General features: G+C 43.7%; 2 protein-coding genes across 21 annotated transcripts; both read right to left on the bottom strand.

The window, feature by feature from the left end:
* Positions 1-237: 237 nt before the first annotated feature.
* Positions 238-6,619, bottom strand: LOC109870784 (uncharacterized). Of its 7 annotated transcripts, none has more exons than XM_020461393.2 (9): positions 5,977-6,619; positions 5,705-5,760; positions 3,598-3,716; positions 2,299-2,336; positions 2,101-2,171; positions 1,907-1,973; positions 1,581-1,769; positions 1,237-1,308; positions 238-910 (listed from the first exon to the last, which is right to left on the bottom strand). In XM_020461393.2, the coding sequence occupies exons 1-9, from the start codon at positions 6,185-6,187 to the stop codon at positions 807-809; spliced, it is 927 nt and encodes a 308-aa protein (XP_020316982.1). In that variant the 5' UTR covers positions 6,188-6,619; the 3' UTR covers positions 238-806. The 7 variants fall into 7 exon arrangements, 6 of the variants coding, with proteins under 6 accessions (XP_020316982.1, XP_020316987.1, XP_020316984.1 ...); XM_020461398.2 differs by having other exon boundaries at positions 5,705-5,755; positions 5,977-6,617; XR_004205692.1 differs by lacking the exon at positions 5,705-5,760 and having other exon boundaries at positions 2,315-2,336; positions 5,977-6,618.
* Positions 6,620-7,611: 992 nt separating this feature from the next.
* Positions 7,612-58,275, bottom strand: LOC109871048 (guanine nucleotide exchange factor DBS). Of its 14 annotated transcripts, none has more exons than XM_031805518.1 (34): positions 57,531-58,275; positions 44,764-44,847; positions 43,615-43,729; positions 33,982-34,072; positions 27,537-27,656; positions 27,310-27,426; positions 20,092-20,241; positions 19,583-19,707; positions 18,320-18,434; positions 17,827-17,946; positions 17,485-17,676; positions 16,129-16,320; positions 15,760-15,916; positions 15,482-15,546; positions 15,284-15,357; positions 15,034-15,100; positions 14,814-14,929; positions 14,622-14,691; positions 14,408-14,500; positions 14,178-14,270; positions 13,934-14,059; positions 13,533-13,754; positions 13,298-13,390; positions 13,092-13,170; positions 12,869-12,941; positions 12,173-12,264; positions 11,626-11,709; positions 11,446-11,505; positions 10,788-10,862; positions 10,440-10,520; positions 9,876-9,985; positions 9,638-9,750; positions 9,087-9,190; positions 7,612-8,986 (listed from the first exon to the last, which is right to left on the bottom strand). In XM_031805518.1, the coding sequence occupies exons 1-34, from the start codon at positions 57,943-57,945 to the stop codon at positions 8,907-8,909; spliced, it is 3,963 nt and encodes a 1,320-aa protein (XP_031661378.1). In that variant the 5' UTR covers positions 57,946-58,275; the 3' UTR covers positions 7,612-8,906. The 14 variants fall into 14 exon arrangements, with proteins under 14 accessions (XP_031661378.1, XP_031661376.1, XP_031661377.1 ...); XM_031805516.1 differs by having other exon boundaries at positions 11,626-11,712; positions 57,531-58,274; XM_031805517.1 differs by having other exon boundaries at positions 11,626-11,712; positions 12,869-12,938; positions 57,531-58,274.
* Between the last annotated feature and the right edge of the window lie 830 nt (positions 58,276-59,105).

The following is a 59,105-nucleotide window of genomic DNA, read 5'->3' as shown; positions in this document are numbered from 1 at the left end:
ATGTACCATTTCAATTCTGGATGTGAACTGATATTCCCATTTAAAAATCCATAAACAAAGAATTATGGCATTTAGGATTTGTTTAAATGTCCCCATCTCATACCTTCCCTTGTTTACTGCCTACATACACCTCCCATTCCACTGTCATCCATAAGCAGAGCAGTTACTTTAGAAATTACTGTAATAGAAAGTTTGTTTACAGGACATTTCAGATCTGAAATAATGTCATCACATGACTCATTTACATAAGAAGTTTAATGCGTTCAACTTTCCTCAAGTATGCTATATTACAGTGTATTCCAAATGAATTGGTCTTACAGTAAATGTAGTACCCATCCATCGATAAATGTAGATACTGGTTCACACATACTGTATAAGGACATATTTAACCTGTGAAGGGTTAGTAAGCACAAAGTACATAGCACAGATGGACACAAAAGATCACCTACTAATATCAATACAACGCCAATAACCTTGGAACCCAGAACCAATGTATGTCACAAGATTATATCGCCTATTGCTCACTTCAAGTATAATATATCACCCATCTCAGTAGCCAGGGTACAACAAACTGTTTTCAAATATCAGAGTTAAAATGTTTGAACACAAAGATAGAAAAATATGGCAAATATAAAAAGGTTTCAAATATTTACATTCTACTAAAACTGGGGTGTGAGGTTTTTCCTGTCCACATGATCGGACCAGGAAAACTTCAGGTCCTATACATTCCTAGTCCGGTCAGGGAAAACTCCAGGCCCTAGTTATAACGTCTTATAAAACCGCTTTTTATCTTCAGCAGTGATCCGTCATGATGGGGTGAAGCTCATGACACAGGCATCTCTCATGGCAGACCTGGCAGTCCTCACCGCTTCAGTCTCTCTCTGCAGATCCTTCAGTCTCTTCTCCATTTCTGAACAAAGGAAAAGAAACAGGGCATTAGGGTGAAATGAATTCTCTGGGCACTGACTGTGTCTAGTCAGTGCTGAGGTCATAATGCATGCGGGTGTTACCGATCAGAGCACGACGGGTCTCCTGCATTCCACATAACTGTGTTAGCCCACTGAGCTTAAGCCTAAGCATTAGCTCGGGGAGCTAACGTAGGTCTTCTGGTGTCAGGCAAGGTTACTCATGCTTCCGAACCAGAATTCCTATACGAGGAACTAACTTATGGGGACTTTATTCCACGCACCACAAAGAGTGTATTCTGTTCTTTATGTGGATGTTTAAATACTTTACCTTGGTCTCTCTTTGCAAAGATCTCTGGCAGCATCCCAGAGGCCTCCAGCACTTTCAGGGTGAGGTTGAAATCTGTGGACACAGGATATTTTGTTAATATCTATACTGGCAAAAATGTTTAAAAAATATATATATATATATATTATATTACAAGCTCAGTTTCACAATGGACAACGGTACAGTTGACAAGTGCACTTTGAAAAAGTGCAAACAGTTTTCCAGTCCCAATTCAATAACATTGTTTGCAAATGCTCTTCATAATTGCATGCACCGGTTTAGTTAGCCAACACTACAGTCCCCATCCAATGTATTTAATAGTAGTCTATTGTATTATTCTGTCTCACCTTCTTCGCTGGCCTGCTGGGATGAAATCCTCTCAGTGATAGTGTTGAGGCGGGAGGCAAACTCAGAGAAGATGAACTGTGTGCAGCCTGCCTGGTGGCACTTCCTGAAGAACTGTGCAGCTGGACTCATACTGGACCCAAACCCAGACGAGCCAGGAGGCCCAGGTGACCCAGAACCACAGCTGGAGTCTGGGGAAAGAATTGAGTTGACTTTTGATAAGTGCACATTGGATATGTAGACAGGTTGACCTATCCCAGTCCAAACACACCTCCTAATATGACGGTCCTTTATTCTTCTGTTATAATAGACATGCACAAAAACGTACTGTTTTGTTCAGGGAGAAGGGGGTCCAGTTGTTCCACTTTGATGATGGACAGATGGCTCTTGGAACACTGCACAGAGAAAAGGGGTTTTGAGTAGAAGAAAAGAGCAAAGGTACTGTCGCTAACTACAAGAGTGAAAGAGGTAGGAGACAGCAAAAAACAACCTGCTCATTCGATCACTAAAGTGCCAACTCACCTCCCCATTCTCATTCTTAAATGTTGGTCCCTCCAGTCCATACTGAAACTCAAACTGCTCTGCAGTCCCATCTACAGCATAAACACAGGAATATTGTGAGTGTCATAACCACAGGGTTCGTCCTATGAGACCATCTGAAAGTTGACACAAGTGACGATACAGGACATCTTGGATTGAAACTGATACAACAAAAACAACCTTCTGTCATGGCTACCTCTGAAGTATTGGGATCTTGCCTGGGGGAAGTTAGAAACACAGAAATACAATGTTAACAAACCATTAGAACAGTCTTGCAAAGGCTTGGACATATTTTCTGGAAAAAAGTTAACTTTTATATGACATATGACCTATAGTCTCATAAGACACAATTTGGTTCTGGGCTCTAAGGTTATCTAATACAGTGGGCTAGGGCTGAGCGATATGGCTAAAATCTCATATCCCGATAACAATACACATCACGATATAGCACATTCTGTAAATTCAATTAATAGTTTATATAAAATGACCACATGTAAAGGCCTATTTCTTATTTCATTTTGAATTATACTCAACAAATAAAAGGTACTTACTCATATTTATTATTTCTCCGTTTATTTAGAACCTTTGTGCAAATTTTCAATTTAAGTTTGCAATAAAATATTAATAAAATCTAAAAAAGGTTCAACTATAGTTGCAAACAAAATAATAGACCTAAAATGTGCAGTTATAGGCCTAATGTACAGTTGAAGAAACTCAGAGATTCAAATGTATACAATTAAACCTACAGTTGAAGTCAGAAGTTTTTACATACACCTTAGCCAAATTCATTTAAAACTCAGTTTTTCACAATTCCTGACATTTAATCCTAGTAAAACTTCCCTGTCTTAGGTCAGTTTCGATCACCACTTTATTTTAAGAATGTGAAATGTCAGAATAATAGTAGAGCGAATGATTTCAGCTTTTATTTCTTTCATCACCTTCCCAGTGGGTCAGAAGTTTACATACACTCAATTAGTATTTGGTAGCATTGCCTTAAAATGGTTTAACTTTGGTCAATTGTGCATCGCCCCACGGACCTCCAGGTCGCGGCCGGTTGCGATAGAGCCTGTGCGCGAACCCAGTCTCTGGTGGCACAGCTGGCGCTGCAGTACATCGCCCTTAACCACTGCGCCACCCAGGAGGCCTTATGATGCCATTTATTTTGTAAAATGCACCAGTCCCTCCTGCAGCAAAGCACCCCCACACATGATGCTGCCACCCCCGTGCTTCACGGTTGGGATAGTGTTCTTCGGCTTGCAAGCATCCCCCTTGTTGCAAATTTCCTTCCACACAGCGTCACCCAATTGACAAAAAATATTGCAGTGTGATTTGCGACAACGAAATCAACGATAGAAAAAAGTATATCGCTTCATATTATGCTCTATCGTCACACAATATATATCTTCAAATTGCCCAGCCCTACAGTGGGCCTATATAAAAGTGTTACCAATGTTATCTTCCAATATACATGATACCCACTTTGACATCCCAGTCTTGGGGAGATGCTCATCCTCCTCCTCATCTTCCTCTTCTTCGTATGTGCTCTTAGACATGATCTTCTCTGCCTTTATTGCAGCTTCTCTTTTTAACTTTAATGTCTGAAGAAAAACAATTCATACCACAAAACCATTCAAAAAAACATGATATGTCACATTTCAATAAGATGTGCAATTTCCATTAACCTTGTGAATTTATGCAGGACATAATATTTCCTCCACCAGATGTATACCAAAACAAGTGGTGGAGCTGCTATTTTTTTTATTGAATCTTTGTTGTCCCTGTAGTAGTCCATTTGTTTGGTAGTTTTATAGACTGTCATTAACAGTATTAATATTCGATGGACAAAATAACATGTAGTGGATAATAATAACAGCCCTCTACTTTACCCTGGTTGTCGTTTCTGATTTACCATCTAGAGCTGGCACTGTGATGGCTGGGTGCTTGTATTTGATGTGGTTTAACATGCTGTCAGTTCTGCCGTTGTTGTATTTGAGTACTGCTTTGCATAGCCGACATGTACCATGTATCAACACCCTTTCTGGTGAAATATTTCAAACCGTGCTACTTTTAGCGCATCTCTTCCTATTTATGCTCTATGCTCTCTACAGTCAAAGCCTTTTCCTTCAGATCTATGCTGGACTAGCCAAATTAGCAAACTACAAGTTTGATAATACTGCTAATAAAAACGTTTTATTTCATCGCATCGCATCAAAGGCGTGTTGGCCTGTTACGTTACGCAACGAAAACCATTTACTTCAAAAGGAAAACACGTTACAAGGAAAAACTATTTAAGGTAGATCACTTCACGTTTCCTTACGTTTGCTTCCTAGAGTTAACGCAGAACGGGTTTCGTTGCGAAACGTTTTGCAATGGTCTGCGACTAATGAATGCACCCCATAACATCAAACGATAAAGCAACACAACCGGCGCTTATTAGAGACTGGCCTCTATTGGAGCCAAGTGTCTATTTCCTTAATGTACACATATTTTGATCAATACATTTTTTAACGACTATCACACCAGTATAAACATGAATCCGTATCAGATCAGGGGTGTAATCATTAGTCCAGCAGTTGCTAAACGGAACCTTTGTTGGAACTAAAACGAGTTTCTATTGGACAAAATCCAGCAGGTCCCGCCCAGTTTCGTTCCGTTTTGCAACAGAATTGGCATAATGAATACGCCTCAGACGTGCAAAGACTGGCCTCCATCCAGCTACTCGCTAACCTTTTTCCTCCCCCTCTTCTGATCCACCTCAGACAAACGTTGAAGTTGGACTTTTTGACTTCGCCATTCTCTCACTCGTTTTGGATAAATTCCAAAATGCCTGGCTGTTGCCTCGCCCGAATTTTGCTCTGTGAATTTAATAACTGCTAGCTTGAATTTGATGTATTTTCTTCTTGGTAGGGCCATGGCAAGCAACATGACAGATTTTTTTTTTTTTAAGTATATCACATCACATGGTAACCTCGTAAATTAATTTAGATGGAGAGTTTATTTGAAACAGGCGTTTATTTGCTGAAATGTGTGCCGATGCCTGGCTATCAAAATGGGACAGGCGGCTATTTGAAACAAGACATTTAATTCAAAATGTACATAACTGCTAACCAAAACAGCATTTTCCAGTTAGCATAATAAACGTAAATCCACGAATCGGTTTAGCTAAATGTGCGCATTCAATCGTAAATACATGTAGCCTAACTCGGTTCTTTATTGATTGTCACTCAAATGTAGCAACGCCATGAAGTTTGTATTTTGTTCTCACTCGTTTTAATACCCGTCTCTGACGCTTCAACATCTATAGCCCCATTGCTTTTGTCTGTGGAGGTCTCGAATTATTTGTTTAACTAGAGCCGTTTCGGAGGTCAAGTTTACCTGATGCCGAGACTAAATGCCTTTTCATACCACTGGTGCAACGTCCTTTACATCTGATATTCCGGTCGCAGTGTTTACATTTAGCCTGAGAAGCTTCTATTCTGTCGAAGCTGCGCTACATAGCTGAACCAACGCTGCGTGAAATTGGTGTTGACATTTTGTGAATGAATGGAACCAATGGACAACCACACCAGAGAATCTTACAACTGACCAGACCAGCAGAGTAGCCTGGTTCCTCGCCAAAAGAGTTGTCAGCGATCCTCTGCTCTGACAAAATATAGGAAATTTACTGTATTAACTGCATTTGGGGTTAAAACAAATGAGGCACGCGTTGAAATAGCAACCTTGTGAAGAATACATAGGGTACAAGCTGAGCTACCCGAGAAACTTGCAGAGGGGGGACCAGTCCAGATATCACACTTTTACACGAATTTGCTTTGGTAGTCGGCTAAGAGTTAAATAAAACACTTACAGGAGTCTTACCTCTAACGGCAGCCATCAACTCTCGCTGAGTTTTGATATGTCTTAACGACAGATGATGGATCCTTTCTAAATGGTTTAACATGGATGTTGTGCTCCCACTCGTCCGCTTCAGAACAGCCGCACACAGCTTACATGTCACACTTTCGGACGAAATTTCATTGAAATATTTCCAGGTGTGACTTTTTTTACGGTCTCTGCTTCTACTTTCCATATCTCGCAACTACAGCCTCACTATGTAATTAGCTAATGGAATGATATTTTGCGCTACTTTTGCGCTACTGTACCTAGCTAGCAGTCTGGGATCTAGACTATTTATTTGCGCATGCGCGACGATTAAAGACGAACGTCTTCACCACTCCACATAGCAGACAGTTTAGAAATGCACAATGTGACTATAAAATAAACTATTTCACTTCACAATAGCCCACATATCTTAATTCTCACATGTACATAAACACTATGTCTGCCACACGCCAGAGTCCATTTTTGCATAATTCTCCACAAACGGATCTATCGGGACCCGACTGCAAACCGCCATTAGGAAAGAGTGCTACCCCAACCCGAATCGCATCCTGACCCGAGTGAACTATCCTTGTCTTTCATAGGGTACTGGGCTCCTTGTTCTGCACTACAGTCGGCAACTGGGCAGTCAATCAATATCCGTCTTACCGTGCATCTCCCAATGTGTTTTTTCAAGCTGGAAGTGCCCGTTCTTTGACTGTCATAGGCTAACACCCGCTTGCACTTTTTGCATGCTGCGAATCCATCCACAAGTTGTTTGTCAGCGTTAACGATTACTCCAAAATGATTCCATACATTTGATTTGACATTTGCCCGGTTTTTCACGATTCTGAGCTCCCTACTTTGAATTTTTTGGGTCAAATTTTGATTTTCCGTGGTATGCTTTTTGCTATCCATTTTTTTTCTCTATCTTATATCTGGTTGTGCGGGTATAGAGGTTGTTGCTTTGGGTAGGCCTAGTCGATGTCACTGTCTGCACAACCTGTGATAGCTAGTTGGGTATAGGCAGACAGAAATTTAGCCAGCAAATCCACCCGCTTGCTTAGGCTACAGCTGCGGATCTATGACTAGGGTCAGACAGACTTTGTGTAGGTTAAGACAGGGTTACCCAAACTAGTCCAGGGATGAGAAATGCCTCAATAAATTGACTGTTACACAGAGATCTTCTTGGTGTAACAGTTGGGATAATGGGACAATTTGGAGTACAACGCATTTCTTCTTATGTTTTCAGAGATTGCTCTGCATGTCTTACAGGAAGCCTGTCTGACCCTAGTGCAATTGTGTTGGATCTGCTGGCTAGCTGCACTATAGCAAAGAACTGAGAGTTTTTAATTTTTAATTAAGAACAAATTCTTATTTACAATGACGGAAGCGTTTTAGAAACACTGGGTTAACTGCCTTGTTCAGGGGCAGAACGACAGATGTTTACCTTGTCAGCTCTGGGATTTGATCTAGCAACCTTTCGGTTACTGGCCCTCTAACCACTAGGCTACCTGCCACCCCACTGTAGGCAGGCTTCTCCCATAGGCAAGTCTGAAATGACATTTACAAACAATACAATATATTTTATTAGGCTACCCAACCCGATACAGGAAATTCACACACACACACAGAGAGAGAGAATTACCTGTACCACAAGTCCTTTAATATAAAAAAACAGATTCACAACTGCTGACTGAGAGAATTTCTGATTTCATAAAGAAAAGTGAGTTAATAAACAATATCTACATAAAAAAATATGTTTGCTTTACAATAAATAAGTTATGACTATACACTGAGTTATTCACAAAACTAGGAAAGTTCACAGTACACATGGAGAAGACACCTGCAATGACTAAAGTCATGTGAAATGGATGGAAAGGGGATCTCATAATAAAGTCATTTGACGAGGACAGAGGAAACAGTGATACTGTGACTGCTCTGTCTGAACCATATACAAAACTAATGCTGCAGGACAGGGTAGGCTATGAGAACAAGAAGGAGGGAGAGAGAGAGAGATTACATTATAGAGATAGACAGACATAGAATAACATCTTTATCAAAGTACATAACAAGAGTCATTCCCTTCCCTCTGTTTTCAAATAAACAGTAACTCCTCACTCTCCAAGAGGCAATAAGATAGTCACAGGCCTACAAAAGGTCATATTGGTTACTTATATGGCCACCAGTTGAGGTGTCTGGTAGAACTTAGAGCAACAATCTGAAAAGCTACACATGGTATACTTTTCAATCATAATCTTTCTTATTTACAATCATTTTATATAAAAAAAATACAGTCTTGTCTATTTGTAGACAATCAAGGGGACCATGATGCAGACCAACAGCATTGTAACTTACAGTAACTTACTTATAGGCTTACAGTACAACAAAAAGGGCTCAACCCGATCCATATCCACCACTCTATGCCAGATGGGGTCGCTATATCAGTGACACCTGATTAGGTTAACCTTGAATTAGAATTCATAACAAAATGGTATTATATTTCTATGGGTTATGTCAGGTTCCATCTTGTCCATAGCATTTTGTCTGTTAGTGCTACTAACAGTGCTACTAATACTGTAGTAATCTCCAATCCTAACCTTGACAATTTTATGAAGGATACATGCAAAAGTGCCAAACTGGGTAGCTGTTGCCCACCTACACTACATCTCTTCAACTACACAAGGGCGCTGGAGCCCATTCTCTAGTCAATGATATCTGATGAAGTCTATTGTTGGCATCTTCTTGAAGTTTCTGACCAGTATCCTAATAGAAGGGCTTGCCTCTGGGTAAGGTGGGTGAAGTTGTGTTTAGGGTGGGGGGGAGAAAGTGCTGTCTTGCTGGGGGAGCCACCAGCGGGTGCTGTTGGGTTGGGATCTGGAGAGAAAGGGTCTGGGGTGACCTGATGGGGCCAGGGAAGGGTGGAGGGTTCAGGGCTTGATGTCAGAGAAGCTGGTGTAAGTCTCACAGCAGCTGGATGAAGTGCTGAGGTTCCCTGAGCCACTGCCCTCTGGAATACACACAGACATACACAGGGAGACCAGAGGTTAGAGGAGATGGTTAAGAAGAGACACACACACACACACATCTACATGGAGAGGGGTTTTTACCTGAGCTGGTGAGAGACTGGCAGGACTTGGACTCTCCAATCAGAGTGAGAATGTTGGCTGCAGCCACCCAGCCCTCCTGCTTGGTCTTCAAGTTCTTCACAAACCTGCACCAACACAGAATCACACACAACCCCTTGACCACCACCTCACCCCAACTCAACACTCAGATTTGAATAGTGGGTCATATTCATAAGGCACAGAAAAAAGGGACTGCAACAGGGACGGGCTACCCAAATTGTCTGTTAAGAATAGCTTATTTTTGTTTCCTGTTTCAAAATGTTGTGTTACGTTTTACTATGGCAGGTCTCTCCAACCTTGTTCCTGGTGAGCTATAATCTTGTAGGTTTTCACTCTGACTAACTTAGCACACCTGATTCTAATAATTAGCTGGCGTTGGGAGCAAAAACCTAGGGGAGGGTAGATCTCCAAGAACAGGGTTGGAGAGACCTGGACTATTTTTTTCCCTATAGAATATGACTGTGTTGGAATAGGTTCTGACTGTTAAAGTGTGAAACCAATCAAGTGTAAGGGTGTCAAGGTAATATTCTCACCACTGTCCATCATCTCCCTCCTTGATCAGCTGCACCGTTTCACCACTCTTGACTGACAGGTCCTGGCCTTCTCCCTTCTCATAGTCAGACACCACTGTGTACTTCCCTGCACACTGTGCACAGTCAAGATATGGTGTTAGATTGTATGTATGATTGTAAACCATTTTTAAAAACTGTTTCTACATGGAGCCACATCCCAGCTTGGAGTGGATAAGTATCCTCACACCCGCAGACTCACTAGTTTCTTTCCCTCCTCGTCCTCGGGGTCTGAGTTCAGGGGCTCTTCAGGGCTAGAGTAGCCATCATTCTCCTCATTGGCGTCCAATGAGAGAGAGCCCTTGGTCCATCCTAGAGGAGGGAGAAAGGGTACATAAGAATTTGGTGTCTTGTGTAGCCTGAAACACACACTCGCTCAGTCGCGCACACACACACGGAGGGGGACCGGGAGACATTGAGAGTAGGCATTTCAGCAACCGCTGTTAGACCAAGACACGGTCAGTGACAGGGTGGACCGCAATCAGAAGGAACAGGACCAAGTCGAATGGAGTGAAACTACAGTAATCGTGTGGACCATTCAGAACCACAACACTACTCAGCAATAAGGAGCGTGACGTTTTTTTGATAAATATATCAACATAAGCATTTAGGTGGTCATGTGTATCCACACACTCAGGCAAGGGAACACAGTGTGCAGGGAGTGAGAGGGGGAAATCTCTCAGTGAAATTCGGCAGCCATTTTGTGATCACCACACATCTTAATCCAGTCTAAACCAGTCCAGTCCAGTTGAGTGCTGTACGGTACCTCTACTCTTGGCCTGTAAGAGACTCGAGGTGCTGAACCACCTGACTCTGCCCAGGTGGAGGTGAGCGTGAGGGCCTGGGTCTGAGAGAAAGATACATTACGACCCTATTGAAACATGGTCAAAGAGATTGACCGCAGGCAAACGTGCTCAACCACAATGAATGACCGACCATGGTAACTGTGACTCCGGTTGCCTGTCAGTCAACACAGCGTATTATACATTCCGTGATGAACCACATTTCTCCGCTGTCTGGTTTACACCCTGACCAACCACGGATGAAATGATCGCATGCAACGACCGTGGTCGACCACAGATACAGTGACTAGGGTCATTATGGGAAGACGTACCTTTAAAGCCGAACGGAGTAGGATCACTCTTTATCTCATGACGTTTGGTTTTATGGTCAGGGCTTGTGGGAGATCCTAGCCATCACAGGAAGACAGGAATAAAAGAGAAGAAGAGGAAGAGAGTGAAGAGGAGCAGCAAAACCCTCAAATAAGACAAATATTAGTAGTAACATATCTTGGAAGTGGAAGTTAAAGTAAGCGCAGACAAAGAATGAAGAGAGCAGAGGACATTGAAAGGAGCACCACAAACTGTATGTTCTAACTGTATGTCGCTCTCTGTACGAACATTGTCATCCTACAGCTACTCAGACAGACTGCAGGGGTGAAAAACACATACAGGGTCCCTGAAGTGGTCTATTCACTATCAGCTACAGTACAACTCTAATTGGTCGTCACTTTAGCAAGCGTTTCCCAACTCCGGTCCTCAAGTACCCCCAATGGTACTCGTTGTAGCACCGGACAAACACATCTCATTCAACTCATCAAGGGCTTGATGATTAGTTGACAAGTTGAATCAGCTGTGCTCTGGGTCTACGATAAAAATCCGTACTGTAGGGGTACCCGAGGACTGGAGTTGGGAAACACTGACTTAAGCTATGGGACTAAATTACCTCTCTAGATTCTAATCTATGGTCACTTTAGCTACATTTTCAGGTACCTGATGGAGAGAAGGGAATCCTGGGTAAAGTTAAGCTTTTATTGTCAGGAGGCGAGAGGTCTGTGGAAGGAAGCATGCCATGTTTTATACTGTAGTAGTAGTAGTAGGCTACAGTGCTGCATATAGTAACAATGCATATGATTACTATGGCAACCCCTGGTGACCAGCTAGGGCTGTTACCTTTGTTGAAGTTGCTGAAGCCCTGCAAGGTAAAACGCTTTTTAGCCACAGCTGCTCTGTCTGAGGTAGGACTAGTCGCTGCTTCTTCTGGGCCAGGAGAAGGAGCGGAGCAGGGGAGAGAAGGAAGGAGGGAGAGGCGAGTGGGATGAGAGAGAGGAGAGCGACAGGGAGAGGTGTGGGAGGCATAAAAGAAGGAAGGGATGGAGAGAAGGAAAGTGCAGTGATGAGAGAAAGACATGAGAAATAGAAAGAGACAGAAAGAGAAGTGACGACATCGGCAAACGGAGGGAAGAGAGGAGAAAGATTAGTCATCTCATCACAGAGAGAGAAGCAACATTTAGTTAAGAGTAAAAGTCAGAACATAGTATAGTTCAGTGTTGTTTAGGTGAAACAAGAAACGCTTTAGGAAAGTGATAACTATTAAATACTGTTGAGAGTAAAAAATAGCTTTGAATTTAGCATTGGACCCAGTTGAAAGGTGGTGGTGTCTGAGCGTTCTTTATGTTATAAGGCAGTATTCTCCTCCCCTCTCTCACTCTCTGCTCACCTTTGGTCTTTGGGAAGGAGCAGGAGTTAGCGTCAGGGCTGCTGGGTTCTCCCTTCTTCTCCTTCATGCTCCTCTCTCCTCTTCTAAATGGACTGAGGAGACAGGAGGATGAAACGGGTCTGTCAGAAACTCACACCGCAACACATGTTTACACTGCTGCTACTTTCTGTTTATTATCTATGCATAATCACAAGGTGTATGTAAACTTCCAACTTCAACTGTATATATACATATATATATTATTTTTTTATTTTTTATGTATGTATGTATAATTTTTTACATTTGACTTTATTCACAATATTTTCTTAAGTCTATTTCTTGAACTGCATTGTTGGTTAAGGGATTGTTAGTAAGCATTTCACGGTAAGGTCTACACTCGTTTTATTTGGCGCATGTGACAAATACAAATTAGATTTGACTTTGGTAAGACAACATGTTGTATTCAGGTTTCTGAACATTGCCGATAGAAACAGAATGAATTGAGCGGACACGATTATATATTCTATCAGACAGACAATCATATCTGTTCTACATGATACATTTCTGCCTGAACCTTCTCTTACATCCCCTTAAACAGACCCCATTATTCCATGTAATATACCGTGCATAACATTCAAGGGGGGTCTTTGATTACTTCTCATTTGTGAATGAGAGGCTCTGACTCTCTAATAGGTCAGTATGGGTCAGATGACTGACCTGAGGCTGACAGGTGCTCCAGCACCAGAGGGGAACTGGAACAGTCCGTCTGACGGCCTCTGTTGACTGGCTTCTGGAAGACACGCAGGGAGATCAACTACAGTCCCACTACATCATGATCAGTGAATGTAATACTCAATGTAATTACAATACACTCAAAGTATTAGAAATACAACTAATGCTATTTGACATCAGGTCTGCCACAGACAGATACCCTGCCTACCTCTGTAGGCTTCCAGCTGCGTTGTCAGAACCTTCCGGATCTCCTTCACCCACGTTGTTTTTACCTCAGACGTTGGGGCCTGAAATACAATGGTGAAACCTCTCAGTTTTGTTTTATCTAAATGGAGTCTGATATGATTTCTGTATCATTGTAAAATAAACTTTAGACATGTAGTCTGTAGCTGTTGTTTGGGCAAAACCACTCACCTGAACGATGTACACCTCCTCCCGTGAGTTGCACCAGACCTCAAACTTCTTGTTGTCACCTTTGGCGTTCTCAGTGATGCCCACAGCACTCATCTGATAGAGGGCATACATTTTGGAAGCTGTTACCTTCTAAAAGCTCAATTTGAACTCACTTGTAATATCAAACACTGTTAGACCTACTACAGACAGACACACGGGCAGGCAGGCAGACATACGGACAGACAGACAGACTCACGTTGAGGGACTGTTTGAAGCTGTAGGAGGGGGCTTTCTCATAGCCCTCCCCGTTCTCCTCCCGTCTCTTACAGAAGAGCAGGGCCTTCTCATGCAGGAACAGGTGTCTCTGCATGGGCTTAAAGCGGGCCAGGTCCTTGACCTTGGCATGACCTTTCTTGTGTTCTGTCCACACACTGAATGACCCCTGCATCAGCAGCCGTCCCAGGTCGCCCATGTTACCCTATCAGAAGAAGGGTCACAGGTCAGGAGAAAGTTCATGACTCATCAGAAGCTATGGTGCTGCAGCCTTATGTAATTTTGACACGTTGACACAATCTCTAAAATAATGTGATGTTGATGCCATTAAAGGAATATGCAATATATTTCAGAGAATGTGAAGTTGATCGATGATGAACTCACATCGTATCCAGTGATAGCGATGAGGTGCATGGAGTCGTTGACAGCCTTCAGGATGCCCAGGATGGAGGTGAGCGCCTCCTGCAGGTCTTCTGACCCCTCACAGCCCTTACTGTACTTCAGCAGCTCCTACAACACACACATGCACATATTGAGTTATGTTGATCAGCAATGAGACATTATGAAAATAAAGGAGTGGACCAGAATGCTCTTGTGAATCATGAGACCACGTATATACTGGTCCTACCTTCAACAGGAGCTGGTATTTGGTGATCCTCTGGACCGGTTTCAGGAGATAGGAGTCCAAGCCCAGTTTATGTTCCAGCTTCTTCTGACACTCCTGTTCCAGACCAGAACAGGGAGAATACATTAGTAGGGGATAACAACCACTTAAGCCTGAAGCTGTTGGGTGTGTGTACCTTAGGGGAGGTGTGTATATGGTGTGTACCTTAGGGGAGGTGTGTATATGGTGTGTACCTGGAAGAAGGAGCAGTCGGAGCACTGTCTCCACAAGCTCTCAGAGCGAGGTTTATTCTGACAATACTTCTCATAGATCTGCAGGTCTGTCATCTATGAGATAGAGAGAGAGAATAAAGAAAAGAGAGAAATACCCCTGCATCACAAACACTTCACTACAATCAGAGTAGTGATTTAGACACAACATATTCCAGTTCAATCTCCAAACACTCACCCTCTCCAGAAAACACCGACCCACAAGTTCCGGGCAGTCTTCGTACTCTTCCAACTCCCTCAGAAAGGTCCTGGAAGATCATTAAGAAGAGTGATGCAGAGAGAAAGAGATGATCAATTAGTCAGTACAATGCCTGGGTAGTCCTATCACTGTATAAGCACCATTAATAACCACTAGGGGGTGCTCATTTACCGCTTGTGGAAGTGGTAGATCTCTGGCATGTTGCCAAACAGCACATCTTTCTTGTTTTGCAGAGGAATGGGCATGAGACTGGCCATGGCTGGGTTGTCCATCTCTGAGGCATAGCCCTGAAACACCCAATAGGACGAACACAGTTAAGACCGACACGCATGTGTGAGAGGAGGACGAAGAGGTTTCAGATGGTCCAGGGGAGAGGGATAGAGATACACACCTGTAGAACACAGAGCAGTTCCTCCACGTATGCCCTCTCTGTCTCCAGCAGCTCATTCATTACATGTCTCCATAGAGAGAGCACAGTCAGACATAATGTAGACAGTTCAGGCTTACATGATACAGACACCAGAGGATAATCGTTATTAATCTCTATGGGTGAAACGCTACACACAGAAGTCAGAGAAACACAACAGACTCACAGATATGCAGTCGGATATAACAACGGACAAAACACGGACCAAACTTACTTTCTGAGGATGGCCAGGTTCTCATCCTCCTCTGACATAGAGGCACTTCTGTTGCTCTGTAGCTGGCCCTCCACCTGAGAACACACCACAGGATGAGTGTCTACTGAAACTACTGGAGTTAATGTCTTATTTGACATGCATACTGCAGGTATGATCATTTCTACCCCACAGTAAAACACAAGAGGGACTTCCGCTTACTTTTCTACAGCTGAGCCTGTTCACAGAGTCTCCCTCTGAGCAGCTCTTCTCCAGCACTCTCTTTGCTATGGGGGAGAGAATGAGAGAGTGGAGGGGTGAGGTGGAATATTAACGATACACATATCTAAATATACATTGACCGATCTAGTTAAAAGAACATTAACCCTATGACAGGACTGTATGTGTGATGACAGGGTGCTGATGATATGTATACAAGGACATAATGGTACATAATGACTGGTAGAGTACTTCAGGACAGGTGGTTTATAAGGACTCACCTGGTGAGGACAGTGGGGACTTGATGGCTTCAGGCCTTGGGGCCACAGGCTGGACTGGCCTGGTGTGTTTGGCTGCCAGCTTCTTCAGACTGACCCTCCTCTTCTCAAACATCTCCTGCATGGAGACCTGCTTCTGGAACACCTTCTCCACTTGGTCCTGAGGGAGGAGAGGAGAGAAGGATGAGAGAGGAGGAGAAGAGGAAGAGGAGCAGGGAGCAGAATTACACCCTGGAACCCTAAGTTTTTGATAGCTGTTTGTTTGCTGTGTCATATTTTCTTTACATTTAATTGATCACATTATGATGACATTTTAATGACATGAATCCAGGTCTGAGTGCATGTCCGAGTCATAAAATTGGATCCCCTTACTCTGAACTCCAGGTTGAGCACTGTTTCGTAGTCCCTGCAGATGGCACTAGGATCAGTCAGTTTGTTCTGTCCTGCTGTATCCAGGTAACGCTCAATCTCCTGCAGCGCTGACTCCGCCCCGTCATGTGACTGACACTTGTCCACGGGCTGAGAGGCCAGCAGGTAGATGCCATCATCACACCACTTAGCAGCCTGGGAGAGAGGGGGTTGAGTGTGTGTTTTTAGGGGTTTATGGGGTGGTGTGTGTGTGTGTGTGTTTCTACATGCATTTGATTTACTTTTTTTGACTTTGTGTGTATGTGTGTATATATCTACACTACCGTTCAAAAGTTCGGGGTCACTTAGACATTTCCTTGTTTTTGAAAGAATAGCAAATTTTCTGTCCATTAAAATAACATCAAATTGATCAGAAACACAGTGTAGACATCGTTAATGTGAGTCGCAGCTGGAAACGGCTGATTTTTAATGGAATATCTACATAGGCGTACAGAGGCCCATTATCAGCAACCATGTGTTCCAATGGCACGTTGTGTTAGCTAATCCAAGTTTATCATTTTAGAAGGCTAATTGATCATTAGAAAACCCTTTTTGCGATCATGTTAGCACAGCTGAAAACTGTTCTGATTAAAGACGCAAAGACTTGTGTTTTGCGGGTACTATTTAATGAAGCTGCTAGTTGAGGACTTGTGAGGAGTCTGTTTCTCAAACTAGACACTCTAATGTACTTGTCCTTTTGCTCAGTTGTGCACCGGGGCCTCCCACTCCTCTTTCTATTCTGGATAGAGCCAGTTTGTGCTGTTCTGTGAAGGGAGTAGTACACAGTGTTGTACGAGATCTTCAGTTTCCTAGCAATTTCTCGCATGGAATAGCCTTCATTTCTCAGAACAAGAATAGACTGACTAGTTTCGGAAGAAAGTTCTTTGTTTATGGCCAATTTGAGCCTGCAATCAAACCCATAAATGCTGATGCTCCAGATGCTCAACTAGTCTAAAGAAGGCCAGTTTTATTGCTTCTTTAATCAGGACAACAGTTTTCAGCTGTGCTAACATAATTGCAAAAGGGTTTTCTAATGATCAATTTGCATTTTAAAATGATAAACTTGGATTAGCTAACACAACGTGCCATTGGAACACAGGAGTGATGGTTGCTGATAATGGGCCTCTGTACACCTATGTAGATATTACACAAAAAAATCTGCCGTTTCCAGCTACAATAGTAATTTACAACATTAACAATGTCTACCCTGTATTTCTGATCAATTTGATGTTATTTTAATGTTTAAAAAAATAAAACATCTTTCAAAAACAAGGAAATTTGAACGGTAGTTGTATGTGTGTGTGTTTATGTCCCTCTCACCCTCTCCAGGCTGTGGTGCAGCTCTATAGCTCTGAGTAAGTGGTCTTTCTTTGCTCTCAGGTAAGTGCTCAGTTCCTCGTTCACGGCTCGGAGCTCAATGCATTTGGGCTGGATGGAGTCCTCAGCATAGTGGGTGTTCTGAATCAACTCGTCACCCTCACGGGCCAGAGCCTGGGCTCGGTCCAGTACCTCCTACAGAGGGAAAGGGGGAGAGAGAGAGAAAGGAAGAGAATGGGGAACGAGGAAGAGAGAGAGATGGAAAGATAAAAGAGAGATGCAACATTATTGATTTCTATAAGTACTCTGGATAATACATGTCTATCAGTGTGTTTGTTTACTTACACAGACTCTCTCCTCGTGGCTGCTCAGCTCGCGGAAGATGTGATCAGCGTGGGCGGGGCTTATCCCCACCTCCGAGAAAGCTGTCAATCTCTGTGCCACCTGGTCCAGCAGACACCTCACCTGGAACAGTAGGACAGCAGTTAGAACACACACAGACCAATGTAATGACATTTGGTATGACATACACACAACATATACTCAGATCTGGTTGTACATGCACACACAGACATGGTGTACAAAGATCAGGTGTGACATGCGCACACACACACACACACACACACACACACACACACACACACACACACACACACAGGTGGCCGTGTCAATGCCCCATAGGTGTACCAGGATCAGGGGTGTAATTGCTTCAGAGATCTACTTAGTTTGTAAGGTGTATGTTGCTCTCTGGCGTATTGCTCTCAGGTACTGTAACTAGTGTATGTTACCCATGGTGTACAGAAGTCAGGTGTGTGTAGTCATGTGATGTCCCACTCACCTCTCTGTAGTTGTGTTCAAAGTGACGGAGTAGCAGACATTGCTCCAGCTTGGTCTTATGTCTCTCCCAGAACTCATCAAAAGCCCGTTCTGTCTCATTCAACTGGGAAAGCAGTCTGATTGAGGAGAGGGGGAGATGGATAGAGGAAGAGGAGAGGGGGTGGAGGGAGAGGAGAGAAGATGGATAGAGGAGAGGGGAGGAGAGAGATGGGAGGGAAAGATGGTGAAAGGGTAAGAGAGAGAGAGAGAGAGGGAGAGATGGAGCAGAGGGGGTGAAAGAGAGAGATGGGTTGAATGGAAAGGGAAAGATTGAGATAAAGAGGGAGAGAAGATTAGAAAAGAGGAGACATGAGACATTTTCTGCTATTCCTCTGTGTGTTTTGCTCACTCTACTGAGTTGAATGTGAAAGATGCCAGCCTGTTTTGTCTTCTCTGTCACCAGTGTTCTCCAAAATATTCCTTCTGACCTCAGAGGACCGAGCACTGCCAGTCCTTATCATGGTGAGGAGCAAAAGCTGTTATGTGTTCTCACCTCTTGCATTCATCAAGTCCTCCAGTGTTCTATATTTCCTGTGCATCTATGAACCAAGTGTTCTAGGTGCCCTGAGTGTGTTCTAAACCCAATGTTCTAGGTTCCCAGTGGGTGTTCTACCTCAGTGTTCTAGGTTCTCAGTGTGTGGTCTAACCCCAGTGTTCTAGGTTCCCAGTGTGTATTCTAACCCCAGTGTTCTAGGTTCCCAGTGTGTATTCTAACCCCAGTGTTCTAGGTTCCCAGTGTGTATTCTAACCCCAGTGTTCTAGGTTCCCAGTGTGTATTCTAACCCCAGTGTTCTAGGTTCCCAGTGTGTATTCTAACCCCAGTGTTCTAGGTTCCCAGTGTGTATTCTAACCCCAGTGTTCTAGGTTCCCAGTGTGTATTCTAACCCCAGTGTTCTAGGTTCCCAGTGTGTATTCTAACCCCAGTGTTCTAGGTTCCCAGTGTGTATTCTAACCCCAGTGTTCTAGGTTCCCAGTGTGTATTCTAACCCCAGTGTTCTAGGTTCCCAGTGTGTATTCTAACCCCAGTGTTCTAGGTTCCCAGTGTGTATTCTAACCCCAGTGTTCTAGGTTCCCAGTGTGTGTTCTAACCCTTATGTTCAAGGTTCCCAGTGTGTCTTCTAACCCTTATGTTCAAGGTTCCCAGTGTGTCTTCTAACCCTTATGTTCAAGTTTCCCAGTGTGTCTTCTAACCCTTATGTTCAAGGTTCCCAGTGTGTGTTCTAACCTCTGTACGGTGGCCAGGTTCTCCAGTTCGTCCTGGTTCATGTTGTGGTCTGGGTCTCTGACCACTGGCTCATTAATACTCTCCAACAGTCTGCTGCCCTGTCCTAAAGCCACCAGCAGATCCTCCTGGACACACAAACACATCAGGGGAATCAAATACACACGCCAACACCAACACTCTGATATCAGTGGTGTGGGACAAGACAATGATTTACTTAGATTTAACCCATCATGTTATTTTGTGTATTCATCTTTCTGGAGGTGTGTGTGCGTGTGTGTATGCGTGCATGTGCATGTGTGTGTGTGTGTGTGTGTGCGTGTGCGTGTACGTGCGTGTGTGTGCATGTACGTGCGTGTGTGTGTGTGTGTGCGTGCGCATGTGCGTGTGTGCGTGCGCATGCGCGTGCGTGTGTGCGCGTGTGTGTGTGCATGCGTGCGCGTGTGTGTACGTGCGTGCATGCGCGTGTGCGTGTGTGCGTGTGTGTGCGTGCGTGTGTGCCTGCTCTGTACCTTCATCTTGCTCTTCTTGTTGATGTGTGTCCCCAGTAGGTTGCTGGTAGCCTGGATGTCATTGGGTAGTTCGGTCTCTGCTAGCTCTGTCCCAAACGACTGCAGGATCTGAGCTGTTCTCTTTACCATCAGAGCAAAGCCCTCAATGGCCTTCACACAGATGAATATAGTACATTGTTAGAAAATAACATGCATAGCTTGACTGAGAAAAAGGATATTAGTCCAACACTAGGAAACTGGGCCACAGTTCTGGTGTTCATGCTGTGTATTCACTGTGTCTTTGCTGGATGGTTACCTCTGTGTGTTTAATTTATTAGGATCCCCATTAGTCGACGCCAGAGTATGTGAGCGGAGCTGGAACGGAGCGGGGAGCTTTGGCCTTCTCGTTGAGCTCCAATTTCACTTGAGTAGCGCTCACACTTCATGAGCTCAGGGCTGCCCGCCCCAACATGCATTTGTAGTCTATTTGTGTGCTGCTACAGCTCCTTGTTTTAGCTCCTGTCATGGAGTTCACTAAATATTACCATAAAGAAACTGATTAAACACCCAGTTGCTAAATCAAGGTGACTTACAAAGATGAGGACCAAGAGCAAGAGAGGGAGTATGGTGATTTAGTGTCCACAACTAAAGAAGAGAGGGAGTATGGTGATTTAGTGTCCACAACTAAAGAAGAGAGGGAGTATGGTGATTTAGTGTCCACAACTAAAGAATCATTGTGGAATCTGAAAAGACACTTATCCCAAAAAACCATGACTGTTTTTTGATGTCATTCGAAAACATAATGTTAACTTTCACTGCTATGCGGACGACACACAGCTATACATTTCAATGAAACATGGTGAAGCCCCAAAATTGCACTCGCTAGAAGCCTGTGTTTCAGACGTAAGGAAGTGGATGGCTGCAAACTTTCTACTTTTAAACGGACAAAACAGAGATGCTTGTTTTAGGTCCCAAGAAACAAAGAGATCTTCTGTTGAATCTGACAATTAATCTTGATGGTTGTACAGTCGTCTCAAATAAAACTGTGAAGGACCTCAGCGTTACTCTGGACCCTGATCTCTCTTTTGACGAACATATCAAGACTGTTTCAAAGACAGCTTTTTTCCATCTACGTAACATTGCAAAAATCAGAAACTTTCTGTCCGAAAATGATGCAGAAAAAATGTATCCACGGTTTTGTTACTTCTAGGTTAGACTACTGCAATGCTCTACTTTCCGGCTACCCGGATAAAGCACTAAATAAACTTCAGTTAGTGCTAAATACGGCTGCTAGAATCCTGACTAGAACCCCAAAATTTGATCATATTACTCCAGTGCTAGCCTCCCTACACTGGCTTCCTGTTAAGGCAAGGGCTGATTTCAAGGTTTTACTGCTAACCTACTTAGCATTACATGGGCTTGCTCCTACCTATCTCTCTGATTTGGTCCTGCCGTACATACCTACACGTACACTACGGACACAAGATGCAGGCCTCCTAATTGTCCCTAGAATTTCTAAGCAAACAGCGGGAGGCAGGGTTTTCTCCTATAGAGCTCCATTTTTATGGAATGGTCTGCCAACCAATGTGAGAGATGCAGACTCGGTCTAAACCTTTAAGTCTTTAGTGAAGACTCATCTCTTCAGTGGGTCATACGATTGAGTGTAGTCTGGCCCAGGAGTGTGAAGGTGAACGGAAAGGCTCTGGAGCAACGAACCGCCCTTGCTGTCTCTGCCTGGCCGGTTCCCATCTCTCCACTGGGATTCACTGCCTCTAACCCTATTACAGGGGCTGAGTCACTGACTTACTGGTGCTCTTCCATGCCATCCCTAGGAGGGGTGCGTCACTTGAGTGGGTTGAGTCACTGACGTGATCTTCTTTTCTGGGTTGGCAACCCCCCTTGGGTTGTGCTGTGGCGGAGATCTTTGAGGGCTATACTCAGCCTTGTCTCAGGATGGTAAGTTGGTGGTTGAAGATATCCCTCTAGTGGTGTGGGGGCTGTGCTTTGGCAAACTTTGGGTGGAGTTATATCCTTACTGGGGGTATCATCGGATGGGGCCACAATGTCTCCTGACCCCTCCTGTCTCAGCCTCCAGTATTTATGTTGCAGTAGTTTATGTGTCGGGGGGCTAGGGTCAGTTTGTTATATCTGGAGTACTTCTCCTGTCTTATCCGGTGTCCTGTGTGAATTTAAGTATGCTCTCTCTAATTCTCTCTTTCTCTCTTTCTTTCTCTCTCTCGGAGGACCTGAGCCCTAGGACCATGCCTCAGGACTACCTGGCATGATGACTGGCCGTGCTGCTGCTCCAGTTTCAACTGTTCTGCCTGCGGCTATGGAACCCTGACCTGTTCACCGGATGTGCTACCTGTCCCAGACCTGCTGTTTTCAACTCTCTAGAGACAGCAGGAGCGGTAGAGATACTCTTAATGATCGGCTATGAAAATCCAACTGACATTTACTCCTGAGGTGCTGACTTGCTGCACCCTCGACAACTACTGTGATTATTATTATTTGACCATGCTGGTCATTTATGAACATTTTAACATCTTGGCCATGTTCTGTGATAATCTCTCCCCGGCACAGCCAGAAAAGGACTGGCCACCCCTCATGGCCTGGTTCCTCTCTAGGTTTATTCCTAGGTTTTGGCCTTTCTAGGGAGTTAGTTCGTTTTTCCTAGCCACCGTGCTTCTACACCTGCATTGCTTGCTGTTTGCAGTTTTAGGCTGGGTTTCTGTACAGCACTTTGAGATATCAACGGATGTAAGAAGGTCTATATAAACAAATGTGATTTGATTTGATGACGGTCTACATACTATGTGCACATGCTAAAAGAAAGGAACGAGGTGGGTAGATAACTGTGTCATAGTAGCAAAGTAGCAAAGTATTTATAAACAAAAAATCTGATCTCTTAAACGTTTTGCTCATTTTTGTTATATTATCCATACAATAAGCCATAATTGATTTTGGCCCAATAGGCCTGGCATTTTCCCACGTTCAAGGAGCTTTCCGTTTTGATTAGGTTATTTTGCCTAAAAACCTTTAGAAAAAAAACCTTTAGAAAAATACCTAAAGAATACCTAAGAAAAATAAAACGACTCTGCATCTCTGCCCAGCCTGGCAAGAGTGGCCAAAAGGGTGTTTATCATCCCCAGTGGCTCTGCAAGTGTGAAGAGGATACTCTCCTCTGCTGGCCGACTCTCCAGGCACCATCGCATGAGCCTGACGCCACAGACTGGCCAAACTTGTTTCAAAAAATTCATTCAAAGGCATATAATAATAATAAGTCATTCTTTGTTTTAACTTGTATTTAATTCTAAGTAGGTCACCGCATATATGCGCATTTAGAGAATTGTTTAATACAACTAAATGTTTAAATGCTGAGCGCTTTATGTCCCTACCAGCTTATTGTGTCGCACTTGCAAATGCACAATTAATTTATTTGTAGGCTATAGCCTTGAAATAATTGAAACAATTTACCCTAAAGAATTATTTTAGGCTCCCTGTCTGGTTCCTGACCTATTTAGTGTGTTTATATGCTGTTTAATATGACATGTCGCCTATTTGAAATGATGCTCACTTCTTACATTCACCTTTTCATGTTTATTCAAATAAAACTTCTAATCCATATGGTTTGGTTTCAATACTTAAACACAAAATGGTAGATCCATGTAGTCACAAAAATAGATGGTTGTTGGTTCAATTGTGATTTTAATGAATGGAGCGAATTTGGAGAGGGAATTCTTTCTTCGTGTGAGCACGGAGCGTTTTTTAGCGGAGTGGTAGGAAAGGACATGGAGGGTCAGAGCGGTGTGCTGCACCTCTCCATGAACGATGAGCGGGATTTACAACCACTCATCTCCGCTCACATGCGCTGGCCGACGTCAATGGCAACAGCTAGTCTTACTGGGGTCCGACACATAACGAAACATACATTACAGACAAAATACTTTACAATTTACATACATTTAAAAACATTAACATGTAGTGTGTGTGTATGTGTGTATGTGTGTGTGTGTGTAGTCAGTCTTCCTCAACTGACTGACCCAGTCAGTCTTCCTCAACTCTTAGCCAAGAGAAACTGGCGTGCATATAATTAATACTAGCCCTCTGATTACAATGAAAAGCAAGACGTGCGACTCTGTTCTGGGCCAGCTGCAGCTTAACTAGGTCTTCTTTGCAAGTCAAATCACATTTTATTGGTCACATACACATAGTTAGCAGTTGTTAATGCCAGTGTAGTGAAATGCTTGTGCTTCTAGTTCCCGACAGTGCTGTAATATCTAACAAGTTCACAATAACCACCTTAAATCACACAAATGTAGGGATGAATAAGAATATGTATATATAAATATATAGATGAGAGATGGCCGTGCGGCATAGGCAAGATGTAGTAGATGGTATAGAATACAGTATATACATATGAGATGAGTAATGTTGTTGTATGTGTTGAACTGCTGTGCTTTATCTTGGCCAGGTTGCAGTTGTAAATGAGAACTTGTTCTCAATTAGCCTACCTGGTTAAATAAAGGTGAAATAAAATTACTAGTGATACCTTTATTAAATCCATTTATTAAAGTGGCCAGAGATTTGAGTCTGTATGTTGGCAGCAGCCACTATCTTAGTGATGGCTGTTTAACAGTCTGATGGCCTTGAGATATCTGTTTTTCAGTCTCTCGGTCCCCGCTTTGATGCACCTGTACTGACCTCGCCTTCTGGATGGTAGCGGGGTGAACAGGCAGTGGCTCAGGTGGTTGTTGTCCTTGATTATCTTTTTGGCCTTCCTGTGACATCAGGTGCTGTAACTGTCCTGGAGGCCAGGTAGTTGGCCTCTGGTGATACGTTGTGCAGACCTCACTACCCTCTGGAGAGCCTTGCAGTGATGGGAAGAGCAGTTGTCGTTCCAGGCGGTGATACAGCCCGACAGGATGCTCTCGATTGTGCATCTGTAAAAGTTTGTGAGTGTTTTAGGTGACAAGCCAAATTTCTTCAGCCTCCTGAGGTTGAAGAGGCGCTGTTGTACCTTCGTCACCACACTGTCTGTGTGGGTGGACCATTTCAGTTTGTCCGTGATGTGTATGCCGATGAACTTAAAACTTTCCAGCTCAGCTGTAGTCAATGAACAGCATTCTTACATAGGTATTCCTCTTGTCGAGATAGGATAGGGCAGTGTGCAGTGTGATGGCGTCGTCTGTGGACCTATTGGGGTGGTAAGCAAATTGGAGTGGGTCTAGGGTATCAGGTAGGGTGGAGGTGATATGATCCTTGACTATTCTCTCAAAGCACATCATGATGACAGAATTGATTGCTATGGGGCGATAGTCATTTAGCTCAGTTACCTTAGCTTTCTTGGTAACAGGAACAATGGTGGCCATCTTCAAGCATGTGGGCAGAGTAGACGGGGATAGGAATTGATTGAATATGTCCGTAAACACACCAGCCAGCTGGGCCGGCAGCCTTGCGAGGGTTAACACGTTTAAATGTTTTACTCATGTTAGCCACGTTGATGGAGAGCCCACAGGCTTTGGTAGTGGGCCGTATCAGTGGCACTGTATTGTCCTCAAAGCGAGCAAAGAAGTTGTTTAATTTGTCTGTGAGTAAGACATTGATGTCCGTGACGGGGCTGGTTTTCATTTTGTAATCCGTGATTGACCCTAGACCCTGCCACATACGTCTTGCGTTTGAGCCGTTGAATTGCGTCTCTTACTTTGCTTGCTTGATTGCCTTGCAGAGGGAATAGCTACACTGTTTGTATTCATTCATGTTTCCAGTCACCTCGCCATGATTAAAAGCGGTGGTTCGCACTTTCAGTTTTGCGCGAATGCTGCCATCAATCCATGGTTTCTGGTTAGGGAAGGTTTTAATAGTCACAGTGGGTACAACATCACTGATGCACTTGCTAATAAACTCGCTCACTGAGTCAGCGTAGACGTCAATGTTGTTGTCTGAGGCTACCCGGAACATATCCCAGTCCACGTGATCGAAGCAATCTAGAAGCGTGGAATCCGATTCGTCAGACCAGCGTTGGATAGACCTGAACACGGCCATTTCCTGTTTTAGTTTCTGTCTATAGGCTGGGAGCAACAAAATTGAGTCATGGTCAGATTTGCCGAAGGGAGGACAGGGGAGTGCTGTGTATGCATCGGGGAAGTTAGAGTAGCAATGATCCAGAATGCTACCAGCTCGTGTCGCGCATTTGATATGCTGATAGAATTTAGGAAGCCTTGTTCTCAGATTAGCTTTTTTTTTTTTATCTCCAGCTACAATAAATGCTGCCTCAGGATATATGGTTCAGTCTACATAGAGTCCAGTGAAGTTCTTTCAGGGCCGTCAAGGTATCCGCTTGGGGGGGGGATATACACATCTGTGACTATAATCAAAGAGAATTCTCTTGGTAGATAATGCGGTCAGCATTTGATTGTAAGGAATTCTAGGTCAGGTGAACAAAAGTTTGTTTGTACATGTGTAACTCTGTGTTGTTGTTTTTGTCGCACTGCTTTGCTTTATCTTGGCCAGGTTGCAGTTGTAAATGAGAATTTGTTCTCAACTGGCTTACCTGGTTAAATAAAGTTGAAAAAATACAAAATAAATAAAAATAAAAGGACTTGAGTTCCTGTATGTTGTTATGATTACACTATGAGTCGTTAATCATAAGGCATACACCCCCACCCTTCTTACCAGAGAGATGCTTTTAGGTGTCGGTGCGATGCGTGAAGAAACTGGGTGGCTGTACCGACTGACAACATATCCCGAGTGAGCCATGTTTCCGTGAAACAGAGAATGTTACAATCTCTGATGTCTCTCTGGAAGGCAATTCCAGCCCTAATCTCATCCTGCTTGTTGTCTAGAGATTGGACATTGGCGAGTAATATGCTTGGAAGCTGTGGATGTCGCCTTCTAAGTCTGACCAGTAGGACGCTCCGTCGGCCTCTGGGATAAGATCCCATGTCCAGGGTGGAGGTCCGAACACAGGATCCGTTTCGGGAAAATTGTATTCCTGGTCGTAATGTTGGTAAGTTGAAGTCGCTTTTATATCCAGTAGTTCTTCCTGGCTGTATGTAATAACACTTGAGATTTTCTGGGCAAACAATATAAGAAATAATGCATTAAAAAAAACGAATTACTGCACAGGTTCCTAAGAACCTGAAGCGAGGCGACCATCTCTTTCAGCGCCATTGTTGCAGCATTTGTTGCAGTGTGCACTGTGTGTGTGTGTGTGTGTGTGTGTTTGTGTATACTCACGGTGCGGTGTGAGATCCACTTCTCGTGGCAGTACTCCTGGGTTCCTCCCAGCTCAGTAGTCAGTTGTGTCCGGTCTATGTAGGAGTGGAGCTCAGTCACAGAACTCAGCATAATCATCTACACAAGCAACAATTTAGGATAGAAAAACGTAACGGTGAAGTAATGACAATAATACAAAAGTCAGTCTATGAATGTGTGCGTGTCTGTAGACTGCTGTCTGTACCTACCGGCACCTTCATCTTGAACTCATCCTTGTTGAACTTGAACAAGATGTCTGAGAGTGTCCTCTGGAATAAGGTGGTGGGCCTCAATACCAGAACTAACTGCAGGTTCCCTGGGAACGAACCCTACACACAGTGAGAGGGGAGGAAAGGTAGGGGAGAGGGGAGAAGAGAAGGATGGATGAACAGAGAACTGGGACGACTTCAAAAATACAGGAGCAGACAGCAACCACCATAGCTCTCATTCTAGACAACCCACTAGCAAGAGACATCCTGTACACACACACACACACACACACACATACTTTAAGGGTAGAATAAAGCTGACAGACATGGACTATTAAAAAGCAGACCCCCAGACATTATAATCAGGAGCTAAATTAGCATACAGTGTACATCCCTGAAGCTAGTTCTGGTGAGGTAAGACTCAAACTGTACACATAAAGACACAGCAAGATCAATATTATGGCTTTAGCCGGCGGTGGAGACAAACTCCCATTACTGAATTAATGCGTAAGCTAATGTAGTGCACACACACGCACACACAGGTTTGATTGATTGGAGAGAGACAGAACGCTGGCCTAAGCAGAAATGACAGATCTAAGAATCTGCCTCATTAACAAACAACCAGTAGGGAATACACAAAATGAATCAATAAACTGTTCCTCTCTGCAGCCCAACTAGAGAGAGCTCTTAATGACCTCTGACATTGCAGGACAGTCACTATGAAAGGGACTGGCCAATCACTAGCAACATACCCTTCAAAACCCAAACATCCAATGGAGACAAGCAAGGAAGAGGAAGAAATGAATGTAATGGAAATCAGTAGAAGTTGGTTCGAAAAAGGTGGTTGGGTGGATTTTGGAGACAGTATATATAAGGAACAAGTCTGACTCCCAGATGAGAGTTGTAACCGTTCGACCGTAACCTTCTGACTGGACTTGTGGTCATAGCCCACTGGTTCTGGTCGAAAACAGCAGACACAGACAGGCGCATGCACACACGCGCGCACGCACACACACACACACACACACACACACACACACACACACACACACACACACACACACACACACACACACACACACACACACACACACACACAGTATGTCTCTTGGGAGTGAGTGAAACCACAGTAACCCTATAGGTTTTTAATTAGGGACCACACCATAAACAACTGCTGCTTTCTCCCCCAGTCTGAAAACCACCCATGCATGGCAATGCACTACACTCATTAAAACACAGACACACACAGACAGACAAAGAATCACAGTATACACAAAGATGTACACACCCACACACACGCAAACAAAAACATTGGATACAGTGAGGAAAAAAAGTATTTGATCCTCTGCTGATTTTGTATGTTTGCCCACTGACAAAGAAATGATCAGTCTATACTTTTAATGGTAGGTTTATTTGAACAGTGAGAGACAGAATAACAACAAAAAAATCCACTCTGTGGCAAAACCCTTGTTGGCAATCACAGTCAGACGTTTCTTGTAGTTGGCTACCAAGGTTTGCACACATCTCAGGAGGGAGTTTGTCCCACTCCTCTTTGCAGATCATTAAGGTTTTGAGGCTGACGTTTGGCAACTCGAACCTTCAGCTCCCTCCACAGATTTTCTATGGGATTAAGGTCTGGAGACTGGCTAGGCCACTCCAGGACTTTAATGTCCTTCTTCCTGAGCCACTCCTTTGTTGCCTTGGCCGTGTGTTTTGGGTCATTGTCATGCTGGAATACCCATCCATGACCCATTTTCAATGCCCTGGCTGAGGGAAGGAGGTTCTCACCCAAGATTTGACGGTACATGGCCCCGTCCATCGTCCCTTTGATGCGGTGAAGTTGTCCTGTCCCTTTAGCAGAAAAACACCCCCAAAGCATAATGTTTCCACCTCCATGTTTGAAGGTGGGGATGGTGTTCTTGGGGTCATAGGCAGCACTCCTCCTCCTCCAAACACGGCGAGTTGACTTGATGCCAAAGAGCTCCATTTTGATCTCTTCTGACCACAACACTTTCACCCAGTTGTCCTCTGAATCATTCAGATGTTCATTGGCAAACTTCAGACGGGCATGTATATGTGCTTTCTTGAGCAGGGGGACCTTGCGGGCACTGCAGGATTTCAGTCTGTCACGGCGTAGTGTGTTACCAATCGTTTTCTTGGTGACTATGGTCCCAGCTGCCTTGAGATCATTGCCAAGATTCTCACATGTATTTCTGGGCTGATTCCTCACCGTTCTCATGATCATTCCAACTCCACGAGGTGAGATCTTGCATGGAGCCCCAGGCCGAGGGTAGATTGACAGTTCTTTTGTGTTTCTTCCATTTGCGAATAATCGCATCAACTGTTGTCACCTTCTCACCAAGCTGCTTGGCGATGGTCTTGTAGCCCATTCCAGCCTTGTGTAGGTCTACAATCTTGTCCCGGACATCCTTGGAGAGCTCTTTGGTCTTGGCCATGGTGGAGAGTTTGGAATCTGATTGATTGATTGCTTCTGTGGACAGGTGTCTTTTATTCAGGTAACAAACTGAGATTAGGAGCACTCCCTTTAAGCGTGTGCTCCTAATCTCGGCTCATTACCTGTATAAAAGACACCTGGGAGCCAGAAATCTTTATGATTGGGAGGGGGTCAAATACTTATTTGCCTCATTAAAATGCAAATAAATTTATGTGTTTTTCTGAATTTTGTTGTTGTTATTCTGTCTCTCACTGTTCAAATAAACCTACCATTAAAATTATAGACTGATCATTTCTTTGTCAATGGGCAAACGTACAAAATCAGCAGGGGATCAAATACTTTTCCCCCTCACTGTACATATACCCACAAAGCCACCACAAAAGAGGTGAATGATAGTTGAGGCTATACAATGACTAATGTGAGACAACACCACCCCCCCCCCCCCTTCACAGTCCAGGCTCCAACTCAGTACCTGTTAACACGCATTTGTGTTGTTTATCTTCATATGATTTATCATTAGGTCTTCAATAGTTGTGATAGTACCGGCTCAACTCATGCCAGCATTCACTACTGTTCATTAGCTGGCCTGTGTGTGTGTGCGGCATTTAGCAGCGCGGTGAAACTATCCCGAACACGCGACTGTTCTGGCGGTGACTGAGTGCCTCCCATTACCAGCCTGTCAGGCTGTAATGTCCCCCCCCTTGTGGGATTAATAAAGCTTGATTCAATTTGAAATGAGGGAGGGAGCATTCCAGGTCCCAGTGGAGTCTGGGGGTTCATATTCATCTCTCTATATATCTTCCTCTGTCTAGGAAATCATCTGTCTCCCACACATTAACTTCAGTTCAGTGAAACTCTATGATGAGGCTTTCGTGTCAATAACTGAGAACCCAAAGACCTCTACTTATTTCCCCTCTGTGTGTGTGAGACAGCTGTGTGGACAGCTGTCCACAAAACTGTGGTGCTGAAACCAAGAATGCAGTCATATGGGGTTAAACAGCACTTAGGATATAGGTATTGATTCAAATCAATACGAATCATGCGGGTCCGTATTGTTACTCACTTAATAAAGTTCTGAAGGAACTTATAAGTGGTGTTGAACAAAGATAAAGCCATTGGAAATCCTGTTCTATTAATGGAAGAACCAGAAAGTGCTCAAACCATGTATCAACTCAGCACAAATAAACAAACACACTTTGAAAGCTAATCACCAAAGCAGAGAGAATATCCCTCACAGTTCACACACTGTATTCATCAAGCAGGAAACAACAGGCTGTGTTTTCTAAGAGGAAGAGAAAGAGAGAAAAGACTCCCTCGATCATCTTTTCATTTTTTTATCCTCCTTTTACACATTCTCCTCATTCTGAACCACAAAGGCCTAAGGGATAGAGCAATGGAAAGATAAGGGGTGATATACAGGTCTGCTATATGCGCACGCGTTGATGTGGCTGCAAGGCGTGAGTTGGTATGATTCTGAACAGTCATATCTGGCAATGACAAGAAGATGACGTGGGGAATCGTAGGTGGCTCGTTTCAGCTCCTTGTAGTTTGTTATTGATGTCTTGTCTTGTTTTGAGGTGTTTGACTGATGTCAAGTCTATGCTAATACGGCAAAAATGTGCTAGTTTGCTAACCAACAACTGTAACGATGTATTTGAGGGGCAAGTGATCATTGTGCAAATGTGTTTGTTTTCAATAAACATTTGGAGACGAAATATAGTTGACCTGTTATGAACAAATCTAAGCCAACCCTGTCTGCATTGCCGCACACGTTGGTTTTGTTGCTAAACTACCAACACGTCGATCTTAGTTTGATCACTCTGTTGTCACAAAGAATTGAGCAAAATGCAAAATGTAGTGTATTCGAGGTTTAAAAAGGCTTCTAAAGTTGGTCATTTCCTCTTTAAAATGTCAGACTTGATTTATCGTAACAACCCCTACACAAATGTCCATTAAAGAGCGACCGCCCCTAAAAAGCAACTTCTCTTTTTGAAAACAGGCTGTTTCATCAATATAAGTCAGAAACATTTATTCTAATGTCAAAATTGACTACAAAGTTCGAATAGGATAATTTTTGTCAGAGTCAGTCTCACTCAAAACTGTGATTTACGAGATGATAGGAAAAAAATGTATGTAACAGAATGAGGGGTACCGTAACAGAATGAAGGGTTCCCGTAACAGAATGAAGGGTTCCTGTAACAGAATGAAGGGTTCCCGTAACAGAATGAAGGGTTCCCGTAACAGAATGAAGGGTACCGTAACAGAATGAAGGGTTCCCGTAACAGAATGAAGGGTTCCCGTAACAGAATGAAGGGTTCCCGTAACAGAATTAAGGGTACCGTAACAGAATGAAGGGTTCCCGTAACAGAATGAAGGGTTCCCGTAACAGAATGAAGGGTTCCCGTAATAGAATGAAGGGTACTGTAACAGAATGAAGGGTCCCTGGAACAGAATGAAGGGTTCCCGGTAACAGAATGAAGGGTTCCCGTAACAGAATGAAGGGTACTGTAACAGAATGAAGGGTTCCCGTAACAGAATGAAGGGTACTGTAACAGTATGAAGGGTACCATAACAGTTTTCCTAGGTTGGGTATATTTTAATCCTGCCCACATGTCCACACCTGGCAGCACCCACACCTGGCAGCACCCAATCAATTCGGAACTCAGCTGCACATGCCCCGATTGTAATGCCCATGGTCAATTTGGTGTGACATTTGATTTCCCTATGGGGCTAGTTAGGGACCATCAGTAAATTAAACAATGTATATGGGACAATATTTTAAAAGGTCAATAGCTCCAAATTTCAGTGACTTAAAAACCTCAAACCAACTATAAATTGTAGAAATTCATATACAAATATTGAAAGCATTTAATGAGACAACTAAAATATGTGCAACATGAACATATTGTACCATTTACATTGTGTTATTTATTGACTACCCCTAACTATACCCAGAGATAGGCTATCCAAAGTCAAACCAACTTTGCCACACCAGCCGGCTGAAACTAATTGCCTAAATAATTTGGCTAACTCTTACCACCTGTGAACACACACGAGACACCCACATCAAACCACACCCCGATACCAACTCACATTTGAAATCAGTCATGGTCACTAGCATGAGACTAAATAACGAAAGGCTGGCGCTCTTTATTTACAATCCACATAAAAATTCACATTTTTGTTGCTGCAGGATTTTTTTCCTGCTCTGAGAAACTGGTCGAATTAAGATAAACTATCGCTGTAAAGTGACATAAATGAAATGAAGAGAGAGAGAAGGGATGAAGGAAGATGTGAACAAAGAGATAGTAGCTGAAATAAAGAGAGTGAAATGAGGAGAGAGAGTTTAGTGGGTTGGAGAGAGATACAACAGCTACCTCATCACTACCACAGCATGGGAAACACACAGACCTAATATTTCTTTCCATCTTTATCCATTAAAGTCAGTGTCAGTGTTTTTCCTATAGAGTGAGTTTATCTACACATTTTCTATACAGTATTCATCAAAACATGGTTTACAGTGTGAAACTGAAAAGACACTCATTGTCATACCCTTCCAGCATGCTTTGTTGTAATGTGGGGAGAACACTTCTCTCATTGCTCTCTTGTCCTCTTTGTTTTGGCTGTTTGTTCTGCCCCCACGGCAGGGGAGTATAGGCTGGTGGGCTGAATAGGCTGGTGCCTGTGTGTGTTTATGTGTAGGTGGGGGGGGGGGATATTTCATATCTGCCCCCTAGGGCAGTTGTGATATTAATCCCTACTTTGTGGCACAGATGTGGAGCTCTGAGAAGAGGAGGGGTTGTTCTGACACCTCTTGTCTGCCAAACCCCCTCTGCCCTCGGGCTGACAGTGTAAGGATGAGGCCTCACAAAACTGGTGCTCCACTCAAGACATGATTAAAGAAATGTATTTCACACACACAGATGCATAGACACAAAAGACAGACTCCCCCTTATAGAGCCAGACACACACACGCGCTCGGTTACTTACTGCAATGCGGAGCAGGGTCCCCTTGACGGCCGCCCATCGGTCCTGCCGCCGGTCAATGACCAGGATAAAACCCACTCCTGCCGCAGACAGACTGGAAAAAAGAGATGGGATCCCGGTCAACACAACCTCTAACACCTGACCCCACTGCACACATGACCATAACAAGACCGCAGATGGAGACTGGAGAGAGGGGAATAAGGTTCAGTAGGACCACAGTGACTGGACATGACCAGAGAATAAATGAACAGGGAACCACAATGGTGAGAGAGGATAGAGATGAGTGTCACTAGTATGTCTAGTAATGGATGTCCCATGCTGCTCAGTTGGTAGAGCATGGCTCTGGCAATGACAGGGTTGTGGGTTCAATTCCCACTGGGGGACAAGTATGAAATGTATACAATCTACTGTCTCTGGAAAAGAGCGTGATAAATATTAAAATGTTAAATGTAAAAATGTATCTATCAGTCAGGCCTGAGTAAAGACCTACCCTCAGCTTGGTGCACTTATGTACAGGCAAGGTAAAGATGCTTTAAAAACCCTGTCCTAGGGCTTGTTCAACTATACACACCTTCAAGATACTGGTCCAATCCACACAGATAAAGAGTTGTAAGACCAGCGTCCTAAAACCGCTGTAGTCTTATGAGAGGGGTTCAGGTAGAGGAATCAAAGTCAATCCCACATGTAGCCAGTCAGAAGAATCAACTATACACACACCTTCTAGAGGTGACACAAATACTCACACCTCAGCAGCAAAACACACACACACACACACACACTGCCTGGTCACAGCAAACTGATGAACAGAATGTCTCCACTCCTACTCACACGACAACAACTCTGCTATTCCAAATCCTCCAATAGAGAAAAAGGGATAAATAATTCCACATTGAAACTGGAGAGAAGAGAGGAAAATAGATGCCTGAGAGTCAGATCTGCCTGTGTTGTGTTGGAAGGAGAGCAAGACAGTCACAGAAACCTGCCACTGCACTGATCAACCAATGATGTGCCAGGAACTGCCGTGCCACTAGCCAATCCTAGCTTGGCCAAGAGGTGACAGACAGCCCCGGGGGCCAGTCAGCAGACCTGGGGATGTGAGGGAGGGGATGGGCTGATGGAGAGGAGGGGAGCTGCATTCTCTCCTTCCCTCCCACCTGCTCAAGCGTTCAAAAGAGCGGACTGGTTCTTTTTTAGCAGCAGAGAAGGAGGAGGGGAGAGAGAGGGATGGAGGAGGAGGGAAGGATGAAAAAGAAGGAGAGAGAAAAGGAAGAGAGATGGTCTAGTACTGGGACCTTTATGAGGACTGAACTGGTTTAGTGATTTATACTAAAAGACAGTATGAGAGGAAGAGAGGGGGGGAGAGAGAGAGAGGAGGGAAAGTCGGGCATAGAGAGAGAGTATAGATTGTAATAAACTAGGCTTGCTACTTAGTCTCAGAACACAAAAAATCACATACAGTGCCTTGCGAAAGTATTCGGCCCCCTTGAACTTTGCGACCTTTTGCCACATTTCAGGCTTCAAACATAAAGATATAAAACTGTATTTTTTTGTGAAGAATCAACAACAAGTGGGACACAATCATGAAGTGGGGGTGTCCGTCAGCTTGGTGCACTTATGGGGTTCCCCCATCCGAGGGGGTGTCCTCGGATGGGTCCACAGTGTCTCCTGACCCCTCCTGTCTCAGCCTCCAGTATTTATGCTGCAGTAGTTTATGTGTCAGGGGGCTAGGGTCAGTTTGTTATATCTGGAGTACTTCTCCTGTCCTATTCGGTGTCCTATGTGAATCTAAGTATGCGTTCTCTAATTCTCTCCTTCTCTCTCTCGGAGGACCTGAGCCCTAGGACCATGCCCCAGGATTACCTGACATGATGACTCCTTGCTGTCCCCAGTCCACCTGGCCGTGCTGCTGCTCCAGTTTCAACTGTTCTGCCTTCTTATTATTCGAACATGCTGATCATTTATGAACATTTGAACATCTTGGCCATGTTCTGTTATAATCTCCACCCGGCACAGCCAGAAGAGGACTGGCCACCCCACATATGCTCTCTCTAATTCTCTCTTTTTTTTCTCTCTCTCGGAGGACCTGAGCCCTAGGACCATGCCCCAGGACTACCTGACATGATGACTCCTTGCTGTCCCCAGTCCATCTGACTGTGCTGCTGCTCCAGTTTCAACTGTTCTGCCTTATTATTATACGACCATGCTGGTCATTTATGAACATTTGAACATCTTGGCCATGTTCTGTTATAATCTCCACCCGGCACAGCCAGAAGAGGACTGGCCACCCCACATAGCCTGGTTCCTCTCTAGGTTTCTTCCTAGGTTTTGGCCTTTCTAGGGAGTTTCTCCTAGCCACCGTGCTTCTACACCTGCATTGCTTGCTGTTTGGGGTTTTAGGCTGGGTTTCTGTACAGCAATTTGAGATATCAGCTGATGTACGAAGGGCTATATAAATACATTTGATTTGATTTGAAATTTGATTTGAAGTGGAACGACATTTATTGGATATTTCAAACTTTTTAACAAATCAAAAACTGAAAAATTGGGCGTGCAGAATTATTCAGCCCCTTTACTTTCAGTGCAGAAAACTCTCTCCAGAAGTTCAGTGAGGATCTCTGAATGATCCAATGTTGACCTAAATGACTAATGATGATAAATACAATCCACCTGTGTGTAATCAAGTCTCCGTATAAATGCACCTGCACTGTGATAGTCTCAGAGGTCCGTTAAAAGCGCAGAGAGCATCATGAAGAACAAGGAACACACCAGGCAGGTCCGAGATACTGTTGTGAAGAAGTTTAAAGCCGGATTTGGATACAAAAATATTTCCCAAGCTTTAAACATCCCAAGGAGCACTGTGCAAGCGATAATATTGAAATGGAAGGAGTATCAGACCACTCCAAATCTACCAAGACCTGGCCGTCCCTCTAAACTTTCAGCTCATACAAGGAGAAGACTGATCAGAGATGCAGCCAAGAGGCCCATGATCACTCTGGATGAACTGCAGAGATCTACAGCTGAGGTGGGAGACTCTGTCCATAGGACAACAATCAGTCGTATATTGCACAAATCTGGCCTTTATGGAAGAGTGGCAAGAAGAAAGCCATTTCTTAAAGATATCCATAAAAAGTGTCATTTAAAGTTTGCCACAAGCCACCTGGGAGACACACTAAACATGTGGAAGAAGGTGCTCTGGTCAGATGAAACCAAAATTGAACTTTTTGGCAACAATGCAAAACGTTATGTTTGGCGTAAAAGCAACACAGCTCATCACCCTGAACACACCATCCCCACTGTCAAACATGGTGGTGGCAGCATCATAGTTTGGGCCTGCTTTTCTTCAGCAGGGACAGGGAAGATGGTTAAAATTGATGGGAAGATGGATGGAGCCAAATACAGGACCATTCTGGAAGAAAACCTGATGGAGTCTGCAAAAGACCTGAGACTGGGACGGAGATTTGTCTTCCAACAAGACAATGATCCAAAACATAAAGCAAAATCTACAATGGAATGGTTCAAAAATAAACATATCCAGGTGTTAGAATGGCCAAGTCAAAGTCCAGACCTGAATCCAATCGAGAATCTGTGGAAAGAACTGAAAACTGCTGTTCACAAATGCTCTCCATCCAACCTCACTGAGCTCCATTCATGATTGTGTCCCACTTATTGTTGATTCTTCACAAAAAAATACAGTTTTATATCTTTATGTTTGAAGCCTGAAATGTGGCAAAAGGTCGCAAAGTTCAAGGGGGCCGAATACTTTCGCAAGGCACTGTACACATGTATGGCCAAAAGTACGTGGACACCTGCTAGTCGAACATCTCATTCCAAAATTATGGGCATTAATACTGAATTGGCCTCCCCTTCGCTGCTATAACAGTCTCCACTCTTCTGTGAAGGCTTTCCACTAGATGTTGGAACATTGCTGAGGGGACTTGCTTCCATTCAGCCACAAGAGCATTAGTGAGGTCGGGCACTGATGTTGATTGATTAGGCCTGGCTCGCAGTCGGTGTTCCAATTCCTCCCAAAGATGTTTGATGGGGTTGAGGTCAGGGCTCTGTGCAGGCCAGTCAAGTTCTTCCACACCGTTCTCGACAAACCATTTATGTATGGACCTTGCTTTGTGCACGGGGGCATTGTCATGCTGAAACAGGAAAGGGCCTTCCCCAAACTGTTGCCACAAAGTTGCCACAAAGCACAGAATCGTCTAGAATATCATTGTATGCTGTAGCATTAAGATTTCCCTTGAATGGAACTAAAGGGTCTGAACCATGAAAAACAGACCCAAACCATTATTCCTCCTCCACCAAACTTGACAGTTGGTACTATGTATTGGGGCAGGTAGCGTTCTCCTGGCATCCGCCAAACTTAGATTCGTCCACCGGACTGTCAGATGGTGAAGTGCGATTTACCAACCCGAGTGGCGCAGCGTTCTAAGGCACTGCATTTCAGTTCAAGAGCCGTCACTACAGTCCCTGGCTTGAATCCAGGCTGTATCACATCTGGCCGTGATTGGGAGTCCCATAGGGTGGCACATAATTGGCCCAGCATCTTCAGGGTTTGGCTGGGGTAGGCCGTCATTATAAATAAGAATTTGTTCTTTAACTAACTTGCCTAGTTAAATAAAGGTTCAATAAATAATAGATTATAATAATTCCCAGAGAACGTGCTTTGGCTACTCCAGTCTAATGGCGGCGAGCTTTACACCCCTCCAGCCAATGCTTGGCATTGTGCATGGTGATCTTAGGCTTGTGTGCGACTGCTCGGCCATGGAAACCCATTTTATGATGCTCCTGATAACAGTTATTGTACTGACGTTGCTTCCAGAGGCAGTTTGGAACTTGGTAGTGACTGTTGGAACCAAGGACTGACAATTTTCACCTGATAACCACTTCTCGGCTGAGCCATTGTTACTTCTAGACGTTTCCACTTCACAATAACAGCACCTACAGTTGACCGGGGCTGCTCTTGCAGGGCAGAAATTTGACAAACGAACTTGTTGTAAAGGTGGCACCCTATGACGCTGCCACGTTGAAAGTCACTGAGCTCTTCAGTAAGGCCATTCTACTGCCAGTGTTTGTTGATGGAGATTGCATGGCGGTGTCCTCGATTTTATACACCTGTCGGCAACAGGTGTGGCGGAAATAGCCGATCCACTAATTTGAAGGGGTGTCCACATTCACTAATCAAAAGTATGTACAATTTCAGGGTTCAGATTTAAAAAACTGCCAGAAAGGGTGATCTATATACACTTCTAGGATATGATTGTTTCTGCCATACAAGCAGTTTCTGCAACACACACTCGCACAGCTGAATGGACACAGAAACATATTGAGCAATAATGAATGTGAAATTAGATTAATTTAAATATTCATGGTGGAGTTTATAATTGATTTGTGAAGAAGTCTAAATAATTAGATTTCTTGCGGCGGTTGTCTGATGCTGGTGGAACCCCTGCTAGCTGTGTTGTGGAATGGGATTGCTTAAAACACCATTTCTGCACGGGCGCGCACAAGCACACACACACACACACACACACACACACACACCCTACGCTCCCCCTCTATGCCATACTCCACCCCTTCTAACTGCCTGAAGCCAGGCAGGCTGTAAATCAAATTAAAAACAGATTAAAAAAAGCTCTTAAAAGAGCTCTTCAAGTTTCAGTCACTCTCAAATCCTCCTGTCAAGGTTCTACCTCAACCTGCAGCCACTCTGAACTAGACCCAGAGAGGATTGGAGAGAGCAAGAGCGAGAGAGAAACCTGGTCTGCCGAAGGACACAGGCTGCTAATTAATTTAGTGAGTGTTTGGCGATCCGCAGCGTAAACAGGCTTTTCCCACCGGAGGCGAAAAAGGGATTAGGATACGGATAAATTCCATGCCTCATCGGCAGACCAGGAACAGGAAAATTAACTCAAAATTGGGAATGCCTTCAAAAGGAATTTGAAACTGCGGAATTTTATGCACCCCCTTCCAAAAACCTTCATTTTAAATTATTTTCATGAATATATATATTTATCAAAATGTATTCTGGTTGAAATTGAAGAGGAACATATTGAATAGTTCTGTATTCAAGGTCAAGACACACACACACACACACAAAACCGCCCTGAGGAATTCCTGGCCATCTGTCCGTCTGCTCTGAGCAGCTTTAGCCTCAGGCCCTATCTATCAGCTCAACTTTGACTTTTTGTAAGGTTGTGATGTCAGCAGTGACCTCAAAGAGTCACAGGAAGGAAGCCATGCAGGGGTTGCAACACAGCTCTTCTACACCAGTTTAGAATGTGATGTGAATATGTTGACCAGGTGTGTAAGTGGTTTCAACCCTGTATGTGAATATGTGAACCAGGTGTGTAAGTGGTTTCAACCCTGTATGTGAATATGTGAACCAGGTGTGTAAGTGGTTTCAACCCTGTATGTGAATAGGTGAACCAGGTGTGTAAGTGGTTTCAACCCTGTACGCCATGATTAGGTGCAGGAGTAGGTGTAAGAGCTTCTCTGTTGGCTGGTGTATTCACGCACATGTACTGCAGCTCAGCTGTCTGCATGCGTTATTCAAACTTAAACAGTCAGGACACGACTGCAGTTTCTATTTTAGACCCACTACATGCCTCAACGGACAAGGATGGAGTGAGGAAGAGAAGAATGAGTGAGAAAATAGCTATACAAGGAAGGAAGGGTATCTGGAGAAACAGAGAGAATGGGGCAAAGGATGAGAAGAGAAAAGGAAGACGGGGAAAAAAAGAGGGAAAGGATGACAGAAATCCCTGTGAGGAGGATATTGAGAAGATGGGGGGCGGGGGTCATTTATTCTCCCCCCTCCCCCATCACCAGTCTCTCAGTACACAAAGACATTCTGCAGTAATATGATTACAGGCTGGGGTTATTGCATTGGCCAGCTAATTAGGGGAATGCATTGAGATCTCCTCTCCTCCCTCTCTACTAAGAGATCTCTACAGGGGACAGCCCAGACCCCTCCATTTACATAACACTCTCACTGACACACTAAACACAAGACTAAGAAGACAATACCTCCCAATGGTTGAGGTTAGGATTGGGGGAGATCAGTGGTTAAAGGGTTCTACCTCAAGCAGCATGCAGTGCATATGACCCTCTAGTGACACCTGCTGGCTATATCTATATAGCAGTCAATAAGAGCTGAGGATAACACACTTGGTTTGCACTGAAAATATGTGGTATACCATCAGCTGAACCTGCAATATAAACAATGTTGTATGGCAGGGGTAGGAAACCCTGTTCCTGGAGTGCTGCAGTACTGCATGATTTTGTTCCAACTAGGCGCCAAACCTGACCAACTGAGCCAAGTGATCAGTTCAGGGATTGCCTAAATTCAACACAATTGGTCTTCCAGGTCAGTTAAAACATGAAGTGTCTGCAGCACTCCAGCAACAGGGTGTCCTACTCCCTGTTGTATGGTGAACAAGGAAGTTTATGGTCCCAGAATCTTTTAACGTGTCTGTTTTCAGCGTTCAACACCATAGTACCCTCAAAGCTCATCACTAAGCTAAGGATCCGGGGACTAAACACCTCCCTCTGCAACTGGATCCTGGACTTCCTGACGGGCCGCCCCCAGGGGGTGAGGGTAGGTAGCAACACAGGGGTGCGTGCTAAGTCCCCTCCTGTACTCCCTGTTCCCCCACGACTGCATGGCCAAACACGACTCATCATCAACATCATCAACATCATCATTAAGTTTGCAGACGATACAACTGTGGTAGGCCTGATCACCGACAACACTGAGACAGCCTATAGGGAGGAGGTCAGAGACCTGGCCGTGTGGTGCCAGAATAACAACCTATCCCTCAACGTAGCCAAGACTAAGGAGATGATTGTGGACTACAGGAAAGGAGGACCAAGCACGCCCCCATTCTCATCGACGGGGCTGTAGTGGAGCAGGTTGAGAGCTTCAAGTTCCTCGGTGTCCACATCAGCAACAAACTAGAATGGTCCAAACAAACCAAGACAGTCGTGAAGAGGGCACGACAAAGCATATTCCCCCTCAGGAAACAAAAAGATATGGCATGGGTCCTGAGATCCTCAAAAGGTTCTACAGCTGCAACATCGAGAGCAACTGGTGATGCAACTGGTTGCATCACTTCCTGGTACGGCAATTACAGAGGCACTACAGAGGGTAGTGCATACAACCCAGTACATCACTGGGGTTAAGCTGCCTGCCATCCAGGACCTCTACACCAGGCGGTGTCATTGGAAGGCCCTTAAAATTGTCAAAGACCCCAGTCATAGACTGTTCTCTCTGCTACCGCATGGCAAGTGGTACCGGAACACCAAGTCAAGGACCAAAGTGCTTCTCAACAGTTTTTACCCCCAAACCATAAGAGTCCTGAACAGGTAATCAAATGGCTACCCAGACTATTTGCATTGTGTGCCCCCCCAACCCCTCTTTTACGCTGCTGCTACTCTCTGTTTATCATATATGCATAGTCACTTTAACTATACATTCATGTATATACTACCTCAATCAGCCTGATTAACCGGTGTCTGTATGTAGCCTCACTACTTTTATGGCCCTGCTACTGTATATAGCCTGTCTTTTTACTGTTGTTTTATTTCTTTACTTACCTGTTGTTCACCTAACACCTTTTTTGCACTATTGGTTAGAGCCTGTAAGTAAGCATTTTACTGTAAGTATTCGGCACACGTGACAAATAAACTTTGGTTTGATTTAATACCATTCACTTCATAGTTAAGAAGCCTATAACAATATGACAATGTAGACATGTTCAAATACATGCAACTTAAAAGTTTTAAATCACAAAATTTCGATCTGAAATCTTTTGGACATCAGAGCAATGTTGAGGGAATTTTATTTGAGTCAGAAAATGATACTCATATGATAGCTAAGATATAAAACACCTTGCAGAAAGACTATCCAACTGACAATAAAAATATTTAAAAAAAATATATATATAAACTATTGGAACCAAGACCTAAATGTAACTCTTTATTGCCACAAGATGGAGGGAGTGTTGGAACATAACGAACATCTACGCTTCATCAAATACAAACTATGTTCAGAATTTATTATACATGAGACCAAATTTGTGGATGAATCAAATGCGTTATTATTTAAATATTGAAAAAATATGGGCTACAGAGAGAAATAAAACAGCGCAATTTGAGGTCATATGAAGTAGTCTTACAGGCACTGGAAATGGAAGTGGTGGGAACGTAGGTCTGAGCAGGTCTGATGCCATCGATTTGTGTGTGTGTCTATCTATTGTCTATATAATGGTTTATATTGCTAATAAAGCATTTATAATCTTACACACACAAAAATAAGTTTAAGCTGCAGTAGATGTTACCAAATTCTACATTCATCTGATTTCTCCTAAATTCCTCCTAGCATGTTCAACATTCATCTGCCTCTCCTTAGTTCCCTTCCTGTAAAATAGACTGATCTGAATGGTTACCATGGGAATAATACATGTAGGGAGCACAGGAAGTGGACACAGGAAGTGGACACAGGAAGTGGACACAGGAAGTGGACACAGGAAGTGGACACAGGAAGTGGACACAGGAAGTGGACACAGGAAGTGGACACAGGAAGTGTCTGAAGAAGCAATGGTGTGTATGTGGTATGTAGAATCTCACCTGGGGATGCTGGTCAGGTATGTGAGCACGTTGTGGAACTCCCTCTCCTGGATTTCTCCGAATGCAGGAAACTCTGGGAACACAATGATGGGGCTGCCGTTCTGCCCTCGGCCCCCTGGGAAAGATACATAGAAGAGTTAAGAAACAGAGAGTTCACTGGAACTGAGAAGACTCAGTCACATTCCTTTGTAATTGGCTTGACACGACTTCAACAAGGATTACCACAAGAGGGCGCCAGTGGAACTGGCAAACCAGACTGTTTTGATAAGGCGATAGGTTCAAGTGAGAGAGAAAGAAAGCAACACACGGCGAAAGAGAGAGAGAGAGGAGGGCGAGAAAGACGGGTATCTTCTGCAGTATTTAAACACACACCGACATACACTTAGAAAATGGGGGAAATAGTCACACAAACACACATGCCTGTGAGCAGCTATACTATTAGCCCATGTGATGAGAATATCAATGTCTGCTTTTCCCTCTTCTATTATCACCCTAGCAACAGCAAATGCTCGGTCATCGTTTCACTGTCTGTTTTGACTCTCCTGCATCTGAGAAGAGGCAACCTCTCCGCAAAATGGACGCCGACAGTCCCCAAGGTGACCTTCCATGCAGAACATAGAGGGGGACAGAGAGGGGGGAAAGTGTGTGTGTGTTGGGGGTGGGGGGTAATCTATTCAATGAGGTGAATGCAGTGATGAAGGAATCAATGCCAAAATAATATCCGTTATATTATCCATTTGGTTTTTCAATTAAGTAACATTTGTGGAAGTCTGCTCACAAGCCTAGTTGATTTCCGTAAAGCTTCTAGTATGCATGCAGTACAGACACACTGAATTGACAAGACAACTGGAAAAACAGAAACTCTATATTTGGCTCATACGCAACAGAAACTGATAAACACGTATGTAAATACACACTAAACAAACACAGAGTCGTGAAGAAAATGAGCCCCAGTGTACAGTAGCCGGACTAACACGGATGAAAAAAATGATGAGCAGGAAAACAGGAGAGGAGAAATTTGAATGGCAAATCTGAGGAGTGAAGCAGACAGTTCATCTGAACTATATCAGGTAGAAGAACAGTACAGTCCTGTTATAGCAGACATCTGTATTATGGCAAGCAGGCAGAAACATAGACAGGAAGTGTTACCTGAGAGGTAGGCAAACTGCTTCCTGAGGTCAGGGGTGATGTCGATGGCACAGAGGGGACTGCTCTCCTGCTGCATGATCTCATCTGGAGGAGCAGCAGAGCAACAACACAGTCAGAGTCACAGTCAGGACAAAACATATCGCATTGAATGAAAGAACCATCGCAAAAGTATGAAAGAGCTAGACATACTCACACAAAAGAAGAACATTAAGTTATTACAGCCTGTATAGACGTTATGAGCAGAACAGACGTGCAGAATAGTGAACAAATAATCATCTGAAACGCAGACCAGAGAGCAGAATGCTACAAATGATTTGGGTCCTGACCCACCATTAATGAAACAAGTTTTCAGATAAAAGCCACAGCCATTCACTGCCTTCCCAGCTCTATCCCCCCACGTACTCCCATCATTGGTATTCAAATCATTTGATAATGGGCCTCCCTTGCAGGGCTCAGCATAGCCCCAGCCAGGGAGCCCCAGCCAGGCAGACCCAGCCAGGCAGCCCCAGCCAGGCAGTGAAGGTGGAGACGGGGTGACAAGACATACTGCTTTGACTGCTTTGGCCCAGGTCAGCAGGGAGGGAATGGCTACAGTAGGTTCGTAATCATTGCTGGTACACAGGAACAAAAGTAGTTCAGAGACACTGACGCAGCCCAAAACGCCCATTCTTCAGTCAGCATATTTCTACCTAGAAATGCAATGTCCTAAAAGCGGAACAGACTTCTTTCAATCACAGGAGGTTGGTGGCAGCTTAATTGGGGAGGACAGGCTCGTGGTAATGGCTGGAGCGGCATCAGTGGAGTGGTATCAAATACAAAACACCTGGTTTGATGCCATTCCATTCACTCCGTTCCAGACATTATTATGAGCCGTCCTCCCATCAGCAGCCGCCACTGGTATCATTATTGTTCTGTAGTACCTGAAGGTGTGTACTGCCTCTACAACTAATATGCGGTATATGTCCAGTTCACAGGATGTGCGTAGCTGTTGGCTAATATTTCTGTTGTCCATTTGTAATAATAAGGAGATCTGGTAGCATAATACTCTATCAATTATTTATTTCTATATTATACAGTATAATCCACCTCACTCTAAGGATTATACCGTACTTGTGCTGACTTTGCTGTGAGGGGTTTGGGGTTGAATCGGTATCAATGATTTACCAGAAGAGCAGTTGAGCTGAACTATTGACCAGGAGTCTCTAGTCTCTGTAACTGTGTACAAATAGCTCTAGTTTGGTATGCTAGTAGGTTGCAACTGTATAATGTATAAATAAATAATTGATAAGAGTATTACAATAAAGTGTGCCTGTGCGTATGTGTGTTCACATCCTGTCCCTGGATGACATACATTAATAGCATGGATCCTAGAAACTCAAACAAGATGGTTACATACAGAACATACTATACTCCCATGCTCACAGCCAGTCACACAAATAGTTTTGTCTGCATCCATTTCAAAACAGCTACATCTAGTTAGTTATACAGTGGGATCAAGCAGTTCTATTTCTGCAGGTAGTGCCAATACAGTGGGAGTCTGGCAAAAGTCCAACTGTTGAGACTGAGGGCCTAACAGTACAGAGCACAACAGATCGATGGAACAGAAAGCCACAGTGATGCTCTACAAACTATAGGATTATATTACACACACACAGACCACAGACACAGATAGAAAGATATTTAGCAGACGCTAACTCTTAAATGACTAAAATGTAAATGTAACGTTAGAAACGAGCCTGGCAGACTTTCTAGGGCCACAACACTGTTTATCTCAAGGATGTCATGTCAGACCACTAACCAGAGGTAACCACTCTCTCCTCTCTTGAATTATTCAGTGGCCAAGCCTTCCTTTCGGGACAGGACATCAGTTTCAATGTAAAGGAGCACTGCTGTTACGCAACACTCTCACAGTAAAATGTTCTGAGGTAGAGAATGTCTAGGAGCATGTCCATCTCCCTTCATCACATCCCTTCTTCTCCAGTGAGCTAAAGGGATGATCTACAGAGAGTAATATTCACTTTTCTCTGAGCTTCCTGGGTGTGTTCCTGTCACTTCAACACTATGTCAACACAAACCGTCCTCCTCACAGCTGCCCATGTCCCTTAATGTTGACGATGTGGTTGTTACTGACAAGAAGCAAATGGCGGAGCTCTTTAATCACCACTTAATTAAGTCAGGATTCCCATTTGACTCAGCCATGCCTCCTTGCCTGTCCAACATTTCCTCATCTCCCAGCCCTTCTAATGTGACTATCCGCGGAGCTTCTCCTTCTTTTTCCCCTGCCCCACTACAAAGTTTCTCCCTGCAGGCGGTCACTGAGTCCAAGGTGCTAAAGGAGCTCCTTAAACTTGACCCCAAAAAAACATCTGGGTCAGATGGTTTAGACCCTTTCTTCTTTAAGGTTGCTGCTCCTATCATCGCCAAGCCTATCTCCAACCTTTTTAACCTGTCTCTCCTTTCTGGGGAGGTTCCCATTGCTTGGAAGGCAGCCACGGTTCATCCTTTATTTAAAGTGGGAGATCAAGCTGATCCTAACTGTTATAGGCCTATTTCTATTTTGCCCTGTTGATCAAAAGTGTTGGAAAAACTTGTCAATAGTCTACTGACTGGCTTTCTTGATGTCTATAGTATTCTCTCTGGTATGCAATCTGCTTTCCGCTCAGATTATGGATGTGTCACTGCAACCTTTGAAGGTCCTCAATGATGTCACCATTGCTCTTGATTCTAGGCACTGTTGTGCTGCAATACTTATATTAACTCGGCCAAAGCTTTTGATACGTCTTGTGGGGCGGCTAAGGAGTATTGTTGTCTCTGAGGGGTCTTTGGCCTGGTTTGCTAACCACCTCTCTCAAAGAGTGCCGTGTATAAAGTCGCTCTTCTCAATTTACATCAACAATATAGCTCAGGCAGTAGGAAGCTCTCTCATCCATTTATATGCAGACGTTACAGTCTTATACTTAGCTGGCCCCTCCCCGTATTTTGCGTTAAATGCTCTACAACAAAGCTTTCTTAGTGTCCAACAAGCTTTCTCTACCCTTAACCTTGCTCTGAACACCTCCAAAACAAAGGTAATGTGGTTTGGTAAGAATAATGCCCCTCTCCCCACAGGTGTGATTACTACCTCTGAGGGTTTAGAGCTTGAGGTAGTCAACTCATACAAGTACTTGGGAGTATGGCTAGATGGTACACTGTCCTTCTCTCAGCCTGTGGCTTTGATACAGTTGAAGTAGGAAGTTTACATACACTTAGGTTGGAGTCTTTAAACCTCATTTTTCAACCACTCCACACATTTCTTGTTAAACAAACTATAGTTTTGGCAAGTTGGTTAGGACATCTACTTTGTGCATGCCAAGTAATTTCCAACAATTGTTTACAGACAGATTCTTTCACTTATAATTCACTGTTTCACAATTCCAGTGGGTCAGAAGTTTACATACACTAGGTTGACTGTGCCTTTAAACAGCTTGGAAAATTCAAATTTACATAATTTGAGTCAATTGGAGGTGTAATCAAAATAAATCTGCCAAGATCTGAGGAAAACATTTGCAGACCTCCACAAGCCTGGTTCATCCTTGGGAGCAATTTCCAAACGCCTGACGGTACCACGTTCATCTGTACATACAATAGTACGCAAGTTTAAACACCATGGGACAACACAGCCGTCATACTTCTCAGGAGGGATACGCGTTTTGTCTCCTAGAGATGAACGTACTTTGGTGCGAAAAGTGCAAATCAATCCCAGAACAACAGCAAAGGACCTCGTGAAGATGCTGGAGGAAACAGGTACAAAGGTATCTATATCCACAGTAAAACGAGTCCTATATCAACGTAACATGAAAGGCCGCTCTGCAGGGAAGAAACCACTGCTCAAAAACCGCCATAAAAAAGCCAGACTACGGTTTGCACCCGCACATGGGGACAAAGATCGTACTTTTTAGAGAAATGTCCTCTGGTCTGATGAAACAAAAATAGAACTCTTTGGCCATAATGACCATCGTTATGTTTGGAGGAAAAAGGGGAAGCTTGCAAGCCGAAGAACATCATCCCAACCGTGAAGCACGGGGGTGGCAGCATCATGTTGTGGGGGTGCTTTGCTGCAGGAGGGGCTGGTGCACTTCACAAAATAGATGGCATCATGAGGGAGGAAAATTATGTGGATATATTGAAGCAACATCTCAACATCTCAAGACCCGCAAATGGGTCTTCCAAATGGACAATGACCAAAAGCATACTTCCAAAGTTGTGGCAAAATAGCCACAACAAAATAAATGATTCTCTCAACTATTATTCTGACATTTCACATTCTTAAAATAAAGTGGTGATCCTAACTGACCGAAGACAGGGGCGTTTTACTCTGATTAAATGTCAGGAATAAACTGAGTTTAAATGTATTTGGCTAAGGTGTATGTAAACATCTGACTTCAACTGTATGTGTTAAAGTTACATCTTGACTTGGTTTCCTCTATCGTAATCGCTCCTCTTTCACCCCAGCTGCCAAACGAATCCTGATTCAGATGACCATCCTACACATGCTAGGGGTGGCAGGTAGCCTAGTGGTTAGAGCGGACATGCCCCAGACTGACATGTTACATTATTCACAAAAACAAAACCAGTAGTGTCAGGTCAGCATTAGTACAGCACAGACGGTCTATTATTACAGCACCAAAACAGCATGTCACTTCAACAATGTCCATCGTCTACTGTAAGTAACATGTACACTGGTAGACAGAGACAGACAACCAACCAACCGAAAGACAGACATTAAGACCAACCAGTACCTGTCCTGTGCTGGAGCTTCAGCCACAGGTTGCTGACGTCGTGACAGAGCAGGGACACTTGGTTCAGGGCCATGCTGAGCCAGGTACTACTCATAGTGTAGACGGTCGTTTCAGCCTTATCCTAAAAAATACACTGTCATGTCTGTCACTGTCTGTTTCACACTCTGTCTCTACAGACACTCCCCTTACATACAAACACCACAAATATTGAAGCTCTGCTGTGGAGATTCTCATTCCCCCCTTTCCCAACAGGGCTCTTTGTTTGGCCATGAGGGGACCTTTCAAGTGACAGCCTTGGCCTCTGGGCAGCACTGCACAGAGCTCTCTTTCATACACACAAGCACACACACACACATGCAAACACTCACACACAGTATATATTGAAATATTAAGCAAAATATTGAAACATATAGATGATCTAGCATGCTGGTTGCGTTATAGTGTACGCCTTGTGTCTTTTGTGTGGCGCAGGCAAATCGATTAGCTGGGCTGAGTGTCTATTTGTCATGCATAGGTCCACATGCACATACAGTACCAGTCAAATGTTTGGACACACCTACTCATTCAAGGGTTTATTTTTATTTTTTACTATTTTCTACTTTGTATATGATAATAGTGAAGACATCAAAACTATGGAATAACACATATGGAATCAATGGAATCATGTAGTAACCAAAAAAAGTGTTAAACAAATCAAGATATATTTTTTATTTGAGATTCTTCAAAGTAGTCACCCTTTGCCTTGACAGCTCGTGTGCAAATCTGTCATCAAGTACTGTAGGTGTGTCCAAATGTTTGACTGGTACTCTATGTGCATGTTTGCATGAGAGACTGCCAATGTGTTGTGTGAACTCCCCCGTTGCCCACATCCATGCTCCCTTTGATGTGGTAATGTCCCGTGTCGGAGTCACATGAGTGTGAACACAGGATACAGTGTAAAATGACCAGGAACAACAGCTGAACTGATCCTTTTAGTCAGGACAGAGGATAAGGAAGAGTGTTGTGTAGGTCCTTTCCCTCAACTGTCCTATCATATTCCCCTAGTGTAATGGAACACCGCCTAACACACACCTCTCTGTCTGGAGAGAGGGGAAATAATTCCCTGGGTCAGCCTACTCAATTCTGTGTGTGTGTGTGTGTGTGAAGGACAGGAGGGGTTTACGGTACATCCCTCTCTATAGACAGCATCACAGACAGACACATCTCACACAACATGCTGTGTCATCACAGAGAAACATGCTAGGCTGGTGACATCACAATAAATAGTCGCCATTATAATGTAAACGTTTAGATGCAAATGTAAACAAAGTGGCACCATAAAGACAGTTGAACGCTTTGGTTAAGAATGTGAAAGGTTTGTGACGTCACAGAAGAGCAGAGTCCCATGCTGAAAATATAAGATAGGTGATATCACAAAGAGAACAGCGCATGGTTACCGGTAAACAGGTCTGTGACATAATGAAAAGTGGAGATCAATTATTTATTTTTTAAAACATTTTTATTCATAATAGGAAAATCCACAACTTACATTGCTACATCAAACATGTCTAACAAAACACAGGTATTAACAAGAAAAGGCTAAAACATGCAAAAAATATCAATAGAATAATAAAATAATTTTAAAAATAAACAATTCTAGTGCAATTGTATTCAGTTATGTGCTGAGTCGAGATCAGCTCTCGTTAAAAAAAGCCTGCTCAGTGACATCACAAAGGTACTGTATGTGCATGTGCACATAATGCTTTGTGACATCACAGAGAGAGCAGCACATATGTCCGTGTTTAGGGTGGCAGGTGACAGCAGGCCAGGCGACCCATGGAGATTATACTAATCTATAGCACATGAATCTACACAGCACCCCAAACACACTAACACATAGGAACGATAAGTAGAGATCAGAGACCTATAACCTCTCTCACACAGTACAGATCCCACTAGAACCATCACCTACTACTGTTCGGTCTAGACACTCCATCTCACTATCCCAACAGGAAGCAGAGCTGAGAGGTCAGAGCTACTTTTTCTCTGGGTTAATTCTACTGGGTACATGTAAATGACTATTGATCTAAAGCAGGGTTCCTGTTACTGCTATATGAGCCGATCACCCCACCCAGACAGGTGACTCTGTCCACTGTGTGGCTCAGTGGCTGCTAACAGATGTTGATGGTATTAAGCGATTGATCATTGGAGAGAGACGTAAGCTTCTTCCTTTCATCATGAGACTTCAAAGCTGCAACCTGAGCTGAGGAGAGTAGAGACTAGGGGAACAGGAACAACAGAAGTTATGCGGGAAACTCACAAGATTGAAAATTGTTAAGTAAGTACTGTATACACCCATGTTATTGTCACTTTCTGTGATATAGGGTTTCTTCCCTGGCAATATTGGTTACTTATGCCCTGAGGTGATTGGACAGTCTTAGCGTTAGTCAAGCAGCTGCTGACAGTTTCACACAGACAGACGTAACAGCTTTCATTTATCCACCGACTGCTCAGGGGCAGTCACACAGTGAGCATGGCACCCTCTCACATAACCAACACACACCCATTACACCCCTGGCAGATCCCACAGAGGTATCATCTCTCCCTCCTCCTCCCCTCAATCTTTTTTCCCCATTTACCTCGTCTCCCTTTCTTCCTTGTCCTCCCTATCGCTTCCTCTCTCTCGTCCCTTCATCTACACAGAACAATACATTACTAAGCCTTCAGGGCCTTTACAATGGGTGTGGTTGGCAGCAGGTGTATCAGTTGATGATTCCCACCAGGAGCAAAGACACATACGTAGAAATATTATCTATCTGTGGATACAGAAACCATTAGAGAGATCTGGGACCTCTATCTTTCTCTCTGCCTCTAGAAACGTCTGCCAGTATTGGTAATGATGTCACAATGACATAGCAAGTGACGCAAAAAGAGTGGATTTCTGCTAAATGCTGTTTTTGAGGCCGGTTTGGATATATTTATTTATTTTATTTTACCTTTATTTAACCAGGTAGGCAAGTTGAGAACAAGTTCTCATTTACAATTGCGACCTGGCGATATAAGAAGTATTTTGAGCTACAGTAAATACATTATGTACTGTGCATTCGGAAAGCATTCAGAAACCTTACATTTTTGTTACATTACAGCCTTATTCTAAAATGGATTAAATAGTTTCCCCCCTCATCAATCTACACACAATACCCCATAATGACAAAGCCAAAACAGTTTTTTAGATTTTATTTGACAAATGTATTACAAATAAAAAACTGAAAAATCACATTTACATAAGTATTCAGACCCTTTACTCAGTACTTTTTTGAAGCACCTTCAACAGTGATTACAGCCTTGAGTCTTCTTGTGTATGACGCTACAAGCTTGGCACACCTGTACTTGGGGAGTTTCTCCCATTCTTCTCTGCAGATCCTCTCAAGCTCTGTCAGGTTGGATGGGGAGCATCGCTGTACTGCTATTTTCAGGTCTCCCCAGAGATGTTCGATCGGGTTCAAGTCCGGGCTCTGGCTGGGCCACTCAAGGACATTCAGAGACATGTCCCGAAGCCACTACTGCGTTGTCTTGGATGTGTGCTTAGGGTTGTTGTCCTGCAAGAATGTGTACTTTAGACCCAGTCTGAGGTCCTGAGCATTCAAAATCAAATCAAATTGTATTGGTAACATACACAACATTTGGCAGATCTTACTGCGGGTGTAGTGAAATGCTTCTGTTCCTAGCTCCGACAGTGCAGTAGTATTTAAAAATCAATTCGCAACAATACACACACATCTAAAGTAAAAGAATGGAAATATAGAAATATTAGATCGAGCAATGTCGGAGTGGCATTGACTAAAATACAGTACATGAGATGAGTAAAGCAGTATGTAAACATTATTTAAACATTAAGTGACTTGTGTTCCCTTATTAAAGTGGCCAGGGATTCCAAGTCTATGTATATAGTGCAGGGTTGCGTAACCGGGTAGAAGCAGTTTTTCAGTCTCTCGGTCCCAGCTTTGATGCACCTGTACAGGTAGTTTGTGAGGGTTTAGGGGACAAGACACATTTCTTCAGCCTCCTGAGGTTGAAGAGGCGCTGCTGCGCCTTTTTCACCACACCGTCTGTGTGGGTGGACGATTTCAGATCGTCAATGATGTGTATGCCGAGGAACTTGAAGCTTTCCACCTTCTCCACTGCGGTCCTGTCAATGTGGATAGGGCCATGCTCCCTCTGCTGTTTCCTGAAGGCCACGATCAGCTCTTTTGTTTTGTTGACGTAGAATGAGAGGTTTCTTTCCTGGCACCACTCCAGGCCCTCACCTCCTCCCTGTAGGCTGTCTCGTCATTGTTGGTAATCAGGCCTACTAATGTTGTGTCGTCTGCAAACTTAATGATTGAGTTGGAGGCCTGTGTGGCCACACAGTCATGGGTGCAGGATTTCATCAAGGATATCGCTGTACTCTGAGACTGAGACTCTCAGTCTCTGCCACTGAAAAACATCCCCACAGCATGATGTTGCCACCACCATGCTTCACCATAGGGATGGTGCCAGGTTTCCTCCAGACGTGAGGCTTGGCATTCAGGCCAAAGAGTTCAATATTGGTTCCATCAGATCAGAGAATCTTGTTTCTCGTGATATGAGAGTCTTTAGGTGATTTTGACAAAATCCAAGCGGGCTGTCATGTGCCTTTGACTGAGGAGTGGCTTCCGTCTGGCCACTCTACCATAAAGGCCTGATTGGTGGAGTGCTGCAGAGATGGTTGTCATTCTGCAAAGTTCTCCCATCTCCACGAAGGAACTCTGGAGCTCTGTCAGAGTGACCATCAGGTTCTTGGTCAAGTCCCTGACCAAGGCCCTACTACCCTGATTGCTCAGTTTGGCCGGGCGGCCAGCTCTAGGAAGGGTCTTGGTGGTTCCAAACTACTTTAACGTTTTTTTGTACTACCATTTAAGAATGATGAAGGCTACTGTGTCCTTGGGGACCTTTGTGCCTTGACACAATCCTGTCTCGGAGTTCTATGGACAATTCCTTTGACCTCACGGCTGGTTTTTGTTCTGACATCCACTGTCAACTGTGGAACCTTACATAGACGGGTGTGTGCCTTTCCAAATCATGTCCAATCAATTTCATTTACCACAGGTGGACTCCAATCAAGTTGTAGATACATCAAGGATAATCAATGGAAACAGGATGCACCTGAGCTAATTTTCTAGTCTCATAGCAAAGGGTCTGAATACTTACGTAAATGCCCCCCCCCCCCCCCCCCCCCCCCCCCCCCCCGCTATGTCATTATGAGGTATTGTGTATAGAATGACGATTAAAAAAAAATCATTTTACAATAAGTCTGTAACTTTAAAAAAATGGAAAAAGTCAAGAGGTCTGAATACTTTCCGAATGCACTGTATCGTCTTGTACCTGTAGATGATGTATTTGAGAGTGAAAGACACATTTCTGTTAGTCTTTAACCTTATTTTACTGTACACCATCACCAAAAACTCATTACCTAGAGTAAATACTAGTAGCTTGGGTAAACACCAGATGTGAAATACAGTCCTTATGGGGTCATCCACCAAACAGAGAGCCATAAAACATGTGAACTCAATTTAAAGCTCTAAAACATTTCTCTTTGCCAGTCCAACACCAAAGGCCTCATCCTATTAATCCCTGAGCAGCCATGCTAACTCACTATATGATGACAAAGATTCTATAGAGAAGCTCATCCAACACAATTTAAAAATAACCCACTGCTTCACAGCATCTGGTTCCTCTTCTGTATAGTCAAATTGATTCATATTCAGTTCTCTTGATCCTGTTGCTTTCTCTTTGGCTTCCTCATGTAGATATTTTACAGCACCATGGCTACGTCTCAAAATCGTATTCTCACACACTATCACCCATATAGTGCACTACTTTTGATCCCTTATAGGGCTCTGGTCAAAAGCTATGCATTCTATTCGGAATGGGGTACAGTTGAAGTCGGAAATTTACATACACCTTAGCCAAATACATTTAAACTCAGTTTTTCACAATTGCTGACATTTAATCCTAGTAAAAATTCCCTGTTTTAGGTCAGTTGGGATCACCACTTTATTTTAAGAATGTAAAATGTCAGAATAATAGTAGAGCGAATAATTTATTTCAGCTTTTATTTCTTTCACCACATTCCCAGTCGGTCAGAAGTTTACATACACTCAGTTAGTATTTGGTAGCATTGCCTTTAAATTGTTTAACTTGGGTCAAATGTTGCAGGTAGCCTTCCACAAGCTTCCCACAATACGTTGGGTGAATTTTGGCCCATTCCTTCTGACAGAGCTGGTGTAACTGAGTCAGGTTTGTAGGCCTCCTTGCTCGCACATGCTTTTTCAGTTCTGCCCACAAAATTTCAATGGGATTGAGGTCAGGGCTTTATGATAGCCACTCCAATACCTTGATTTTGTTGTCCTTAAGCTATTTTGCCACAACTTTGGAAGTATGCTTGGGTCATTGTCCATTTGGAAGCCCCATTTGTGACCTAAGCTGTAACTTCCTGACTGATGTCTTGAGATGTTGCTTCAATATATCCACATACTTTTCCTTCTCATGATGCCATCTATTTTGTGAAGTGCAACAGTCCCTCCTGCAGCAAAGCACCCCCACAACATGATGCTGCCACCCCCGTGCTTCATGGTTGGGATGGTGTTCTTCGACTTGCAAGCGTCCCCCTTTTTCAACCAAACATAACGATGGTCATTGTGGCCAAACAGTTCTATTTTTGTTTCATCCGACCAAAGGACATTTCTCAAAAGAGTACGATCTTTGTCCCCATGTGCAGTTGCAAACTGTAGTCTGGCTTTTTTATGGTGGTTCCTTGCTGAGCGGCCTTTCAGGTTATGTCAATATAGGACTTGTTTGACTGTGGATATAGATACTTTTGTACCTGTTTCCTCACGCATCTTCACAAGGTCCTTTGCTGTTGTTCTGGGATGGATTTGCACTTTTCGCACCAAAGTACATTCATCTCTAGGAGACAGAAAGTGTCTCCTTCCTGAGCGGTATGATGGCTACGTGGTCCCATGGTGTTTATACTTGCGTACTATTGTTTGTACAGATGAACGTGGGACCTTAAGACGTTTGGAAATTGCTCCCAAGGATGAACCAGACTTGTGGAGGTCTACAATTATTTTTCTGATTTTTTAAATATTTTCCCATGATGTCAAGCAAAGAGGCACTGAGTTTGAAGGTAGGCCTTGAAATACATCCACAGGTATCCCTCCAATTGATTGAAATGATGTCAATTAGCCTATCAGAAACTTCTAAAGCCATGACCTCATTTTCTGGACATTTCCAAGCTGTTTAAAGGCCCAGTCAACTTAGTGTATGTAAACTTCTGACCCACTGGAATTGTGATACAGTGAATTATAAGTGAAATGATCTGTCTGTAAACAATTGTTGGAAGAATTACTTGTGTCATACACAAAGTAGATGTCCTAACCGACTTGCCAAATCTATAGTTTGTGAAGAAGAAATTTGTGGAGTGGTTAAAAAACTAGTTTTAATGACTCCAACCTAAGTGTATGTAAACTTCAACTATATATATATATATATATATATACATATATACATATATACATGACTCAAAGTTTTCGTTATATATATTTATTTAACTTGATTTTAAATGCAGCCCATTGAAAACTTTGAGATAATACTAAAGGAAATGTTGAATGTCAACAGTGGATTTCAATGGCCACAGTGGATAGAAAATACATCCGGCCATTTCACTATCATCTACAATACAGACCAACAAGACAGTCTGTAGAGGGGGATTCACATTAAATGGGGGAGAGAAGATAGAACCCTCGCATAAAAGACAGAAATAGAGAGGGATCGAGACAGATAGGGAGAGAGATTTAGTTGATGAGAAAGAAAGATAGATAGGGAAAGAGAATTGGTAAGTAAGACAGATGGGGAGGGAGAAAGAGAGCGAGAGAGCAAGAGAGAGAGAGAGCATCAGAGAGAGAGAGAGAGCTATGCTCTAACACTCACTTTGTAGCCAGTAGCAGCAACGGGAGAAACGGTAGTATCTCTCCACCTCCTCCAGGGAAATACGAACAGACATCCCTCTTTTCTCCTTCACCGGCCTTAAACGCAACTTCAACTCTTCCTCCATACTTTTGTCCTCAGTCTCTCCCCCCATCCATATGCGAGATTCCACCCTCTCCCCCTCTACCTCTATCCTTTTATCTATCTCTGTCCCTCTCTTCATCTTTTCCCATGAATATACATCTGATAGTTCCTTCATGTGTGATTCCTCCATGCTCTCCCCTGTCAACCTTGAGTCCAAACCTAACTCTAACTCTCCCTGACGTCCAGGTAAACACTCTAGCTGTCCCTTCATGTTAAGCCAATGATCCTCCTGCTCCTTCTGTCCCTCTATTCGTTCCCCTGAGTCTAGCCCCATCTGTCCTACACTCCGCTCTGACTCAACCTCTACACACAGTCCTGAGTCCAACTCTACCTCACACTCTTCCTCCAACTCTCCTCCTAGTTCTGACACCTCTCTCCCCTCCTCTCCTGTAGTTCCCCCCTCCCCTTCCCCTCTTCCAAGAATCCCTGTCTCCGCTCCTTTAGGTCCAGTTCCATGCAGCTCAGTTCAGGCAGGACTGCTGCATTCCCTCTGTGTCGCTCCCTCGCTATCTCTACCTCCGCCCTTCCACTCTTTACCTCTGCCCTCCTGCTCTCATTCCCACACTCCCTCCCTCTTCGCTCTTAGGCTGTCGGTGATTTATAGCCTGCAGCATGTCACTCAGGCATTACCCTGCCCTGACTTCCTCTTCCCACCTCAGGTTACCTCCTCTAACTATTACACTACAGGACAATAGCTGACCCTCCCTGCTCATTACCATTTTCTCCTATACCTGCCCATGTAACTCATGTGTGTTTACCTCAGGATGTGACATTTCATGTCATCTGTTACATGAGCTAAACTGGGTCTGCCTCTGCATCTGAAACCATAGACATAGTATTTGTAATTGTAGTTATATGCCTGAAACACTCATACCTGGACATGTGTATACTAGTCCCCCTACCCAAGTCAGCGCAGGTACACAGGGATCACAGCTCTGGGCTTGTATTTACAAAGTATCTCAGAGTAGGAGTGCGAGTATCTAGCAACAGGTCCCATTATCTTATTCATTATGGTCTGAAATGCCAAATTGATCCTAGAACAGAACTCTTACTCTGAGACTTTGTGAATAAAGGCCCAGGGCTCATTTGTATGTCCTCATTTACCTGCACTAACAGAGCATGGCCTCTCCTCCTGTCCTGCCTACCGTCCTGTCCTACCTTATCTCAGCTAATCAGGACCAGCAGGACAAAGACTCTATTCAAATACCCTAGTCCCATTTAACTATTCACACATCGCATTCTAACAAGACCATTCACCATTTAACCATTCACACACTGCATTCTAACAGCACCATTCACCAGTTAACCATTCACACACTGCATTCTAACAGCACCATTCACCAGTTAACCATTCACACACTGCATTCTAACAGCATCATTCACCAGTTAACCATTCACACACTGCATTCTAACAGCACCATTCACCATTTAACC

This window comes from Oncorhynchus kisutch, linkage group LG26, assembly GCF_002021735.2.
Source record: "Oncorhynchus kisutch isolate 150728-3 linkage group LG26, Okis_V2, whole genome shotgun sequence".
Classification (NCBI taxonomy): domain Eukaryota; kingdom Metazoa; phylum Chordata; class Actinopteri; order Salmoniformes; family Salmonidae; genus Oncorhynchus; species Oncorhynchus kisutch.
The sequence above is the reverse complement of the archived record's forward strand: the minus strand, read 5'-3'. Positions and strand labels throughout refer to the sequence as shown.

Excerpts from the sequence above, each read along its gene's own strand:
- LOC109870784 (XM_020461393.2), bottom strand. The coding sequence starts at position 6,187 with ATGGAAAGTAGAAGCAGAGACCGTAAAAAAAGTCACACCTGGAAATAT. Across the intron at positions 2,172-2,298 it reads AGAGGTAGCCATGACAGAAG|ATGGGACTGCAGAGCAGTTT; the intron begins GTTGTTTTTGTT and ends TTTATGCTGTAG. Across the intron at positions 1,309-1,580 it reads CCAGCAGGCCAGCGAAGAAG|ATTTCAACCTCACCCTGAAA; the intron begins GTGAGACAGAAT and ends CTGTGTCCACAG.
- LOC109871048 (XM_031805516.1), bottom strand. The coding sequence starts at position 57,945 with ATGGGGCTAGACTCAGGGGAACGAATAGAGGGACAGAAGGAGCAGGAG. Across the intron at positions 14,501-14,621 it reads GTCGGTGTTTTCTGGAGAGG|ATGACAGACCTGCAGATCTA; the intron begins GTGAGTGTTTGG and ends TCTATCTCATAG. Across the intron at positions 14,271-14,407 it reads CCGACTGCTCCTTCTTCCAG|GAGTGTCAGAAGAAGCTGGA; the intron begins GTACACACCATA and ends GGTCTGGAACAG.